This window comes from Lynx rufus, unplaced genomic scaffold, assembly GCF_022079265.1.
Source record: "Lynx rufus isolate CCGP_SWC_20201006 ecotype Redwood Valley unplaced genomic scaffold, mLynRuf1.p SCAF_12, whole genome shotgun sequence".
Lineage (NCBI taxonomy): Eukaryota > Metazoa > Chordata > Mammalia > Carnivora > Felidae > Lynx > Lynx rufus.
This window is the reverse complement of record NW_025814826.1, coordinates 48,560,100-48,632,188: the sequence shown is the minus strand read 5'-3', so window position 1 is coordinate 48,632,188 and position 72,089 is coordinate 48,560,100. Positions and strand designations below refer to the sequence as shown.

General features: G+C 41.7%; 1 protein-coding gene across 1 annotated transcript; it reads right to left on the bottom strand.

Annotated features, from left to right (window-relative positions):
- Window positions 1-16,625: 16,625 nt before the first annotated feature.
- Window positions 16,626-43,375, bottom strand: MAL2 (mal, T cell differentiation protein 2). The gene is made up of 4 exons (XM_047073801.1): window positions 43,244-43,375; window positions 29,955-30,125; window positions 19,524-19,679; window positions 16,626-16,697 (listed from the first exon to the last, which is right to left on the bottom strand). The coding sequence occupies exons 1-4, from the start codon at window positions 43,373-43,375 to the stop codon at window positions 16,626-16,628; spliced, it is 531 nt and encodes a 176-aa protein (XP_046929757.1).
- Between the last annotated feature and the right edge of the window lie 28,714 nt (window positions 43,376-72,089).

Genomic DNA, 72,089 nt, shown 5'->3' with positions numbered 1-72,089 from the left:
GAAGAGTCTCCTGGCCTAAGATTTCATGGAAAAGAAAACGGAAGCAGGCCCAGGTGCAGGGCAGAAAAGGGAGCCAGCAGACCCTGGGCCATAGAGCGAAGGAAGCAGAGAGAACGCTCAGGGGAGTGAGGTCAGCTCCGGGACAGGACATCTCCTTGCAAGCTGAGGAGCACCCTCCAGTCTCTGCTGCTGTACTCGGAGTGAATGCAGTGGCACAGCGGTGATAGTTGCCATAGAGAGGGACAAATAGACTATTGTTTAGTGCAAGGGCTTGATTTCTGCCAGAAAGTTTCACACTCAAAATAAATATTGTATATGGCTCCCATCAGAAGTATCTAATCTAGAAAGAAGAAAAATGTCTATCTTCTGAGGTGTTTTAATAAAGTGCTTTAGTTCTAGATGTCCATAATCTCGCATCGTATGTGTTTTGGAATTTAATTATTGAAGGGGGAGAGATTTTAAGAAGCAAATAAAGAACACGTGCCGTGTATTTTATGACCATAAGTGGGGTACAGTACAGTACGTTATAATCATCTGGATCAATATTTCTGCAGTCAAACATATGAATGTTCACATTAAGAGATAAATAAAGACTAAAAATAACCTCTTAGTTGTCCAGGTCAGATTCTTGAAACAAAACAAAACACAGTTTCCAGAGCTGTTTGGAGCTTAAAGTTGTGGATAAAGTACTATGGACCTATAGGTACATAGGTACCTATAGAGCGGATTGAGATCATTTTGGATAAGACAAAGGAAAGACCTGGGATTTTGGAATGCCAAAGAATGAATTGAATTGTTTTTCTTCATGTCAAGGGACCTAGAATTTACTCTCCTGTTTTTTTCCTCGGCACCCAGTCTCTAGTAGGTGTTCAGTGACTACGACATAAATACTTTCTACCTAGTTTGGCTGCTTGGCTGTGTTCTCATCATTGCTTTGGAGTCTCCACGGAACAGCCAACAACAAGTTCATGCCTCTACAGCATTTGATGGGTTGGTCACTATTCCTAGGTCTCTCTTTCACTGACTATGTCAAGCCATGTTGTATCTAAACCTCTGGAGAGTGCCCTTTGGTTTCTTTTTTGGGCTGTTTTTCCTCCACCTGCTTTGATGTGCCAGTGTTCTCATCCCTTTTCCCTCTGTACATTTCTTCATGGTGAGCTAGAGATCACCTCCAGGCATCACTGACCACTTGTACGCTCACATATCCAAAGCTGTACCTCTCTCTAGCTTATATGGTTCTTCTGAGATCAGGACTTGTCGTTGGCAAGGCATTTCCAAATTCAAACGTGCGAATGAGTTTCAAATAGAATTTATTACTTTCCCTTTCCCCCAACCCCACTCCCATAGATTACTTTAGTGAAACGTATCCCCTTTTATTCAGGTGCTCGAGATAGAATCCAGCTCTATCAATTACACCTAGTTTATATCTTCCCTATGCATTTTTTTTCTCCATTTTTACTCTGCCACTATCTTATTCTAAATTCCATCATCTCTTGCCTGGATTTGTTCCGTGGCCTCCTAACTCAATTCTCTGTTTTCAGTTACCACTTCCTACAATCCACCTATTCTGTCAGTATTCGCAAAATCTTTCTCGAGTGAAAAATCTGATCAAGTTATGACTCTGCATCAAATCTTGTGGCTTTCCTCACCCTCAAGATCAAGTCCAAACTTCTTTATAGAGATACTAAACTCCAAGTGGCCAAACCTCTAATTTCTAGACTCATTTTTGGCTCTCACTCTATGCCCCAATCACAGGAACTATTTGTGGCTCTCCCAACACACTCAAGCCATTTTGCCTTTTGCTTCTCTGCACATGGTATCCTTACTTTCTAAAACTGCTCATCCCCTCAAATGCCTAATTAACTTACGTTTGTAATTCAGACTCAACTTAGAAACCTGCTCCTTTAGCAAGTTGTTGTAGTCATACCCATCTGGGATTAGCGTCCTCTCTGCACACCTACAGCACTCTGCTTATATTATGTAGTATAACATGCTTTCTGATGTCTATTCTCTTCCATAAGATCGTTAGTTCTTTGTGAGCAGAGGCCAAGAAACTCATATCTTCATTGCCTAAAAAAATGCTTGACCCATAATATCCCTCAGTAGATTTTTGTCAAATGGAGGAATGAATGAATGAATACACACACACACACACACACACACACACACACACAGGCTCCTATAAAGCATTCTTTTTTTTTTTTTTTTTTTTTTTTTTTACTTTCCTGAAATGTTAAATGTTGGCTAATTAACTCTAGGAAATTCCTTTTTAATTTTTTCATGATTCAAACAACTAGTATATCATTCAGGATAAGTGAGGTTCTTCTGCAGTAACAATCTTTTTTTTTTTTTTTTAACGTTTTTATTCATTCTTTGAGAGACAGAGAGCGCAAGCAGGGGAGGGGCAGACAGAGAGGTAGACACAGAATCTGAAGCAGGCTCTGAGCTGTCAGTACAGAGCCCAACACGGGGCTCAAACCCACGAACTATGAGATCATGACCTGAGCCAAAGTTGGCCGCTTAACTGACTGAGCCACCCAGGCGCCCCCGCAGTAACAATCTTTAATCTCAGAGGTCATATGACCTCAATTCATTGCTTGGGCCCCAAGTAGTGCAAGCCTACTATGTACTCAGAATCATGGAACATCTGGAAAATTTGAGGACCAGCAGAGATTTATTTATTTATTTATTTATTTATTTATGTTAATGTTTATTTATTTATTTATTTATTAAAAATTTTTTCTTTAAATATGAAATTTATTGTCAAATTGGTTTCCATACAACACCCAGTGCTCATCCCAGCAGGTCCCCTCCTCAGTGCCCATCACCCACCATCCTCTCCCTCCCACCCCCCATCGACCCTCAGTTTATTCTCAGTTTTTAAGAGTCTCTTATGGTTTGCCTCCTTCCGTCTCTGTAACTTTTTTTTCCCTTTCCCCTCCACCATGGTCTTCTGTTAAGTTTCTCAGGATCCACATAAAAGTGAAAACATATGGTATCTGTCTTTCTCTGTATGACTTATTTCACTTAGCATCACACTCTCCAGTTCCATCCACGTTGCTACAAAAGGCCATATTTCATTCTTTCTCATTGCCAAGTAGTATTCCATTGTATATATAAACCACAACTTCTTTATCCATTCATCAGTTGGTGGACATTTAGGCTCTTTCCATCATTTGGCTATTGTTGAAAGTGCTGCTATAAACATTGGGGTACAAGTGCCCCTATGCATCAGCACTCCTGTATTCCATCAATAGCACTGCTAGGAATTTACCCAAGGCATGCAGAGTTTTAAATATAAAGACTTTTCGTTTGTTTTTTCATTTAGAATGTCACATTTATGAGTAAAAACATACAGTTTGACATCAGTTTGATTTTTAAAAAGCAACTCCTACACCACTAGGAATTTGATTCATCCATCTTCTTCGACGTCAGCACCCGAAGTCCTGATTCTCTCTGCCTCTAAATCCTGATAACTTCCTCTGAGCACTACACACCCCATCACCAACGGAATCCCTCCCTCCTTTCCTTCCTTCCTTCCTTCCTCTCCCTATTCCTCCTACCCTGACCATTATCTCTCCATGTCTGAATTATAGCACTAGCTTGCAGATCTCCAGTCTCTCCTCCTTCAATCTGCCCTTACACATTGCAGCTAGAATGATCCTACTAAAGCACTGCTTTGTGTTTCTTCAGAGCTTACAGAATAAAATATTAAACCTATAGCTTATCACCCAAGGCCTGTTATAATTTGTTCCTGACCTCCACTGTGACCTCATTTTCTCATTATCTTCCTGCAAAAGCCTTTGGCTTATGCAAAGGGGGCCCTCCTTGAGCCTTCTCCTTCTTATCTGGACTGGTTTAATAATGACAGCCCTTATCTCATAGGATTGTCATGAAGATTGAATGAAACAATATGAGGAGGGCTTCTAGCATACTGCCCTGCCATACACTCGGCCCATGATATTGTGGCACATGGTTAAAAATATATATTATACCTTTATAACACTCTTATTAGCAATCTCTTATTAAGTATCAGCACTAGGTAGGATGCCAGTGTCCCTGTCATTCTTTAGGATTCCCTGAGAATAAAGAGTATACTAACAAACACACAAATGCTTGTCATTCATACTGAAAAAACTAGATAGTTATAATTCAGGTTTTTTGCAAAAAATAATCCTGGTTTGTATCACCCAAATGATGGCATGCACTTACATAGTCCTCAGTTTTGCTGAGTTTCACTGTGCCTTCCAAAAATTAAACAGCACTCAAAGTGTTATTATTTTGAAGATGGAAGAATTTGCTTTTTTTTGTTGCCAGGCTGTGTTATAAATCTGCTATGCTTTGTAGTAGTAAAGGTGGTCAAAAGATGTTACATCAGCTACTTGTGCACTCGCTGAGAATAGGGATGGTACACCTGTGGGTCCCTTATAAATGCACCCATATTTAGATTGCCTGAGGTAAGGCTGTGAAGATGATGCTGTACTGAAGCAAGAGCACTAGACTAGGAGTCTGAAAAAATCTGTCTTCTGAGATCTGTTTAGAGCTAATGAACCATTAACATCATTTTCTCAGTAGAATGTGAACCATATCTGCTTTCTTAGAAGATTGTTGTAAATAACAAACTATACCTGTCAAAGTGTTTTGTTCAAATTGGTAGATTGATTTCTGCATGCAATTTACATATGTAAAACATAACGTAATATGCAAAGCATGTAAGAAAGATTTTCATTACATATGTGGTATTTGTTGAAACATTCTTTCTTTAAGACCAAACTAGATTCCTTTCTAAGAGGAATTAGAATTCCTTCTAAGAGGAATTCAGAGTCAACTACAAGTACTAAAAATGCTTTTTACTATTATTTCTTATTTTTGGTGCTGGTATTCCTGAAGAGAAGGAAGACATAAAGAAGGAAAAGGTTTTATATAAAAAAGGAAATTTGAGAAATATGACCTTATTTGGTGAATGAAAACAAAAATTAATTTATCTCCTTGACATTGAAAATAGGGTTGTTAGCTAAAAACCAGATTTCTTTGGGCTGCTGTCTGTATTTCCAGAATGAATCAAAGTCTCTGCTACCCTTTGGGAGGATGTCACTGGTTAGTACCTTGCTACTTTGGTCAAAATATCAGTGGCAGAAACAACAGCAATAGCAATTTCTGCTTCAAGTCCTACCATGCAATAAAATCAGAGCATTGCTCATCTGCCAGACTGGAGAAAAAACTGATCCAGAAATTAAAACACTGGCTCTAAATAGCACAACTGAGCCAAAATATGAAACAAGTCCCACCTGGCTCCGAACTCCGTTTCCATCATGGCACCACCCGACCAAGCTTGTTGTGAGAATCACAGTGACTTCAATCAAGAAGGCGAAGGTGGAATGAGAAAGTTTACTACAAGATGCAGCATTGTAAATAGTTTGGATTATTGCATGAAGCGCAGGACGGCCTTCAGTGTGTTGTTATAAACAATTCAATCACCACAGGGGTATAAGGTGAAGGCTAGAAGAGCAATGCCCAAACTCAGAAGTCATGGCCAACTTTTGCAAGCGGAGCCCAGTGAGTAAGTTCCACAACTGCGTTTTGATGAACAGTGAAAGAGATTGAAAGGTGTTGAAAAGGGGACATTTAATTGTAATATAGTGAGTATCTCAAGGACATGAAAGACACTGATGTTTTTAGTCCCTCTCCACTGTGGAAACAGGCATTCTGATGACAATTATTGCTATCTATGCTTTTTAATGATTAAGTTTCAACTAGTGACTCAAGAGAGGCCTTAGCTCTCAGCTCTTAGACCAGCATGCTGCATAGAGCCTTACACTTTGGGTTTGCGCGTTACCCTAAGGAAAGGGACTTGAGAGGACATCGTCTTAAAGTGGAAAACCTTTCTGCAGTCCCCCACCCTTAAGCAGCTGCCTCTGAAGTCTCTAACATGTACTCTGACTGCCCTCTCCTGGTTGGATGGAAAAACAGCTAAAAGAAAAGTGAACGTGGGTTTTTAGCACTGCATGTTCTTAGACTAACCTGAATTTCATAGAAATGGAAATTGCCAAGGGATCAAAAGCGAAAAACAACAGGACAGAAAGAGAATTCTTACTTGTGACTTTATAGTGCAAATATAAACCGAGACTAAACAAATTCCACAAAAAAGTATCCCCATGTTGGAATGAAGTCATGCTTTAGAGTCATTTGATCAATAGGGCTGTCCCAGAGCTATCTAGTGCGTGTCCAGAATTCATCCAAGTTCTGGACAGGTTTGTCTCAGATCCCATAAACTATAAGGCAGGACTCAGTGGAACCGGGGACACCGAAATTGCATTGATTTCCATTCACTGACACACTCGTTGCCTGGTGCCCTCTGTAGTACCCTACTGGCAGCTCTAAAGGCTGATACCAGACTGAAATGCAAACAAAGAGGTAGCTGGTGATCCATGGAAATAGTTTGTGTTTCACTGGAAAATACTCCAGCATTTCTCCAGTGTTTACCGACCAAATTCGTGGCTATGATAACACCTAAAATTGTGTATCTACTCAACTCCTCGCACTTCGTTCAGAATTGTAATCTTTAAAAATGTTTTGGATCCCAGTACTTACTGGGTTCTTGGACCACACTGCTTAGGTTTGAAATGTGACTGTGCTCCTTGCTGCATGATCTTACACAAGTCTCAGAATTTCAGGGTCCTCAATTTCTGTACCTGGAAAATGGTGATCATAAGAGTGTCCTGGGTTATTGGAGAGAGTAAATGGGAAACATCTAATACTCTTAGATTAGTAACTAGCACCTAGTAAATGTTCAGTAAATGTTACCTGCTAGTGTTATTCTATGTCATTAAGAAGGTCCTTTAAAAAATAGAACTGTGAGTAGGCAAGACATTTACAGAGCTTGACTCATCAAAAGAAAGAAGGATGATAGAATCCAGGTGATACTTAACCACCCAAATCCAGGGCGGGGGGGGGGGGCGCTATAAATTTTGGGAGAGGTCATCACAGAGCCTTGACCCACTGGAGTTTATGCAGTTGGTTAGTAGAACGTGGCTCCTGTAGGGGCAAAAACAGATGAGCAACCAACGAGAGTACTGCATATTACATCCAGCCAAAAACAGGAGAAAATGGATGAGCATGAAACTGTTGGCAGTTATTCACTTTTCTTGCTCAGCCCACAACCTGAACCTATTTTCAGACCTGGAAACTTATTAACTGAAGAAGTGGCTAATTCCCCACGAGGAAGGACCTCAGATGTACACTATAATGATACCCTTGATCCTCCTCCATGTGATTAATATTGATTAAAGGAGAGTGGCAAGATATTTTGAGGGACTTTGGACAGAAGGGCTGAGTTGGCATGGATGTTTGGAGATTCAAGCATGATTATCATCCCTGTTTGAGTAGGGACATAGGGGGCCAATAGATTCCTGGCCAAAATCCAGCTTACAAAGAACCTACTATGTGTGTGAACCAACTTGGTTATCATCTTCCTGGTTCCTAAATGTATAACTGGATTTACCATACTTGGCAATTAGAGTAAACTTCATATTGGATCCTTGGTCTATAGATTAAGAGCTATCATAGAAGGAGAGGCCAAGTGGAAGCTTCTGAAACTGCACAGCCCCTCAGCCAATATACTCAATGAAAAAAAAAAATATATATATATTACATTCTGGGGGAAGGGATATGACCTAGAATAGTGCCATCATTAGAATTTTAAGGATGCAGGGGAGAAGGTCCTAACATATCTCTATTTAATTCAACAATTTGGCCTCTGAAGGAATCGGAAACATCTTTGTGAATGACCATAGAATGGTCCTGATTGTGGCTGGCATGCCAGACAAGATGTCAGGCACTTGGTAAGGTGAAGGAGTTTGTTCCATCTTAATCAAAAAAAGGGGATCAGAAACAGTTGGCTTTCACATGGATCGGATAGTAATACACATCGCAGATGTGTCCAGAACTAGAATAAATTTTCTGTTATGTGCCATGATATAGTCTGCAGAGATCTGGACGATCTTGACATAACCACAGCACATTTTACTGAACATGACATTAATACTATTAGGATGAGCACAAGAGCCAGCTTAAGACCTTGGTATATTGTGCACTCCAGAGGGCATGAGAGAAACCCTGCAAAGATTCAGGGACCCTCCTTTTCTTACAAAACTTGTAGTCAGCAGCATGTTGGAGCACCCTTTCTAAAGAAGTCAAATTGCTGCGTCTTGCTTTCTTAACCACAAAGATGGAAGCACCATGGTTTTCTGAAGCCAATACATTCCATGTGTAGGAATATTGTTCTGGTCCGTATTCTGGTTGACATAAAAAGGATACTTCTTTGAGGTCCAGACCCAAGTTCTGGCACAGCACCCTGTCTTAGTCATCTCAGACTGCCAGAACAAAACACCAGACTGAGTGGCTTAAATAACAGAAATGTATTTCCTTATGGTTCTGGAGGCTCTAAGTCCCAGATCCCAGTCCAGCAGAGACAGTTTCTGGTGAGGACTCTCTCCCTGGTTTGCAGAAAGCCCATTGTCTCGCTGTGTCCTCACAGTGGGGAGGGAGAAGAATCTCCCCAATGTCGCCTCCCTCTAGCCTTTGGCAACCACTAATTTGTTCTCTGTCTCTAGATTTATTCTGTATATTTCATATAAATGGAGTCATACAATATGTGACCTTTTGTGTCTGTCTTGTTTCACTTAGCATAATGTTTTCTAGGTTCATCCACATTTAGCAGGTATTCCTTTTTATGACTTATTAATATTCCATTATATGGATAGACCACATTTGTGTATCCATTCATGCGTTGATGGACATTTGGGTTTGTTTCCCAATGTGCTACAATGGCCATTCGTGTACAAGTACTTGTTTGAATATCTGTTTCAACTCTTTTGGGTATATATTTAGGAATGGAATTGCTTGCCGGGTCATGTGATAACTCTCTGAATATCCGCTAAAATATTTTGAGGAACTGCCAAAGTGTCATTCCACAGTGATGGTATCATTTTACATTTTTTTTTTTTAGAAATAAGTTATTTTGTTTTATTTATTTTGAGAGAGAGAGAGCATGCATGAGCAGGAGAGAGGCAGACGGAGATAGAGAATCTCAAGCAGGTTCCACATTGGGCGTGGAGCCCGATGGACACAGGGCTCAATCTCATGACTGTTAGATCATGATCTGAACCGAAATCAAGAGATGCTTAACAAACTGAGCCAGGCACCCCTCATTTTACATTCTTATAAGTGATTAATGAGGGTTCCAATTTAGTTATTTTTCTTCTAAAAAACATTACAGCCTTCTAGTGAATGTGAAGTGGTTTTGATTTTCATTCCTTGGTGGCTAATGATATTTAGCATCTTTTCACGTATTTGTTGGCTATTTGTGTATCTTCTTTAGAGAAATGTCCATTCAAGTCCTTTGTTTCTAAACTGGGTTGCTTTTTGTTGTTGAGTTATGAGTTATTTATATATTCTAGATACTAGACCCTTACCATATATATGATTTGCAGTTTTTCCCCCTATTCTGTAAGTTGTGGACAGTGTCTTTCTGACAGTGTCTCTTGATGCACAAGAATTTTGAATTTTGATGTTAAATTTATCTATTTTGTCATATCCACAAAGCCACTGTTTAACCCAAGGTCATGAGGATTTAACCCTATGTTTTCTCCAGTTTTAGCTCATGCTCCTCTTGTGAGAGGAAAAATATCTTGAGGTGAGAATGTTTACAAACTCATGCACCACAACATTATGGAGTGCTGGTCCATAAGCGTGGAATCCCAGTCAACATAGCATCTAACCAGGGAGAAAGCTCTGTGACGGCGGTCATTGATCATGAGAGACCATGCAGCATCCATAAGCAGCTGGCCTGAAATGGCCTGTGGAAAGCAGAGGTGAAGCACCAGCACAGAGGCAATACTCTGTGAGGGTGGGGAGTCATCTTCCTAGATGCTAGATATGCCTTGAATCTGAAACTTCTATAAGACACTATGTCCTCAAAAGGACTCATGGGGCTGGGGCAAAAGAAGGTGGAACAGGAGTAGCCCCATTTATCATCACTCCCCATAACTCACTATGGACTTGATACTGCCTGCCCTTGCAACTTTGGGTTCTGCATGGTTACTGCTCAGATCCTCAAGAGAAATTCATTCTTGCCAGGGACAAAGCAAAGGTCTCATAAGCTGTGGCTTCTGTTGAGGCATTTAGGATTTTAGAAACCAACAGGCAGAAAGGATTCACCATCTTGACAGGGGTAACTGATCCTGGTCAGGAAGGAGTAGGGCTATCACACAATGGAGACAGGGAGGAATGTGTATGAACTCAGGTGATACACATAGGTACCTTCTTGGTATTTCCTTGCCCGACAGTGATGGTGAGTGGACAAGGGCAGTGACCCATACCTGTAGAAAGTATCGCTGCCAGGAATTTAGACCACTTAGGGATTTGAGTCACAACACCAAATCAGTGACCCAGACCTGGAGAGGCTGGTGGTAGCTGCTAGGAAGTCAGAATGGATAATCACAGAGAGAGTATGGGTACCAGTGATGATCCCAAGGCTAACTGCTGTGATGGAGCTAGTAGTTTGTCTAACCTCCTTGTTCTAATCCTTCCCTTAGGACAAGAGGCCCACTGGAACCTCAGAGGAGGGGCGCCCAGGACAGGTATGGAGAAGTGGACTTATACGGCAAAGGGGCAGAAAGTGGCAGTCACCGTGTGTGACATTCAGCTCTCCAACAGGTTACCATCCACAGGGAGGGCAGTTATTGGACAGCTTCCACTTGCAGGTGCCTTAGGATATTCCTTCAGGTTTTAAGCTGAGGAGGTGAGATCACATTCTTTCTGGGCAATCCAAGGCCAATGATGGAGCATCGTGTTGGTACAGGATTCCCTCTTCCTAGCTAGTGTGGGAGTGCTCTATGGGCGATCTTGGTGTGGGAGCTCCCTCCTAAGTTGGTTGAGACTTTTCTCATAACTAGAACACGGTCTGAAACTCTTCCTGCCTAATCTTATTTGTCCTTCTCTTTATCTTTCATAGGCATTACCTCCAATCAATTTCTTGTATTTTTAAATCTTGGGTTCTTCTTTCCAAAGGAACTATTGCCACAGGCTTGTATATATGATCACCACTGTAGATAAATATATAAACTTAAATAAAGTGATTCAAGTCACACAGCTCTTAATGCAATATTTTTTCCTACTTAAATGTTTAGTTTCATGCTGAATAATATCCATGAAATCATGCCTTTGATGTGCAACTTATACTTTCCTAGTGCACACTGGAAATATAACTATTTAAAAAAACTATCCGAGGCAACCCCTACTCATCTCACATTGGGAGAGCATAGTATCCTATGCATTTGCTGAGAATATATTCGTTTCATAAAAATTTATATGACCAGAGTATTTTTTGAAAGACAGGCAATTTTCCACTCAAAAGAAATGGAGCAGTACCTATCATCTCGCTAGGAAACCAAAGATATTGATAAAAGACAATGTCTATGGTTGCCAGACCCTGTATTAGACATTTTCCTCTCTGATTTTATTCAAAACTTTCATCACACCAGTAGAAGAGATAAATCCAGATAAATCTGACCTCTGGATCAATGATCCATTCATTCCTATGGCCTCCAAAATGAGTATATGTGCCTTAAGAAATATTCAGGATAAATTTATTACACAGCATGATACAAGAAAATACTTTAACTGTATTTTATGATTTAAAATTAAAATGCTTTACTAATAGTTAAAATAAGTTGACACTAATTCACATATTTCATATACATAAATAGGGTATGCATGGTCAAAAATTGAGACAACTGTTAAATTGTTCAAAAGTAACAAATCTTTAGTTAACCACTGTTAAATATTTTATATACTTATGTATATAAACAAATGAGTTTATTCACATTCCAAAAATTTTCCACACAAAAGTTTTAGGGTATTCAGCAAGATGGCATATTTAATAAGCAATAACATGCGCAATTTCATGAAAGGCAATGTGGCCCAGTACACGGATGCTTTGGCAAAACTATACATTACCTCAGGACAGAAGACGTACTTAGAATGATACAGGAAACTGTAGATAGAAAATTCAACAATATCCTTCATCTGGAATACCTCTCACGCATATCTGAGGATAAAACTTGGAGTTGGGAGACATAAAAAATCAAAATGCCACATGATATATACAGATATCTCCACCTCTTGTTAGTCTTAGAACAGTGACTATTGTAATTTTTAGCAAACACCACTAGCCATAGCCCTCCACTCCCATCGTAATTATAGAAAAATGACAGACTTTGACCATTAATTCTTAGTTCTGATGATGCCTTGAGGACTATGTCAGTTGAGTCTACAGTGACATCTTTTGTCATGAAAAAGGCTGGAATAATGACCTAATGAGTTTACATGGGATGCCTCATTTTTATATGCACAGCTCCTCTGCTATAGAAGACTGATTATAAGGCAGTTTTACAATACACATATATTTAATTACTAGGGAACCTGTAAGGTAGAATTTGCCCTAAATACATCCAGAGCTAGGTGAAAAATGCCTAGTCATTTTACACCAGAAATTTGCAAGTGCTAACAAGATCAATTTTTATAGAGTATATTGATTAGAACACAAAAGTAGGTAATGCTACAACATTCATCCATTTGCCAATTCAATATATAGTTACTGAGTACATGCTTTTTGCTATGCTCTTTTCTAGGCACTGGAGAGAGAGCTGTGAACAGAGATGGCTCCTCTCCATAAGCCTTACATCCTAGTGGAGAAGAGGACAAATACAGTAAGTACGTAAAATATATGCTATTTCTATTTATGCCATATTTAAAGGTATGTCGTAAGTGCCTAGGAGAAATGCAGGTATGGAGGAGGAGTGTGCCGGTATGAGACTCAGGGTGATGATTGAGCAAAAACCCAAAGAGGGTGAGGGAACAAGTCGTGCAAGTAATTGAGAGAAGAATGCTCCAGAGAAAGCGACTAGTCTTGACCTACTGCCCAGGGCACAGTTAGTACTCTCTCAAAAAGCCAAACTTTCAGAGCATTAAACAAAATGCATACATGTTCTAAAGATGATCACCTCCCCTTAACTCTGGACCCGTCCCCCATGAATCTATTCCATTGCCACCTGACACTGGCTCACTCAATGACAAACCTGAAGCATCATGATGTTAGACAGAACCTTCGTGACGATGGCTCAGAATTCCAGATTCTGGCAAATGCAGAGGTGCAAATTCAGAGTTTACGTATGAAGATCAAATGGGGGGTCTCAGACTAGAGACCCTCCCGATGTCAGCTCCAGGGCCGATCAGGAAGCCAGGCCAATTCAGGAAAGAGCTGACTCTTGATGTAAGAGTCAATGAGGAGCTGACAACGTTGATGTAAGGCAGTGGAGGAGACCGAAGCCCCGCAGTCCATGCCAGAATTAACGGACTAGAGAAACAGGCAGTCAAGCACTCTGGGGACCTTTGCAGACCAAAGCTGCCTAACTTTTCCCTTATATGGCAGGTTTGGCCTAAATTCTTACAGCTAAATTCATGAGTCCTTGGTTATGACAAAAAAAGTTCTAAAAGATGGCATCTAACACAATTAAACATTCTGCTAAAAACTTTAGGGGGAAAAAAGGTCATATATATATATGATATGTATCATATATTTTATACATCATATATATATATGTGTATATATATATATATATACACACACATATATATATTCATACATAAAATCTTGAACTGAGGGATGCACAGCCATTGAGTGCCTGAACTTTGGAGCCAGACTACTAGGGTCCAAAGGCCAGCTTTCCCTCTTGGTAGGCACATGACCCTGGGTGCTCCTTAGGTCTGTTTTAGTTCCCTCATCTTTTTTCTTTTTTAAATTTTTTTAGGTTAATGTATTTATTTTGAGAGAAAGAGAGCACGAGCAGAGGACGGGCGGAGAGACGGAGACAGGGAATCCCAAGCAGGCTCCACATTGTCAGCGCAGAGCCCGATGTGGGGCTAGACCTCACAAACCATGAGATCATGGCCTGAACCAAAATTAGGAGTCGGACACTTAACTGGCTGAGCCACCCAGGTGCCCCAGTTCCCTCATCTTTAAGAGGAGATGTTATCACAGAGTGATCATGGTGAAGATGATGAGCGATATTTGAAAAAATGCTTAGAGCGCTGCCTGGCATATATTAAGCACTATATAAATGCTTTTAAAATAAAATAGAGCATAATTTTAACTTCCTTTAAAATATGACTTCCAAAGACTTACCTCTTTGACCTTCATCAAAGAAAAAAGGCTCACTGACATTTCCTGAGAGACCATCTTTTACATAGAAAGGTTTAAAGCAGAATTTTTATATGGTATGAGTCTAGAAATTCCAAATCTGTCAAGTTTATATCAAACCTTTAACTGAGTTTCAAAGTGAATTGTATAAAAAATAGATGACCAAAAAAGATTAGCAAATGAATACTTTATTAGAGTCATAACACTTATAAAATAAATTTCTTTTCATCGTGGAGTTACCAGATTTTAAAACCAACCAATACTTTCTCATTTCTACAGCATATATAAAGAATTCTCAAATACCATAATTTTTGTTCAAGTGCTTTGTCACTCAATTCACAAACCCAGAACACGATTAATCTACAAATATAACTATTCACAGTCAGATGAGTTTTAGGCTTGGTTCTTAATGATCTAGAAGCAATCCATTTACAAAAATGCCACCAAAGCCATTTCATGAAATCATTTAATTTAATGCCACCAAGCATGAACCTCTTACACTTTGGAAACAAAAATAAAATCTCACAACTAAATCTAGCAGACTAACTTTAAACGATTCCAACTTGCATGGACTATATATCCTTATGGCACATTTATGACTTTGTAATATACAATTCATAATACAGGTTTAAGTGTGTGGTATGGTGCTAGAAAAAACATGGAAGTCAGGTCATAAGACTGATTTCTTCTTGCCACATATTGAAACACGTCTTTATATCACAAACCAAACTCTAAGAAGATTCTTCTTTTTGGAGATGATTATATAAACAGCATCTGATCACTGAGCATTGATCATGTTACTCATTCAAGACTGTTCTACGTCCATGAAATCTACCAGCATAACTTATACATGGCACTCTTAGGGGATGATTCAGCCACAGAAGCAAAGGGCTGAACGTTTAGCACTATCAAAAGCCTTCTTTTCCTGGAGGCAGCCCTCCTGGGGCAGGACAAAAGTACCCCCCTTGGATGTGTCATGGGAGTGGGATCTAACTCTTACCTGTTTTCCCATTCAAGCCATTTTGGCACTTGCCACAACCAGGATACCTCTAACAGATGCATTCAAATATTTTCTGTGCAATTCAGTCAGAGACAAGTTTTTATGATGGCTATTGTTTTAAAATGGATTCTGTACATCTGTCACCAATGCAAACCAACATAAATGTCGGGGCTACTATTAAAACACATAAGAAGTTACAACTTTAAGTTATATTTAGTATTCTACTGAAATTTAACCCAAAGTAATGTAAAAGAATGAGAAGTAAAAAGTTAACTCTTCAGGGAGTTCTATTTGGTAGAGCCTCACATATCCACACATGAATATTCCCATGTTCATGCACAGGGACAAACAGCTGTATTCTGAAGCATAAATAAATCCAAAGTAAGACAGAAGTAGAAGAGACCAGTTCCAGGAATGGTGAAGGGTCTCTGGGGATCTCATTGGAAGGATGCCGGATGACAGGTTTGCTCAGCTGTTAAGAGACCCTTGGTCAGATTAGGCCACTAGGATTTAGTTCATAAATTACTTTTTCTTGTATCCAAGACTCTGCTTGAATTAGCTTGAGCAACCATCCACCACCTCAAGGGTAAGCACTTGACCATCAACACAAAGGTGATATGATTATTGCATAATGAGGCTAAATATTATGTGGCTTATCTAGTTTTATAGCTTTCAGGATCAGTTCAATAAAATACATAACATAGAACTAAGGTTTTACACCAGAGGTCGGCAAACCGTAACTCACAGCCCACAGGCCAAATCCAGCTTGCTGCCTGTCTTTGAGAATAAAGTTTTGTTGGAACCCAGGCACGCTCATTCACTGATGTGTGGTCTATGGCTGCTTTCACAAAGTAACAGCAAGGCTGAGTCGCTGCAACACAGACTGTATGGCCCACAAAGCCTAAAATATTTACCATCTGGACTTTTACAGAAAAATGGTGCCAATCTCTGTTTTACGCTAAAAAGACAGAATTCAGTGGGAAGACTATTTAAAATGTGTCTTTTTTCTTTTTATGAAATTTTAGTTACCTAGTAAAATCAAGGTTTAGGTGACTCAATAACCAAACAAAAGATATACCTCTTTTTCATGAACAATATCGGTATATTTTATGGATATAAGGGAAAATTTTCTTAAAAAAGGAAAGAGGCAGATGTAAAATTAAAGGCCACTTCTCTGTTTATCATCATAATAAAATTAAAATTCCATCCATGCAATGAACCAAAACTTGTCTTTAGGTGCTCTCTCTATATAAACAAGTTGCTTTTGGAATGTTATTACATTTGGACAAAATGGTATCCAAATTGATCAGACACGTAACGTAGACAAATGAAACCAACACATAGACTGTTAGTTTCTCAGGAGTGTCACGGTCGCCATCTTCGCAACGCCAGACCCAAACTGCAACCATAACAGGCTGTCGTCACAAAGGCAAAAATCTAAGAAAAAGGAAACAAAAGCTCACATCAGATTTATAACACTGACTTTAATTTTAGAAAAACCTACTCATTCCAAGGAACAACTTATCTGAAGACTGAAGTACCTAAAGATACTTCAACACTTACGGAAATGGTTTATATTCATTCATCTTTTTGATGATTGTACTACCATCTAATCCCCTCACATCATTAACCCTTCCTTTCAACATTCTAGCCCCTAATAATGTTTTCGTTTGTGGACAGGCCTAGCTTTAACGTTTGTTCACACGCTGGACTCACTTGTTAAGTATTTATGAAACTCTCAATACTGTATTCAAAAATTCGCTGCGAGGTGTCTATTCATACAGTGATCTCATGGCCAAGAAAAGTGCAAGTATGAGAACTGGAGGATATATAAAATCCTACCGGTGACAGTGGAAAGGGATTTTAGAAGTAATCAAAGAAAACACATAGAAATGAATCAACAGATTCATTTGGCGTGGGAGATACTTCTGAAACCCGCACTGAACTCTGAATTACTGTCCTTACTATTTGACAAGGATTTCTTTAGCAACAGCTACGTGTACATCAGTGCATTTCGTGCATATAAACAAACCGTAGCTATTCTCCTCATCCTTTTTGAATTCATGATCCATAGAAAACTATAAGACAAAGCAATTAAATGTGATAAAACATTAAGACTTAGTGCAGCAATCCTTTACCAGAAAACTCCAGCTCTGAGAGGGAATATCGGATTCACCTACAGAACGTGACCATTCTCTAATTGCCATTCTGCTATTCTCCCCAGCCGCCTTCTGCTGGTTGTCTCTCTGATGCATCTCTAATCTAGACATCGTCTACTGAATGAGAATGACCACTGTTGATATCTATTGTTAACAAAAACGAATTTTCCTCTCTCAGGTATATTGAAATAAAAAATAAAGTGAGGGACTCAATATAGTGTTACAAAAGAACAAATCATACATTTAGGTATGATTAAAACTCAGAAACTAAAGGTTTACTCCTATGAGAACATATGGATGCGCTGCTATGTAATGTAGAAGGAAAGCATGTAGAGGTTTACTAAGGCAGTTTCCCTTAGGCACAGAGAGAGGGAAGGATAACAGGGACAAAGTCACAGAAGAGCGTCAGCCACAATGGAATCACAACATGGCAACACTGAAAACTGGGCTCCTGGGACGAAGGAACGTTAGTGAGAAATTAATGACATGGATCATCAAGTCCTTGAGCACCTGCTACTCTTATGAAAGTAGGATCTTAAGGCAACTATAAATAGACCAATTTGGTGCTAGTACAAGGATCTGGCAGGTAGTGCGAAGACAGCCTGCAGCACTAAAAAGGAGGGGACGGAAGTAGTAAAGGAAAATTCTGTGAGAATTGAGGACGAATAGGAAGGACACCTGGTAGGAAAAAAGTCAACTCCAAGGCCCTGAACTTTTCTTCACTTCATAAAATTGTTAAAAGTCCAGTGGCTTTCTAGCTGTGGTCTTTGGTAATAAGGATCTCACGAAAGTGCCTCAGAGATGCTGAGGCCGACAGAGGTGGCTTAAGACAAGGAAGGACGTGTTCTCCCAATCCAACTAGAGCATCTGTGCTCTTGCCTTCTATATTCATTGGGTTTTCAGTAAGGTTTCATTAAATGAGACAGTTTCATTTCCTATAAAAGAAAGTATAAAAACACTGATCTAAACTATAAGCCTGTCAAAGCTGGAGCCATGCTCCTTTCTGCTGCAATCTATAATCAGTCTAATCATTGGAGATGCTCAATGAATTCTGACAAATTGTAACAGAGGCTTGAGAACCCAGGGGATGATAGGAGGTCTTAGAATCATCACAGCTCTCCCCTTTGAAACCCAGACTCTAGACCTGTGCTGTTCAATAGGACGGCCACCGCCACATGTGGCTGTTCAAATTGAAGTGTAAATTAATTAAAATGAATGGATTAATTGGATTAATTAGTGGCCACTATATCAAATAGTGCATACACAGAACATTTCTACCATTTTAGTAAGTGCTGCCGGACAGCGCTGCTCCAGAGAGATTTTAATGACCACATGGGGAGTCCTGGGATGTCTGTATGTGCTGTCTGCATAGAAGAGTAAAACTTGAGCGTCACTAACTTGCTATATAGTCATATTAAATATCGGCACATTTCAGGGAGTAAGTTGGATTTCTGGCATTTTCAAGATTATAAAAACAGAAATAATATGTCTTCAAATTCCCCATATCAACACAAAACAACAAACTCACTTAAGTATTATGAATTAAGGAAGATAAAAAAAAATCAAAATATTTCTCCACGGCACGTATTTCATCTGTCATCTATCGTACTGGCTGGCGTATTCACCCCCTCACTCACGGGGACTTTCCCCAGTGGCAGGAACTGCACCTTGTTCATCCCTGTCCCCAAAACCCAGCAAATTACCTACCTCGTGCTAGGCTCTCCATAAATATTCACTGAATTGAAAGGAATTACAATTATAATTAAGATGAATTACCATGTCTGGAGTTACAGGAAGTAAAAAGCACAAGGAATTCTTTTCACAAGGTAGACTTGGTTGTTGTACCATACCAGCCACAACCACGGACTGGCTGTCATCTTACACGAACGTCAGCCTCTGTGCTTCAATGTCATTGTCTACAACATGAGGGGTAACAGCAGTACTTTGCCCAGCAGGTTATTACATAGATACTTAGCTAGTATATGTTTAATGCCAATGGCTATTATTAGAGAAAACTACTGCTGCCTGAGGAGCTTCTGGGAGACCATGACAGCGAACGCAGGGCAGGGGTGGGTGCTGGTAACCGGGACTCCTCGACACTCACTGTGGCTGCTACGTTTATGTTATACTGGTTATCACTCAAGAGTGGCTGCACAGCCGTGGTCACATTGCAATGCAGGTCATGCAGGGATGTGGCTGCTGCCTCCAGTAAAAAGGCTCCAAAGTAGAAGACGAACACGGTAAAATGATACGCAAAATCCTGAAAGAGGAAAAAAAAAAGACAGCTACAATTAAAAGTAGTACTTTTTTCCCCCCTGTTCCTTATTTCAGTTGATGAGGTTTAGGTTCAGGAAGGTTAGAACATGTAGTCAATCCTTCACCATACTCACCACTTGCTTTGGCTGCTTGAGCAACGTCAAGCTATCAAAATCCAAAGGAAAATCAACCGACTCACCGTAATCGGTAGTGGCAAACCTTCTGCTACACTGAATTTTCCAGTAAAATATGTAATTTCAGCATAGAGTAAGGTGCCACAGAGATCAATATTAACATAAAAAAGGAATAACGTATGCTGTTCCTAAAATTCAAGTAAAACAACATTTAAATTACACCTTGTTTGAAGCATCTGGGTGGCTCAGTCCGTTAAGCATCCGACTCTTGGTTTTGGCTCAGGTCATGATCTCATGGTGTGTGAGTTTGAGTCCCCAACCGGGCTCTGTGCTGACAGTGCAGAGCCTGCTTGGCATTCTCTCTCCCTCTCTCTCTCTCTCTGTCCCTCCCGCACTCACGCACACACTCTCTCTCTCAAAATAAATGATAAACTTAAAAAAATTACACCTTGTTCTTATAGTTACTAGATAATATTACTGTAGTACATTATACAGTTATGTAATAATATACACACATTTATAATTAAGTCTTTTATTTCTGAGCAATTATGATTTTCATCCACGAGACTGTCACCTCATACACTGAAAAATGCAGACGACCTATGACATCACAGAATTTAATAACGTATCTCCTGATATTCTAAAAAAGCAAATATTATATCATAGGCTTCTACAAAAAGTACAGGAACTTCTCATACAAAAGTTAACTGTCATCAGGTGATTTCGTATATTGCTGGCATTGTGAGGCACGACTCTACTGGAATTCACATCGTCTTACGTGAACTGATGACATCCATCGACACACTGCTGTGTGTGTCTGTCAGCAGCTCCCAGATACCAGGTACTTTACACTCATTATCATCCATCCTTACAACTACCATTTATTATTCCCATTTTGCAAACAAGTAATTTTTTGTTTTTTTAATTAACTAAATGTTCTTTAAAAACAATTTTTTTTAATGTTTATTTATTTTTTAGAGAGAGAGAGACAGAGACAGACAGACCGCGCATAAGCAGGGGCGGGGCAGAGAGAGAGGGAGACACAGAATCCGAAGCAGGCTCCAGGCTCTGAGTTGTCAGCACAGAGACTGACATGGCACTCGAACCCTCGAACTGTGAGATCATGACCCAAGCCCAAGTCTGATGCTCAACCATCTGAGCCATCCAGGCACCCCTAATTAAATAACTGTTCTAAAATCATACAAAGATGAACTTCTGAAAGGAGAACTCAAAGCCACATAAGTCTGTCTGGTTCCAAAGTCCACTTTCTTCCCTCTATCACATGGTCTATTACTGATACAGCAACGTTACAGAGAAAGAACACAGCTCTGCCTTTGTAAATGCCCATTCAGCGAACAAAATTATCCATAGGAATTGTTCTTACCCTGCCTAGAATAATAAGGAAAAGTTAACTCATCAGGAGTGAGAATTAAAGGTACACGCTAAAAATTCTTTCTACTGAACACCTAATTCATAAGCTAACTGACCAGTGCCTTCAAAAGTTTTAAGAACAGTGTTACATACTGACCATGTGTTTAGTCCAGAGGAGAAATGCTCAGATATATGTAGTTATTCAACAATGTTAATTGATGAAAGTCCACATGTGACTACTTTTAGGGATTAAAAATAGTAGAGCTGGATCTCAATTAGTAACAAAGATTGAGAGGATATGTTTGAGATCATTAGGCACTCAACTAATTTACTGCGGTGGATCCTCAGGAGCAGCTCACGTTACCTTGAAGAGGTGAGGAGTTTGGTGACATGGCCTGCCACTCTTGGTCCGATGCGGCCTTCATCATCTTCACCAACCTCATCTCCTGCCACCCTCACATCTCTGAATATCGGCCACTTCGGCCTCAAGGTGGTGGCCTTTGGTGCTAGGAAGCACTCTATGCCTCAAGGCTGATGCTCCTTACACACAGTATTGTGTGGCTGGAGAGACTCTTCCCACAACCAATTACCACTTGCACCCTTCCCCGCCTCCCACCAACTTCCTATTCTTGTCTAATTTTACCTTCTCCCTCCTTTTCAGGAGTATCAGAATCGACCTGTGGTGTCCAACCCTTTTCCTTCCCTCTTCATCTTTCATGGTGTTAACCATCCAGTAAACTTCGTGCACTCCTAACTCTGTTTGGCTTAGGCCATGCTGTCCAGCTACCCATATTATTCTAGGGCCACATGTACCCTAAGGTGTTGGAGGAAAAGAATTGAATTCATGGCAACACTGGAGAGAAAATCACCACGCAGGCGCTTGGAGTTCTAGAGTCAGGCAGGTAACCTGCAGTAAGGGGTTACATGTCCTTGTAAAGCAAGTTGCTCCTGATGTTCTATGGGGCCCACGTGGAGAAGGAGCATTTTGACTTGAGACACCAAGGACTAAGTATTCAGAACGTCCCACCATGAACAGAATTCTGTCAAAACTACCACCCAGTAAGTCAAACAGGTCAACAGCAATCCTTAAGATGGGGTGGCACATCAGAGATCAATCTGAGCCGGGCTAGAGGGCACATCAGGTGCTAGCCTGAACCCCCAATCACCTACCACAATGGAACTGTCCCCCTTCCTCACTCACTTGTGGCCACATGAAGGAGGGGTTCCCTTATGTCTAGCTGAAGGAGAAAGAAAACACCTGCGCTTCTTTATGGTGGCATGATTCGTGGCTGCAAGGTGACAAGGGACAGTGGCTGTATCATATGTGCACTGTAGCCACAGTCAGGGTTGGCTTTGAAAGACAGTGGTTAGGGAATATTTTCCTAATGGGTTGAACTGTGAATGGTGCATTATGCCATGTACTTTGTTTGGAAAACAAAGTGGCCCAGAGTGAGGATATACAGAGACTCATGGTCAGTGGTAATGGTCAGGGCCCTGGGAGAATAAAAGACTGAAAGTTCTGAGACAAGGAAGTACGGAGCAGGGAGATGGACATATGGGATTTGGTGTGAAGTGCGATCTGTCTGTCACATGGTGATGCCCACCAGCAGCATCCAGGCATGGAATGACACACAGAAAAATGGCCCAGCCAGTTGATGCAAGCCAGGCTTTGTCACCAGCCACCTGATTACTGGCATTATGGGCCCAAGAGCAGAATGACCATAGTTGGGAGAAGGAGGCTATGTAACGCCCAGTAGCATTGACTTCCAATCGCCAAAGCTGATTTAGTTACTGCCTCTTCTGAATGTTGAACCTGCCAACAGCAGAGACTAACTGAGACTTTGATATAGCACAATCCTTACCTGGTAGCAAATTGATGAAACTGGGCTCCTAGCTTCCTGGAAGGCATATGGTTTATTCTCATAAATCAAACACTCATTTTGAGTTTGTATTAGCTATTCCTTTCCTGAAAGCCTCAGCCACCACCGCTATACAGGGACTTACAGAATGCCTGATTCACAGGCATCTACTCAACAGAGCATGTGACCAAATGACCAACTTCTCAGCACAGGAAGAGTGGGAATGGGCCCATGACCATGAGTTGTATCATAGTGCACCATTTAGAAGCTGCTGGCCTGAGAGCATGACGGAATGACTGGCTAAAGGCACAGTTTGCAGAACGTGTGGCCATCTTTTGGGATGCGGTAGGTATAGGGCACATGAGTTTTCTACATGGTGTTATATCCCCACTGAAAGAATGGGAAACGAGGGGTAGAAGCAGGAATTTCTCCACTTACTATTACTCCCAATAACCTGATGACTTTGTGATTGCTGCCCCTGCGACTCCGAGCTCTGCATGTCCAGAGGCCCTGGTCCCCCAAAGGGTATACTCCTGCTGGAGGATACAGCAAGGGTCCCACTGAGCTATAAGCTATGCTGCCTGCCTGTGAATTTGGGGAACAAAAGGCAAGAGAAGGAATCACCATCCTGACAAGGGTAGCTTGCCCGTATCATCAAGGGAAGGGAAGGCTGCAGATACATAGGAGGGCAGTGCATGTGGAACTCAGGTGATCTTGCTCTTGGAACTCTCATGCCCGGTTGGGACTAAAAATGGACAGCTGCAGCAAAACAAGGATATGGTTACCAGGGGCTCAGCCACCCTCAGGAAGGAGGGTTTGGATGACACCGCCAGGTAAACCACCGAGACCAGCAGACCTGAGTGTCGAGCAAGGGCAGTAAGACGGCTCGTGGAGGAGGGAGATGATGGGCACCGGTTGTGGCCCTGAGACCAATGCCAGTTAGAGGGGCTGTGCTTTGTCCATCTGGCCTAAGTGCTCACTCAGGAAGAGAACCTTGGAGGAGCAGTTCCTCCGACACAGAGAAGTGGGTCCACCGGTGCAAGAAGTGGACAGTAGCCTCTGTAATCACGCACTGCACGCACTCCCCGTTAAGAACGAACCTGGCATTAGCTGACAGCTCCGGCTTCAGTGGGTTGGGGACCTACTGCTGTGTTTCAGCCAATGCCACATTCCTCCCGGCAGCCCCCAGCTAATGATGCTCCAGTGGGGATGCTGGGTGCCTGGCCACTTTTGCCCAATACAAGACTTTTGAAGGAAGGACTGTGCTCTTCAGCTTCTCATTAATTTGGCCAAGACTGCCAATCTACATCCCACGCTAAGACTTTCCTGCTTTATCCTACTTCCTTGCCCATTACCTTTGACAGGTGTTATCTCTTCCCCTCCTTCTAAAAAAAAAAAAGAAAAAAAATTCTTGCACTTTTAAATCCATCTTACAGTCTGCTTCCCAGTGGACCCGAGATGACAGATATGTTCTTCTAGTACCCTGAGCATTCCCTGCTTGGCCATTAACATCATTTTGATTAATGCATCAATCGTGTAATCATTTCTTTAATGCCACTGCCTGCTACAACAAACTCTGAGAGCCACTGCAGGCCTGTCTTGTTCACCACTCTATTGCTAGGGTCTAGGATAGGGCCAGATACATATTAGGTGCTCAGTAAAGATCCCCCGCCACTGGATTTGGCCATCCTCGTCATCTTATTCCAACTCTTGTTCTGTGTGGAATGTGTGCAAGAAGGTCTTCCACACATTTTGCTCGTTCTGGACAACGCAGATTGTTTATGTAAAACCAGTGGTTCTCAAAGGTAAGCATGCCTCAGAATCATCCGAAAAACTTGTTAAAACACAAACTATGGGGCCCCACCTTCTGAGTTCCTGACTCAGTAGGTCTGGGTAGGATGGGAGAGTTTACATTCTACCAAGTTCCCAGGTTGACGCTGCTGCGGCTGGTCAGGGACCACCCTTTGGGAACCACCTGTCCTGAGTCCTTGGCACGTCCCCATCAGCAGATGGCCCCATCCTCTTTGAGTCTCCTTTGCATACCCTTGCTCTCCTGCCAAACTTTCCAATATTCATACACCCCAGAGTGCCGCCCACTTGTCTTCACCTTTTGCTCAGGTAAATGGCCTCAAGCATAGCTTGATTTTTTTCAGCAACAAATGACACCCCCCCCCCCATATTCTTATCTTAAGCCCATGTTTTGCTCCACACTTCAAGGTGAAATTTTTACTAGTTAAAAAAAAAGCTACATTATAAATAGGGGAATCCTGGTTTCTGCAACGGCAGCGTGAAAAGGGGTGATGGCCACACAGAGCCTCAGCTTTCTCATCTGAAAAAATGAGAAAATGGTGTCCCATAGGAATCGACCTAAAGATCAAATAAGTAAATGAAGTGTCAGGACAGAAAATACAGATCAAGACATTCACAGTATTAAGTGATGTCCATAATGGGCAAATGTGGGTCAATTGTGTTGGGGGAATAAAGTGAATTTGTTTAATTGTACAGGACTTCTTTTTGTAGCTTTTATTTTCCTAAAATATATCTTTCCTTCACACCCCTCCTCTCCAAAAGTGGAAAATAAGTATGGTATCCCTTGTTTAAAGTTAGACAGAATGGTGTTATTTCCTCTACACACACACACACACACGCGCACACACACACAGAGTACAGAAAAACCATTTCAAAATGAAAACCTGCTTCTTTTCTCAGAATAGGGCAAGTTTTTCACATTTAATATAGGTTATTACATATATTACATATTATATTTTTATTTCATCATTTATACCGAAGCTAGAAAGCTTGGGGAAAAATACTGAGGACATCTACCACCACAGATGTTAACTCAATCTCATGATCAACAGCAGTTAGAAGCTACGAATATTTTAGTCAATATCCCACAACAAATACTTTTAGAAAATAAATTCTTCATCAAAATGTATTTCTGCTTCCTTTGTGCATTGTATGCAGGTAGCATTAAACTGTCACCACTGGGGGAAATGATTATCTTTTGAGCAGTTAATGTCTAACAGTTCCAGAACACAGCAATTAAAAGTTGTTACCATCTGGTGGCAACTCCCACAGTACGTTTGGCTCAAAACTCTTTCTGGCTAGGAGTACACAACATAGGTTACGAAACCCACCAAAAGCAGCCATGTGGTCAAAAAATGACTGATTATGTAGAAAATCACACAAGAGGAGAAACAAAAGGGGCCCTCTGGAAACATGGCAAGTGTTTAAGTCTGCTCCTTGAAGGCGTGAGCCAGGTCTTGTAAAACGTGGCTGCCGTCACCAGGCTGCGCAGTGACCCCGCTGCACCGTGTGCTGTGTGTGGCCACCACCGTTCGCTCCCTCAGAGTGGACGGCCGCAGCTAAGAAAACCACAGGATACACTCTGCAGGGGACCATGCAACAGACTGGGAGGTCTTCCAATTTCAACGGCCTCTTCCATAAAGTGGTTTAATTAGGAAAAACAAAAAACCAAAAAACCAAAACCCACTCTTACATTTTATTGCCCAAACAACAGATATAACGTTACAGCTCGGGGGGAGGAACACAAGTTTAGGAAACCTAATACATTTATAAGAATATTAACAACGTACTCAATATCAAAAATTAGACTCAATATAAACAAAAGGAAAACAGATGTTTACAAGTATTTCATGGTTTGTTTCCCTCTTTCTCCCCTCCCCACCCCCATCCCATATGTTCATCTATTTTGTTTCTTAAATTCCACATATGAGTGAAATCATACGGGATTTGTCATTCTCTGACTTCTCTCACTTACCATAATACACACTAGCTCCATCCATGCTGTTGCAAATGGCAAGATTTCATTCTTTCTGAAGGCTGAGTAATATTCCTTTGTGTATATATACCACCTTTTCTTTACCCTTTCATCAGCTGATGGACATTTGGGCTGTTTATATAGTTTGGCTATTGTTGACAATGCTGCTCTAAACATCAGAGTGCATACCCCTTTGAATCTGTATTTTTGTATCCTTTGGGTTAAATACCTAGTAGTGCAATTCTGGATCATAGGGTAGTCTATTTTTAACTTTTTGAGGAACTTCCATACTATTCCCCAGAGTGGCTGTACCAGTTTGAATTCCCAACAACAGTGCAAGAGAGCTCCCCTTTCTCCACATCCTTGCCAACACCTGTTATTTTCTGTATTGTTAATGTTAGCCATTCTGACAGGTGGGAGGTGGTACCTCATCGTGGTTTTGGTTTGTATTTCCCTGATGATGAGTGATGTTGAGCATCTTTTCATGTGTCTGTCAGCCATCCAGAGGTCTTCTTTGGAAAACTTTCTATTCATGTCTTCTGTCCTTTTCATATCTGGATTATTTGTTTTTTTGGACTAGATGGGTGATGGGTATTAGGAGGGCACTAGTTATGATGAGCCGGGGTGTTGTATGCAAGTGATGAATCACTGAATTCTACTCCTGAAACCAATATTGTACTATATGTTAACTAACTAGAATCTGAATAAAATTTGAAAATAAATTAAATAAATGAAAAAAAGATTGTATGTCTAATAAAACCAGGAGTGATGTTGGCAAAACATTTAAAGATTGGTACAGCATGTGCATCAACCAGTTAGAAGGAACGCTGGGCAGTGCAGGCTCCTGGAGACTCACTACCTTTCCAGGCATTAACCTTTTAGTTGCTGAGCTACTCGGCAGTCCGGGAAAGTCCCAGAGGAAGGGCCAGGATGATGGGGAGCACAGCACTGGGGAAGAGGTAGCAGGGTGGCGGCAGTGACTGTATTAGCTAGGACTGAAGGCTATACTGGTACATGGTGGCCAAACACCATCTTTGAACCTAATACTAAAAGAGGCTGCTGCTGTACCAATGTTAGGTATAGATGGTTCATTCATACATTATTACAGGAAAGCCAGGCAATTAGGGAGAGGAGATTGAGTGTCTATCTATAACTTAGACTGATATTTCTGATCTTCATCACTTGACCATTTATTAGAAATATTTTCTCATCATTAATGAGAAATCAAGGCAAAAATGTAGGAACACACTGCAGCAGCAACCTCAGAAACAGGACTTCCTGTGTGTGTGTGTGTGTGTGTGTGTGTGTGTGTGTGTGAGAGAGAGAGAGAGAGAGAGAGAGAGAGAGAGACACAGAGAGACAGAGAGAGACAGAGAGAGAGAATGAGAATATGTTTTTTTCTTAAGTCTTTATTTAAATTCCAGTTAGTTAACATACGGTATAACATTAGTTTCAGGTGTACAATTTAGTAATTCAACAGAAGGGCTTTTATTTATTTTTATTTCTTCTTCTTCTTCTTCTTCTTCTTCCTCTTTTTACCATTTATTTATTTTTGAGAGACACAGCATGAGTGGAAGGGGCAGAGATAGAGGGAGACACAGGACGTGAAGTAGGCTCCAGGCTCTGAGGTGTCAGCACAGAGCCTGACGTGGGGCTCGAACACACAAACCATGAGATCATGACCTGAGCCGAATTCGGATGCTTAACCGACTAAACCACCAAGGCATCCCTCAACAGAAGGGCTTTTAAAGTTTCAAACTGCAAGCCTTGTGTATTTATGGAATTATGACAATTGCTGATCACTTACTATAAATCACAAAGCTGATGAGCGCTTTAGAATGCATTCATGCCATTATTCCTTAACGGCATCTAAGGGAGGTAGGTATCATTATTACCATTTTTTTTTCAACGTTTTTATTTATTTTTGGGACAGAGAGAGACAGAGCATGAACGGGGGAGGGGCAGAGAGAGAGGGAGACACAGAATCAGAAACAGGCTCCAGGCTCCGAGCCATCCGCCCAGAGCCTGACGTGGGGCTCAAACTCACGGACCGCGAGATCGTGACCTGGCTGAAGTCGGAAGCTTAACCGACTGCGCCACCCAGGCGCCCCTCATTATTACCATTTTACAGAGGAAGAAATTGAAAGCCAAAGAGGTTCAATATTTTGCCCAAGGCTACATAGTTATTAAGCAAACCAGACTTAAGTTCAAAGCCTGTGCAGGATTATAACCACTGTACCACACTTCCTCCTTAACTTTTTACACTAACCATTTGCCCCTGGGCTGGGTTAATGGGCAGCCACATTCACTAGACTTCACTGCTAGTAACATTTGGGATGATGGTTCTTCTAAGACTCTGTAACAAACAACATTTTTTTAATATGCCTAGCCTCTGTCCTAAAGCTGATGAATACAATGTTACCATACTTGAAAGGAACAATATAAGCCTGATTTAAGGCTTGATTTAAATTTCTAACTACCAACGGATTGGAATTCAAACCTCCACTGGCCATTATGAAATAGTCCCAGAGAATGAATAAGCATAAGCATGAAAAAGGACCCCTATGTTATATGGGAAAAGGGAAAGTAAGTGGATCCAATTTAATGGTGTCATAATTTTTAAAGTTATGTTGATTGTAAATTCATCTCTTAAAATTGACCAATTCTTAATAATTTAGGACAGGAATTAAAAATAAATACAAACTATCCCCTTTTGTAAGTATTTAGAGAAGAGAATATATCGCTCCTTGTTTTCTGAAAAGGATATATATATTTAATATCTGAAGCAGAAATCAATGGAAAATTTCAAGATGTATGTCATAGCATCCATCCCCCAAAAGCATCTCTTCGATAGTTCAATAACTGTAATGCAATTCATTTACTGTACGAAACAAAAGAGTCTTTGAGTAAAGGTCACCTAACTCATAAAGGAGTAACAGATTGCTCGGCTCTATTGACAGAAATTTCACAAAGAGGGACCCTGCTGTCCAGCAAGGCACTAGCACAGCAGACCCGGTGGTCAGACCTCTCTCTCTCACTGGGGATCGAAGAGGGGATCAGGCATTTCAGGACAGAATAAGATATTTATACGTCTCTCTCATTTTCCTGAAATAGACTTAAAAATCCCTTACCAGGAAGTTCCAGTTGGCATCAATCTGAGTCACCATGCCAGAGAGGAACACGCCCAGGAAGAGGAGGGAAAAGATAAAAGCCGTCACGGACACGAACATGACCCATCCTTGTAGCAGAGGTAGAGGAACGTTGGAGGAGGCAACCAGAATCCAGACGAGTCCCCCGAACAGCTGAAGGAAGAAAGAAAGATGTCACAGGAGTGGGCAACAGAACTGAACGTCCATGCTTACACCTCTACCTCTACCTTTGTTTCCCCCCAGACCCCTGTACACGTGCTGCAAGCCCCCTACACAGACACCTGCTTTCCTCAAGGGCAAGGCCAGAGCTTCCATGCACAGGTCTGACCTGCAGCCACACCTGTTTCTGCACCTGCCTCCGTGTTGGATGCTCATCCTCAGTCCATGAACAGACACAGAACTCTTGCATCACCTAAAAACATCTTCCTTTGACCCCGTGGCCTTTCTAACTATTTACTCTTCAGTCAACCATTTTTGCAAATTCATCTGTGCCTGGTCCTCACCTCCTATCCTTGCTGTGACTCTTCACACCTCTGGCTTCCGCTCTTACCACTTCTCAGAGAGTTTACTAGCACAGATCAGCCATGACTTTCTAACCTGTCAGCGCTAGTGGCCACGTGTCCGTCCTTATCATGGCCTATTTGAACATGTGAGATTATTGCCCATCTGTCGAGTAAAAGCCGCAGCTGCTGTACGTGGTAGTGAACAAGGTCTACCTGATTTTTGATACTCTTCTGCGTGCTGGGCACAGACCTAATATTCAGTAAGTAGCTGCTGCCTGTCAGGGACTGTTCCAGATGCTGGGAATAAGATGGTCAACAAGCTACACCTGGTCTCCGCCAGGAGACCTGGCCTCTTACAGGAAAGAGACAAGTAAGTGTGTAAAATGCTGTTTCACACCTGTCACAATTGGGCAAATACTGGGCACTGCAGGTTCACCGAGTGAGGGCTCTAAAAATCCAGAGCTGAAAAGACAGGAAATACGCCCCAGTAGCAGCAACCCAAAAGACAAAGCTAGGGAGTGTAGAGGTGGGAGGAGAAGGCTGTTTCCTGCTGGAGATGAGCCCTGACTTGGGAGTGGGGGGGATGGGGGGTGGGGAGCTGAGGGGCAGAGCCCAGCACTACAGGGGCAGCAGGGACCACATGGGGGGGTGGCCACAGGCGAGGGCTGGATGCTGAGCTGAAGGGTCCTGCGTTCTCCCAAAGGCAATGGGAGGCCACAGAATGCCTGAGCAGGAGTGAGCACCATCTAACATGTATTTAGATGCTTCTCTCTGGCCAGAGAGCGACAGGGTTGGAGAGGAATGGATGCAGGGCTGGGGGACCACAGAGGAGACTGTAAGCCACAGAGCACAGTCCAGACTCGGGCACGGAGGACAGAGGAAAGTGAGTGGATTAGACAGAAACTAGAATGTTTCCAGTTTCTAGTTTCATGCCCAGAAGTAGGCATGGTGGCAGGTAGGGAACATGCCAGCAAAAGAACAGATAACGAAGAAACCCAGGTTTCTGGTTTGGGCAACTAGGGGTGAGTGAGACATCATAGGAGGAGGAATGGTGTTGGGGTGAAGACGGCCAGTTTCACGAACCTAACCACAGCAATTCTCCTCTATGCTACTGCTAATAGAGGCTACCCGTCCTTTGCATGGCATTCCAGGCCCTTTATGCTCTAACCTGTCTTTCCCATCTTTGTCTCCTGCCACTAAGCCCCTCACATTTTATATTAAAGAAAAAAAATCCATAGTCCAAAGACAAAGCACTTTCACATTTGAGTGGCCTCACATATGCTGGCCGAGAATGTCATTCCCTCCCCATGAGTATTTGAGAAACTTCCACTCATAGCTCATCTTGAAGAGGACAACACCCCAAAGTCTTTCCTGAGTCCCACCCCATGCTCAGGTACCCTGTCCCCTGGGCAAGCTCCCTGTATGGATATGTTATACTGATGTAATTGTAATTGTAAATGTCCTGGCTTCCACGCCAACTGCACGATGAGACCTTCTTGGCAGCCAGCCGCCTTATAGGCCTCTGCATCCTAAGCCATTCATCCATCAACATAATGATCGCTTCCTAACTGTCAGTCAGGCACTGGGCTGGATTTGGTGACCCAAAAGCTGAGGCTGTACACCTGTTCTGAAGAAACCTATAGGCAAGTAGGAATCAGCACCCCCTCCCTCCCCCACCCCCCCCCCACCATATACATGGAAGTGATTTCATAGAAACATGTCTGTCTGGCAGGCAGAAGGCTCTCCCATATTTGTTTAGTAAAAAAAGCTCCAAGTTTCCAAGAACAGCTAGAGCTCCCCATATTAACAAACAGTAATCCCATGTATCTCGCTTAAGTGTGTAGATAATATCCAAATTGCACAAGTCGCTAAAAGTCAAAACCACAAGTTTAATTCAAGTTTCTCCACAAAGGCCAAGTCATACAATTCACTACCACTTTGAAACATATTTTTGAAAGCATAATGAATTATCACTTGAGTATGATAACTAAAGCACCAATCATTACATTTACAGTTGTGGTTTCTGGTATACCTGAAGTCCTGCTTTCAAATTAAAAAAAATAACAATAAACAAATTAACAATCAACCCACAAAGTTTTATGAAATAAATCTAAGTCATGAATACTAACGTACATTAAAAAATTTAACCACAAACTGATTAGTTGTTACGAAAGAAATAATGTTCCTGGTAAAAAGATTCTCTACTCTTTCATACTGTCTACTAAATATCCGAAGGTGATAAGATCTTCAAATTGTTTCCTTTATTCTCAGCATCCTCTTTCTGGTAACCTTTTCTTACTCTCCCACCACAAATAACTTATGTTACTTTAAATACTATTTAAGGAATATACATCACTAATAAATATCTATTCATTCAACCAGGGTAATAAAGAACCTGTTTATTAGGGGCAGGCAGATTCAGATATTAAAGCATAAATATATGCTACAGGGATTATGATAAATTTGACCCTCTGAAGAAGGGCTATATGATCCCCCAGAATTAGGCATAACATTTAATAAACCCAGACTGGATCTCAAACTAGTTGACCTCAAATCTACTGCCAGGTACTGCAGAAGAATACTCGGGGAAAAAAGACAAAAAGGCGAGGTTCTGTATCCTGGAGCTCTAGATTAGGGAGAAACAGACACCATCAAAGCTGATTCCGGAGCAGATTGTGGCGAGTGCTATAAAAAGAGCTCCATGCAGTGTGCTCTGAGAGGCTGGGAGAGGAGAGAAGAAATCTAATGGGAGGCATGGAGAAAGAGAGGCAGGGAGGCGGGTTTTGAAGCAGGCTTACAGAGCAGATCAGGGCTCTGACAGCAGATGCTGATGTGAAACAGTACAGATAAACCGTTCTTACTCAAAACCAGAGCCCTTCCAACACCTCAAAGGCTTGGGAAGGAAACCAAGCACTTACATGGAAAGAGAACAGATTCGCCTCCTCATTCGCGGTGTGTGTTGTGTGGGAAGGGGGCAGGAGAGGGAGGAAGGGGTGCGAATGCCCCTCCCCCACGTAAACATACTCCACATCCCAGGCTTGAAAAGTCTGTGAAATCCGGATTTAAGTCCTGCTCACCACGGTAGCTATGGGAGACACTGGAGGGACGGGTCAGAGAACGTAATTAAGCTCACTATAGAGTTCCACCTTCCTCACTGCACAGACTCACTTTGGCATATAGGTCACTAGGGCTCTGACACAGTTTTTTCTTCCTCACTTCATGACTTCCTTTCGCCAAAAGCTTCCCCTTCTCCTGAGCTTCCCAACCTGGCTGCAACTGTAACAACTCATCTTTTAATAATATTACCAATGCTCACTACACTCACCTCTTCTAATCCTGGGTGTTACTAAGCTGAGAGCATTTACCAGCCATACTGTAAATATTAGCATCCCTGTTTAGTAGAGGTGACTCTGGAGGGAGCCTTGATTGTAGAGGTGAAAAGCAGAGTCAAAAATGGTTAAAATCTGAGGGAGAACAGTTGATAAAGTATCGTAGCAACTGCACAGCATACACACTGCGAAGAAGGATGGGGTGCTGTGTCCGCCCACGTTTTCTCTTCTTGGATCTGAATCCACATTCTGACCTCTTGTCTATCACTGCCTTCCATCACTCTAGTGTCCTGAAAAGTCTGATAATTACACACAAAACTCCCCAGTGCACCACATTTTGACATTTCTTTCAGGAACAAAGCTGGGGTGCATGACTCTGTACCTCAAGCTCTAACAAAAAGACAACCAGACTTCCAGGTATGTTGCAAAGGCAAACATTTCCTAGAAGTAGGTGTCAGCCTTCCCCTGTGTCTCAGTTTCCCCTTCCCTTCTGCGCTCAAATTCAGGGGTCCCTGGCAGCCACCTGGAGTTTTCATGTCTGTGTCGAGTTGCAGTTGTTAAACTGCTACACATCCCTGAAACCACAGATCTCCTTTGTGGCTTCCCATGTGTTGACCACTTCAGCTTGGCTCCTGCAGCCCACGAGGGTGTGACTCGATTGAAGCCTTCCCATAAGAAAGTCGCGGACGTTTTCATCCGCCCATCACACTGAACTGAGCCCTCCGAGTTGGACTTGAAACGTGTTTTCACTAGAAACGGTGGATGGGTGAAAACCCGTAACCCCGCAGGAAAACAGGGTGTTGTGCCAGAAACAACTCTGGCCATCCTGGCTGTGCAATGACACACTTCGCGACTTTTCTCCTATTTGGATGGTTTCGTGTCTCGAAAGGATTCATTTTGCAAATAGCCTATGTCTTTTCAAATGTCACTTATTTCCTAATAGCATGCTTTTAAACATGCCCTCCAACATCTTAGCTGACAGTTTTCAAACCAATCTGACACCTTCACCTTAGTGCACTCTTATTATTGCACTAAGTAAACAGGCCAGTCCCTACTCTGACCTATTTTTAGTCAATGTTTGGAATGAGAACAGGGAAAGGTAAGTGAATCTGAAGGTAGGAAAGACTGGTTAGACTACCCCTAAGGAGAAATATTTAATTGTTTGGAACTTTCTGTATATAACAGAAAGTTTCCAATTTTCCTGCAATTTATATATTGAGCATTTCAGGGGCGCCTGGGTGGCTCAGTCGGTTAAGCGCCGACTTCGGCTCAGGTCATGATCTCGTGGTTTGTGAGTTCAAGCCCTGCATCGGGTTCTATGCTGACAGCTCAGAGCCTGGAGCCTCCTTCGGATTCTGTGTCTCCCTCTCTCTCTCTCTGCTCCTTCCCCATTTGTGCTCTGTCTCTCTCTCTCAAAAATAAACATTAAAAAAATTTATATATTGAGCATTTCATCACTGTAGCAGTGAGAATGAACCCACCGGCAAGCCTAGAGGAAAAAAAAAATGGTCTCTTAGTCTGGTTTATAGAGTCAGTTTGACTAAAGAGGTTGAAGCTAATGAGGATAAAAGAAATACTAGCCAGCATTTGTTGAATGCGTATGTTCCAAGAACTGCTCTAAGGGTTTTATTTGTGCCAACTTAATCCTCACAAACACTCAGAGATAATTACTATTATTACTCCCATTTTACAGATAAGTTGAAGCAGATAGCCATTAATAATTTGCCCTAAGTTACACAGTTAATAAATGTTAGAATGAGACTCGAACTGACACCTGGCTTCCAGAGCCTATGCTCTCGATACTATGCTATTGTGTCTCCCCCAAAGGGTTTCTACCCTTTTGCTATGGAGTCGCTTGGTGGATGTGGGAGTGCTGACTCCCTAAAGTCACATCCAGCTGGGTAAAGTGCACGTGCAGTTTTCTGAGGACACAACTTTCATCAGGATCACAAAGGAGTCTGTGCCCTCCAAAAGTTCAGAATATCGGGGCACTTGGCTGGCTCAGTCAGTTAAGGGTCCGACTCTTGACTTCAGCTCAGGTCATGATCTCACAGTTTTGTGGATTCAAGCCCTGCGTCAAGCTCCACGCATGAGCTTGAATTTCTCTCTCTCTCCCTCTCTCTTGGCCCTACCCCACTCATGCTCCCTCACTGTCTCTCTCAAAATAAATAAATAAACTTGGTTTAAACATGGTTAAAGAGTGTTTAGTATGTTGGGACTATTTATAGTCTAATGAATAGATGATCTACAGTTAGCTCTTTATACATAACCTGTATTCCAAGATTTTTTTTTTTTTTTTAACTGGGAACATACTTTGGTCAGCAGATAGATGTGCTTGCAAGGCAGCCCATAAGTATATAAATTCGTTCACCGTGGGACTGTAGTCAACTCCAAGCTCACCTTCTTCCCGGCACTGCTGCTTCCCCAGCCATCCTCGCCTGGCACTCCGGGCTCTGGTCTCTTACCCCCTGCACACGAGTTCATCACACTGGTTCATGCTTCTGCCTAGCATGCTGCCATCAAAGTCTTCTCTGGATAACTAAACTCTGGCAGCACGTCTTCCACATAGACTTCCCTGGCTGGATGCTACCACCTGGTCCTTCCATGGTTACTGATAGGTGTATCCTCTGTAGCACTGACATCTACTGGTTTGAAATCATGGGTTCATATGGCTGTTTGCCCACCGGATTGTGAGGTCAGAGTCGGCAGCATTGCCTTAAATATCTCTGTACGCTCAGAACCCAGGACAGTGCTTTCTACAGGAGACGTTCAACTGCATTCTCCCTGAAAGAAACGGAAACCAACCGGTATGTGTAATGAATGGTTCTAGAAGAAAATGATCCAGAAGTGCAGCCTGAGATGCTAAGAACACACTGCTGTCTGGAGCCTAGCTCATTCGCTGGTACATGGTGGGTGTTCAAAAATCGGCATGAAGTCTAGTGAAGCAGGAACATGTACTTCTCAATTTTTAAGTTATTATTGGCAACACCCACCCAGATCTTGTACTAGCAAGATCTCAGGAGGCGGGGATGGAAAGTTATGGGGAAGGTGGCAGCTTTTGCCAGTCTAGCTCATGACACTCCATTTTTACTCTTCTTCGAGCCTCAAATGTGTTCAATTCACCTATTCTCCTGCAACTGCGACTGGAACTCTTGACCAGGGTGGTGTTTATCTTGTGCCTTACCCGACCCCCTCCTGAGCCCTCCATCAATCCCCATCTGTTCTCTCACCATGCGGACATCCATCCAAACTGGTCCTGGCCCCGGACTAGCCCTGGTGCAGTTCTGATTCAGAGCTACAAGCTGGCAAGGTGTTTTTGTTTTAAATCAGAGAAAGGAGAACAAGACAAGTTCCGGGAAGCAATGGGAAATAGCATATACGGAAGGGGCCTAGGTACAAAACACACTAATGCAAAGGAAGTTTTGCTTTTTAGATTCACATTTGAAAATTTCAAAAATATGTTTGAGGAGGCTGGGAAGCATTTGTTACTACAGGCCTTTCCTCCCCATCTGCCCCAAATTTCCATTTCAATTTCTTAAGTAGCTGAGGCTACTTAAGGTCCTAAAATGGAAAGTGCATCTTTATAGGGGAGAAACAAATTCTGGCCCCTTTTTATTCTTACTTATAACTGCCCTTGATTTCTTTTTTTTTTTTTTTTAAATCCTCTTTTCCTGTTTGCAGGTAACTAGTTATTACCTAGGTTAAAAACGTTCATGCAGGTCAATGCCTTGATGTCAGCAAGGACCACACAGATCATTCATGCCTCTTTTCTTGCTTTTTACCTCCCTCCTTCTGAAAGCCATTATACAAAAGTTAAGAATGTCACATATGAAAGGACATGGCCCCTTTCATGTTAGAGAGGACACAGGAAATTCAGGTCAGACTGCAGATTCCTGGAGAAGAACCATGATGTTTTAAGAGTTGCTCAGGACATCTACCTCAAAGCTGCCCTTGTCCACTCCAGCCAGTTTCTCTAGAATATCTTCACACACCGTCCAGACCGTCCTCCAGATCAGATAGCATGGGTTAGGTGCTGCGCATGCACAATACTGTGTATGACAGCCCGGTCCCTGTCCTTGTCATTACGCAGTATTTTCTATGCGGACACATCCACGCAGACATGCCACGGCCACGGCTCCTACCACCACGTCCAACATTTCTGTAGGGCTCTGCAAAACCAATCTCCTGTCCTTGACCTTTTCCTCTGGAGCTCCAGGTGAAGAGTTTCAGGAAACTGATGTAACTTTTTCTGAGCTGTAGTTCTTCCTATTTTGTAAGGGGCTGCTAGTCAGGGCGAAGCAAGTGCCGAAAATAATCTTTGGCAAGGGCATCAGTTCCTTTTCTCTTATGCAGTTTTAAGGACTCTTTTCACACGGCTGGAGATTTCTAACCCAGAGGAAAAAGGAAAATCCTACTTAGAGAATTAAAACCCCCACAGAGAAGGAAACATACCCACAGAGAGCCCCTCTTCACCGCTGCAAACACACAATGTCCCTGTGCAACTCAAATCTATTTTCTGGGCAAGAAAAGAAAACCCTACACATCTGTTTATATGTTAGTATTATGTCAAAACTTCGGGTTGACAATAACCTGAAATCTCTTCCACAGGTTTCTCTGTGCACGCCTGCTCCAGAGCCCCTCCCTCCCCATCCTTTAACTTTTGTGCTCCTGCCGTAATTCCTCTGAGTTACATCTTAAAGTTTACCGTAGTTTCACTTCAGAACATGTCAAACTTTACATACTTGGTTGACCTTCTAAAGGTCAGATCTCTCTTCTTCTGTACTTCTGTCATTTGTCATTGTCATTATCCCTCATTCAAACCACTGACATAAGTCCCTTAACTGATCTGCCTTCAGCCTCTGTTTTATCAGCAAACTTCACCAAAGATTTTTTTGAATGTTTGTTTATTTTTGAGACGGGGTGGGGGATGAGTGGGGGAGGGGCAGAGAGAAAGGGGAACAGAGGATCTGAAGCTGGCTTTGTGCTGATGACAGACAGCCCCATGCAGGGCTCAAACTCAAGGACCATGAGATCATGATCTGAGCTGAAGCCAGACGTTTGACTGGACCAAGCCACGCAGGTGCCCGTACTCAAAGATTTCTAAAACACAAGTACGATCACATTTGCCCCTGGACTTCAGCAGCTCCCCATGTGATGCCTGGTCCAGTCACTTCTCAGCAAATCACAACTCGGGCCTTTTCTGCTCTTTCTCCTTCTTCTGCCACCTTCCCATGAGTCATGTAAAAAAAATAAAAAACCAGAGGCACCAGGGTGGCTCAGTCGGTTGGGCATCCGACTCTGACTTTGGCTCAGGTCATGATCTCGTGATTCATGGGTTCGAGCCCCGCATTGGGCTCTGTGCTGACAGCTCAGAGCCTGGAGCCTGCCTCAGATTCTGTGTCTCCTTCTCTTTCTCTCTGCTGCTCCCTTGCTGTCTCTCTCTCAAAAATAAACATTAAAAAAATTTAGAAAAGATAAAAAACAAAAACAAAAACAAACAGTTGCTGTAACTTTCGTGCCATGGTCTGTCTTGTCTCTAGGGTTTACACATGCCCTTGTTTCTACCTAGAATTCTCTTTCCCACTTTTCTTGTCTACTGAATGTCTACTCATCACTTAAGACTAAACTCCTGTGTCACCATCTCATGCGAGCTGCCTGGCTCGGACTCCCCAGTGGCCGGATGTGCTTTACCCCGTTTTTCAATAGTACTTTTCATGACCAATTTTATCACTTCAGACACTGGAATTCTTTCTTGACTGTATACTTCACTATACACGAATTTAAGGGCAGGAGCTATGTTAATTATCCTATTCCCAGGGCATAAAATAAGGCCTGATGCATAGCAGATTCTTAATTATTTGTTAGATGAGTGAAAGTTATTGGGACATCCACACCACTGCAGGTCAGAGCATGTGAATAAAGAAAAACGCTAGTGAATATCTTGGGGAATGTGGATAGTTTCCCAAACACCGAAACCATGCAACGCACTGAATTCAACATATTGACCTTTCTTCTTTTCCATGTTTAACTGTAACATCTGATCTATCTTGTGGATTATACAAGGTAAGCTCACTGAGGACAGGGACCTCAAGTATCTTGTTCGGCCCCATAGGACAGATGCTCTGACGTTCATTTTCTTATAAACAGACCTGCCTGGAAAACACTTTAGCTGTAGCTCACTCTCCATATTTACCTCGTCCCTGAATGGCAGTTATTTTTATGCAGATCATCTCAACTAGGTTAGATGTTTTTTCAGGTAAGGAAGGGTCTACCATCTTTTTTTTTCCCCCCCAGATGAGTGTCTTGCACTCAGTAGGTATTCAATCAGTACCTGACAAAAGACTTAGAAAACACTAAACCAGGAAACACTGAGAGAATTTGAAAATGTAACTTTGAAGGTGATGTTTTGCATCCTAAACTAAAAGACTTAGCATTGCAAAAATAACTTAGTATTACACTCTTCAAGGCAAGCATGCATTGGTAAGTATAGCTCAGGGCAAAAACATAGGAGCTGACAACCTAAATATCTGGGAGTGAACCACACATCTGGGAGTGGACCAAAAAACCATGCCACGTCTATGTGGTTGCAATATTCTCCACCTATGAAGCCAGTGCTATAAATTGCCTTACCTGGTGCCATTAGGCAGGCACTGTTTGCATCTTTTGAATTATCTCTCAATAAACGGCTTACACTTGAGAGATTATGCATGGATATAATAAGAGGGAATGAAAATGAATTCTTAATGTAAAATTTGAGAAAATTTATTATTGAAGTATAGTTGACATACAACGTTCTATTAGTTTCAGTGTATAACACAGTGACTTGACAATTCTATACATTACTGAGTACTCACCACAGTAAGTATAGGCACCATCTGTGACACTGAATTTTCTGAGCAAAGTTTCCAGTTAGTGTGAGAAGTGAACTCCAAGATCACAGTTTCATTAGCTTAGTCAGCTGCTGATAGCCCAGCCCACTTGTCAACTGCTGTTTTCCCACATAGAGCTTTAGATGGCAACAAGACGCAAAAAGAAAACTCACCAAGACAAATGCATTTGAACAGAAGGCCAAAATTGAGAAGGAGTTTGGGGATATCCAGAAACACTGGAAGAGGCCCCCAGAAAGGAGATCACCTGGAGTTTAGAACTGCTCCTAGCAAACTGTCACGTTTCATTCACAGGCAGAGGAATTTCTGAGGAGGAGCCGTGGGAGACGGAACACTTTAAAGCAACAAAAAAACTTGAAGAGATAAGGGGAACAGTCTGGATACTTCTTTGGGCCTGGGTCCCTGTTAGAATGGGGAGGGGTAGAAGCTCTGGCTTTGCATGAGGGCTGTCTTGTCCACAGAGCCCTGGTAAAGGCCGCCCTCGGGGGTTCCCAGCCATGTGTTCCCTAGACCCTCTGGGGAGCTTTTAGAAGAACCTAGCCGACTCAGGGCGCTCCCCCAGAGATTCTTATTTAATTAGTCTGGGCCAGCCACCGTATTTTTAAAAGCTGCCCAAGTAATTAAGTACAGCAGAGTTGAGAACTAACTCCTGGGCTAGATAAAGAGATATGGGGGCAGGGGAGAGAAAATAAATCACATCCACTTTTTTCCCACAGAATTAGGCAGTGTTTCCAAAAGTATGACAAGACCACAGATGGCCCTTGGCACAGTATTTGATGTGATGGCACGTGTTTGAGCCTTCTTTGCATATGTATGTATACAGGTCCCTATATACATACATGTATCCTTACATATCTTTACATGTATGCATACATGTATGCAAACGCGAAAGTATATATTTGAGTAAATATTAAAAAAATATACCCAGTATATCAAATTCGAGAATTCATGTATATTGTTGCTTAGGATGAGGCTAAAGTAGGTACTGAAGTTTAGAAAGTGAATCGAAGTGAACATTCTGTAAATCCTAGAACAGGTGGAATGCAGATATGGCAAAAACTTCTAAAAGCGATATGCAAATGAGTAGAGTTTGAGGAACATGGGACTAAAGCAGCCCAGAACTTATACAAGCTTTCTACCGTTCTAAGAGTGTCTCCCCCTCCTACACACACGCACACAACGGTGCCCGGGCCCAGTGCCATCCCCTCTCTACTCTCCTCACATGGATGCCCGCGCCTCATCCCAAGCATTCAGATGCTTCTGAACTGGGCTCAGACTCAAAACCAGCCTCTTCCAGCCTTGCAGTCACGATCCGATTACTGATGTCGTAGCCTGTAACTCACTTGTCTCCTTTTGCAGATTCAAATCTGAGCTAAACTTAACTTAGCACGCCTTAGCCACCTTCACACAATAGGGCAGAAAACCAATGTTCACAAGGCGTTCCGGCCCCACAAGCACAAAAGCGAAACCGAAGCGCCAAATCCAGGTTATGCAAACTCAGAGGAGGTGAGAAAAGAGAGATGAAAACTCCATAGGGAACAAACAACATCAGCCTACAGGAAGGGCAGGGACTGGCTAGCACTGCACTCTGGATCTGCCGTTCTCAGGGCATGATGTAACCTGGGGTTGCCCAATTTATGTTTGCACATTCCCCCTGGTCCACAAGGAGCTCCAAAAGCTTCCAACTCCACAAAATAGCTTTAAAAAGGTTTAAAAAAATCTCTAGCCCAATAAGGTGCACGGCAGGGCAGGTGACCTCACCTTCACCTAGGCCCAACAAAGTGGGCTGTGAAGTGTCGACTTGCACAGGTCGGCTAGGAAGCCAGTAGGCGCAAAGGCAGGCAGCGAGGAACTTGACAGCCACCTCTGTACCTCCCCCACCAACGCTCCAGCCACTCTCAGGCCCACTTTATTAGAAACTGCCAAGGGCACGGTTCACTTGACCTTTTTCCCTGCCCTGCCTCCAGAGCTCTGCTCCTTTCCCCAATCCAAAGGGCACTAACAATGGAAAGGGAAGGGGGTGGGTAGGCTCAGGTCTTAAGCCCGCCTTCTCTTCCTGGCACCTCCCGCCTCCGGCTTTTCACGTCGTGGCAGCCTTCAGGTCACTCAGTCATCGGCTACACCTTTGCACCACCCAACAAAATGGCAGGTTAGCAACAGGCGAGGCCCAGAGAGCCTACTACCCTTGCCCTAGCCAAGCGCGGCCCCTGGCCAAGCCACCGGGGGTCTTCCGCGGCGCCCCAAGCCCAAGCACCCTTCCCCTCTCAAAGACCCCAATCCTTGGCCCCGGCGCTGGGCCGTCTGCTCGCTCCTCGGGGCCATTTCTGTCGCCAGCGGGAGAGCAGGTGCCAGCGTAACAGGTGCCAGGCGAGAGGGCCCAGGTTCGGGCTGCTCTGGGCATGGAGAGGGCAGGACCCCGGGAGGGGCGCAGGTAAAGGCCACGTCGAATGCAAGGGAGCTGGGGCGCGGGCAGAGGGAGCCAGCCCCGGGAAGCAAGGATGCCGCTGCCGGTCCTCGCTCCCCGGGCGACGCGCCGAGGTTGCCCCACTTACAATCTCCAGGCAGACGAAGGCACCCGAGTAGGTCCGCAGGATGTCCGGGCCGGCGGGCAGGGTGATCCGGGGCGCCGGGAAGGACACGGCGGGGTTCGGGGGCGGCGGGACTGGCGCTCCGCCGGCCGACATGCTGCCGCTGCCGCTCTGCGTCTCTGCGCGCCGCCGCCGCCTCCCTCCGCCCGCCTCCGCCGCCCGGGCTCCCGCCGCCGCCGCCGCCGCCGCCGCCGCCGCCGCCGCTCGGGTCCGCGGGGTCCCGGCGCGCCGCGCGGGAGGGGGCGTGGCCGCGCTGTCTAGGGCCGCGCGGGGCCCCGCCCCGTCACGTGGGTCCAGGTGAGCGCGCCGAGGCCGCCTTGGCGCCCGCGCCGGTCACGTGCACAGGTGCGGCGGCCACCCGGCGCGGTCCTTCACGCGCCCTCCTCGCCCCTCCGCGGGCCAGCGCCCTGCTCTTTACTTGTTTCTTCTAGCTCCCCTCGTTTCCACCTGGTCTCTTCCACCTGCCCTACCCCTCCTCCTACTCTCACGACTTCTCTACCCTACTTTCTTCAATGTAACTGTAAGACAAGTCTTGAAATTGTGACTCGGCAGGTAAAATGAAGGTCACTAGGCACACCTAAAAAGTGGAGTAGATCTGCCTTAAGTGAGACTCTAGTGGGATTTTTTAAACACCGCTAGGGCAGTCAGATGGCTCAGCTCCAACACCTGTTGGTGGTGGATGCTGCAAAGGCTTCTTGGCGGGCCTGTGGTGTGTTCATCTGTGAAATGGGGTTAAGGATATCTACCTCCTGTCATTACCGAAATTACATTAACATGGAAAGAGCTTAGACCATGGGAAGTGCTCTTTTAATGGTAGCTTCTATGACGACTGCTATTTTTTTGAATTTTTACACATGTTCATATCGTGCTCTTGTGTACCTATGATGTTGCCCAGGCTGTACTTTCCGCATAAAACTTTAATTGATTTTACCTGTTCCAAACTTTGAACTGCTGTTGCCTTTTAAACACTTACGTGGATTTTTTTAAAAGGATGCTATGTATAGTTTTAGATTCCCTACCCCAATTCATCCCCGTTTTATCTTTGATTTTAATGTCAATATTTTGTAAGTGAAATGAAGGATAGGAGATTAATCTTCTCAAGGATCCGCTGAAGATAAACAAAAGTACACACACCAGTATGCACAGATAGACCAAGCTGGAAAAAATATTAGCTAACATCATCAGGCTTTCCCCAAATTGAATACTGATCTTGTCCGTTGGTACTAGCCTTTATGGGACTGTGTATAGCTCTATGCATTGTCAGCAGCTTTTAGTCATTCTACCTCTTTATTATTTTAATAAGCGAAACTCATAGGTGTGGTGGCAGGATGAGGGCAAACACCACAAAACAGGGTGTGGGTGAAACCTTCTGTATATTCCTCCCATCTTCTCCACCTCTTCGTCATTACTTTCTGATATTTAATGTGAGCTAGTTATTACATAGGAAATAGAAAGTTTTCTCCTCTGACTTGTTTCATTAGTGAACTCTCTCTGTGTTCAGACCCTGACAGTAGGGAATAATCTTCCTGTGTATCATATCACATTGTATTTTCTGCCTAACGTTTCTCCATAAGCACTTGAAGAACATTCAAAAGGGAGCACTTGGGTGGCTCAGTTGGTTAAGCGTCAGACTTCGGTTCAGGTCATGATCTCCAGCCTGGCATCGGGCTCTCTGCTCTCAGTGCAGAGCCTGCCTTGGATCCTGTCCCCATCTTTCTCTGCCCCGCTTACAATCTCCTCTCTCTCTAAAATAAATAAACATTAAAAAAATGAAAGGAAAATTCAAAGGGAAGACCTCTTCAAATAATTTCATTAGGGAGATGCTCAGCAACTATGATGGGCCCCCCAAATTTTAGCCAATAAACTTAAAATGACTTTGGAGTTTCCAGAAATACAAATGACCCAGAGAGCCTCAATTTCACTTATTTTAAAAATTGCCACTGAGGGGAAAACTTTTCACTGTGTCCCTTCCAGCACGTTCCTTGCTATCCCATGTATCCCTGACCATCCCTGTTTTCCCTCTCCTACCTGCTTCCACAATGACCAGTGGAATGAAAAGAATTATCCTTGAGGTTTCTTCTATTATTGTAACATACTATTTGCTTGAAAATTAATCCCTTCCTAGAATGGTTTTCCCTGCTCATGGTCGCCACCCATACCTCTTTTCTCGTGATAATACCAGTTTCCTTCTAATGAAAGTAATACCTCTGGACTCAGGAAGGAAAGCACTCACCCCCACCTCCACCTCACCACGGTGTCTCTTCCTCCACACAATTGACTCTGCGCTCTTTTTTACTTTCTGCTCTTTCCTTGTCCTGTTTCCATAACTGACTTCCAGCCTGACTTTTACCTTGTTCATAGACTTCCTGTGGAACCCCTATTTTGGAATGTCATCATTCATATTCATGACACTTCTAACAATCTTGCCTCGCAACCACTTGCTGCCTTCTATGAAGTGAAACCACATCTGCACACACCTTTTGGAATTTCACTACTGCCATTCCTTTCAACGCTGACATTCTCTCTGATGGCTGTCTCCTATTCATCACACTCTCCTTCATTCTCAGTGCATTGGCCTCCAGACTTTCACTTTGCCTTTATTCTCCCATTGGCCCCATTCTGGCTTCCCTATCCTTTCTATGCTCATGGGAAGGCATTTTAGAGATGCTCATGTTAGTCCCAGATATTGCCTTCCATCTTGTGCTTTACTGTAAATTTACCCACACTGCCCCCATATTCTGCAGCTTGGGTTCCGCCCGCCATCAATATCTGCTTTCTCTGATGCTACTTTCATAGTGTCCAGGGTTACTGAAAGAAGATCATAACCAAGACTCTTGCTTCCACTAATTCATGTTATCTAACCTTGACTGGGACTTAAGGATTCCTGAGGTTGTCACTTTCTGCCACCACCCCTCCCCACTACTTGTCTTGTTTATTATCCCATAGCTTCTTTCACTTTCCCCATCTTTAAGCCTGGCACAGTAGACAAATATGTTCAGTGAACGAAAGCAAATCTAAACCATTCCAACCGTCCCTACTATCTCTTACTTTACAAGGAGTTTTAGGACATCTAACCAGTAATACTTGTTTCATTGAAAACAGGGCCGTCAATCCGGTTACCCAAGACAAACATCTGGGTGTTTCCCCTGGTAGCTCCTCTTATGCCACATATTTAATCACTTATAAGATCTGGCAGTTCCACCATCTTATTCTCGAGGATATATCACTTCTCTCCATCCCTACTATTCTCCTTCTATCTCAGGATATGATAGTATCCCTTGTCACAGTAACTACTCTAACAGTCTTGTTCCTTCCCGTATAGTCTCTACACTGATATCAGAATGATTTCTGACCACAGAATTGATTGCAGTCACTCCTCTACTTAAAACTCCTCTAGGATTCCCTACTGTTCTCAGGATCAATTCCAAACACCCCAGAAAGCATTCAGGGTATTTGTTGGGGTGTAGCTTCTGATGAGCTCTCTGACCTCACCTGTCCTATTAATCCACCTGCAGTTCCAAAAATTCCTGCCTCCAGACCTTCACACATTCTCCTCCCTCTAATGGAGCATCCTTCCTTCTTACCACTCCTACTCCCCTTATCTATCTGGCCTTTGAATATTATGTAGGGCCCCGGCCCATCCACTGTATTTCCATAACCTGATATGCAGAACACTTACAGAACAGAACACTTGCTTTGCTAAATTGAAATTGTATTTTCACTTGTCTCATACCCCTTAGGTAATGTTATATAACAGGATTTTAAGTTGAAAAGATCAGTGGAGGCACCAAAAGATGATAAATACCAGATACCAATGTGAGCTGTGAATCAGACCACCAGAAGTTTTAAAGGAAGTTGATTAAGAGCCCATTAGATAATCTACAAAACACTCACTTTTATCAAGAATATGGAAAGCTCAGGAGGGAGGATTTGGAATGAGGGTGATTTGGGGGAGACATGTACTGGGTATCATGCTTCGCTCTCCTCCTCCATCCCCTGACCCACCCTGCAGAAAAGAGCTGAGATTTGTTCACATTACATAATAGGAGCGCACATAGTATCAGTTGACCAAATGAAGCCTGCGTCTAAATTTCTATGCTTTATCACTATTACTCTCCTACTTTCTTCCTGTCTCAGAAGAAGTGTTTTTTTTTTTTCCTTATCCAAAGTTGAGTCCCATCCCAGCTTTTCATTATTTCTCCTTTGTACTTCCTTTAGGAAATTCATTCATTAATTTTTCCTTCTCTCTCTTCAATTTCAAATTCTACTTTACAGTCAATCTTTTCCCCTCTATGAGCAGTTACAAAGTTCCTTTATCACCAAAAACAGCAACACGTGACTTCTGCCCAAAATATAATAACCAAGACTGGATTCATCTTTGTGGCTGAAACAAATTCCAGAAAAAATATGTGAAACACTGGTTTTCAGACATTGCACATCAGACAGTGCAAGGTAGTGATCACTTAGGAATAAGAAAAAAGTCATGTGAACCCTATTACTTTCTCTCTGAGGAGCAAGTTTCCAGAGTATGGGGGAGAAAGACCCTTGTGGAGGCTAGCTGTCTTCATGAGTTGAGATGGTGAAGCTGGGTTTGAGGGATCCAAAGGAGTTAGAGTTCACAGAATACTAGAGGAAAGAGCTGCATCCAGAGAAAGCTTGGGAGGTCAGCAAAGCGTTCTCCTTAAGTCTTCAGATAAATGCTGATCAGCACATGAAGGTAAGTAACTTATCTGAGGCCAAGGAAGAAGCATGCCAAGGGAGCAGAGGAATAATTCCAGGAGTTCATACATGGCCAGGAACAGTTTTTGTTTCCAGGAACTAGAGCAAAAAATTGATTAATTAATGGAGCACTGGATAGAGTACTCAGAAAAGTATTGTCTTGGTACTGGGACAAAGTCAGCCTTAGGTGAATGGCTGCTCTGGTCCTGCCTCACAAAGCTTTTTAAAAAGCCTCAAAATGCTCAAATTGTTTCTAGATAACTCAGCTGAATCACAGAGCAATCCTCAGGAATATTAAGGTATACAAAAATGTCTAGCACCCTAGAAGATAAGATTCGCAATGTCTGGCATCCAGTTAAAAACTACAAGGCATGCAAAGAAGCAGAAAATATGAAACATAATGAGGATAATATCAACCACCATAAACAAAACCAGAAATGGTACAGATGATAATTTTAGTAGAAATATTATTAAGACAGTTAGTATAAATGTATGTCATATGTTCAAAAAATAAGGATTGAGTATAGCATGTAGAAACAAATATAGGGGTGCCTGGGTGGCTCAGTTGGTTAAGCGTCTAACTTTGGCTCAGGTCATGATCTCGTGGTTAGTGAGTTTGAGCCCTGTGTCAGGCTCCGTGCTGACAGGTCAGAGCCTGGAGCTTGCTTTGGATTCTGTGTCTCCTTCTCACTCTCTGCCCCTCCTCTGCTCACACTCTGTCTCTCAAAAATAAATAAATGTAAAAAAAAAATTTTTTAAAGAAACAAATATAAAACACATAAAAAGGACCTAAATTGAACTTCTAGATATGGAAATTACAATGTTGAAGATGAAAAATACTCTGTGGAGGATTAACAGATTAGACACTGGAGATGAAAAGATTTGTTAACATGAAGACATAGAAATAGAAACAGGAACTAAAATGAAACACAGAGGGAGGGAATACTGGACAATTAAAGTATAGTGATCAGTGGGAGAACCTTGTTTTAATATTTTTGCAATTAGAATCTCAAAAGGAAGAAAGACATAGAGAAAAATTTGAAGACATAATGGCTGACAGATTTCTAAATTTTATCAATTTATATCCACAGATCTAATAAGTTCAGTGAACTTATGGACAATGGACACATGAAGAAATATATACCAAGCCGTATCATAATAAAATTTCTTAACAGCAATGATAAAGAGAAAAACCTTCAAAGTTACAAGCCAAAAAGATACATGACATACAGAGATGCAAAGATAAGAGTGGCAACAGACTTGTTGTTGGAAACAATGCAAGCAAGAAGAGAGTAAAATATGTTTAAGTTACTAAAAGAGAAAAAAACAAAACAAATACTACCAACCTAAAATTGGTTGCCTTTCAAAGTGCCTTTCAAAAATGAAGGTAAAATATGCACTTAAATTTTTTTAAAATTTATTTTCTAAGGCTTTATTGTTTTTTTTTATTAAAATTTTTTTTAATGTTTATTTTTGGAAGAGTGAGAAAGAGAGCACAAACAGGGGTAGGGCAGAGAGAGAGGGAGACACAGAATCTGAAGCAGGCTCTAGGCTCTGCGCAGTCAGCACAGAGCCCGATGTGGGGCTCGAACCCACAGACCATGAGATTATGACCTGAGCCGAAGTTGGACACTTAACCGACTGAGCCATCCAGGCGCCCCTAAGGCTTTATTGTTTTAGAGCAGTTTTTGGTTTACAGCAAAATTGAGAGAGATATAAAGATCTCCTATGTACACTCTGTTCCCATGCATACATAACCTCCCACATTTTCAGCATCTGTCAGCAGAATGGTACATTTTATACAAAGAGTGAACCTACGTTGTCACATGTTAGTCACCCAGTCCATACTTTACATTATGGTTCACTCTTATTGAACTACACACTGATTAAAAAATGCCTGCTTTAACTATAAAGACACAAACATATTAAAAGTAGAAGGATGTAAATAGGCATACCATGATAAGAGTAATCAAAATAAAGCCTGAGGGGCTATATTAACATCAGACCAAATAACTTTCAATCACAACGAAGTTATTAGGATAAAGAGGGTAATATCATAATGGTAAAACGTATCCCTTAATCAGGAGAAATTAAAACTCTTAAAAGTTTATGCAACTTATAACAGAGTTTTAAAAATAAGTGATGCATAAGCAGTAGAGTGTAAGGAGAACTAGAGAAATCCACAATTAGAATCAGAGATCTCATCACCCCTCACTCAAAAATTGATGAAACAAGCAGGAAGAACATCGGTGGCAATATGGAGGACTTGAGCCACATTGTGAGAACAACTCCCTGTGTTCCTTCTGGTTCCCCAGAGGCAGGCCCTGAGAAATGGATTCATATACAAATGATTCAGTGAAGAAGTGCTCTTATAGGAGACTGGAAAGGATTAGAGCAGGACAGGGAAGGGAGGAGGTCAGGCAAGGGTATGATCTCAGGCATAAGTCAACCTGATCTTGCAGAACAATTGGAGTGTAAGGTACATCTCAGTGTTGCACAATTCAAGGCAAGGCTTTCATACTTCTTTACCTGATTGGCACCAGAAAGGGCTAAGGACAGAAGAGAAGAGCACGTAAACTCCAAACTCTTGTAGCAATCTGCACACGCAGGTAGTACACCTCTAGTAACTCACAGTTGTCCTCCAAAGTGGGCCACAGAGGCTGATGCCTGAACCCACACCGAACTGGGGAGAAGGGTACACAGAAATGATATAAAGGGAGTTGAGGGGACCTAGAAGACCACTGACAGCATCGGCTTCTGTTCCTAATCTGGACCTCTAACTCTGATTTCTCTCTTGAGCTCCAGACCTTTACTTCCAGTTGCCTGTGGGAATGCATCTGTACCTTAAGTTCAAAATATCCTACAGAAAACTTTGATCTTTCTCTATAAAACTTTACCTTTCCCTATGATTTCTTTCCTCTGTTCTTGGTAGTACCATTTTCCTGGTTATCCATGCTTTATTTTCACTTTTAAAAAACTTTTCTTTTTTAAAAAAACTTCCCATACCTAGCCAGTTTCCAAATCTTTGCAATTCCACCTTCTTGGTGGCTCATAATTTGTCTCACTCATTTGTTTCTACTATTTACAACAGTGTCCTATTACCTCTCCTTTGAATTATACCCACAGCTTCTAAAACCTGATTTTTTTTTTGGTCTACTCTTTCTACTCTGTTAAATTTTAAATAATTCTGTAATTTTGACTTTTTCATAGTGCAGCCTAGACATGCCATTTTCTTCCCTAATAGCTTTCCCCCTCCAGAATAGCTGTTAGTAGGGTGCCCATTACATTCTATGCATTTTGACCTCCGTGCCTTTGTTCATCCCTCCAAGTGTCCAGACTTCATTGAATAATCCCTCCTCCAAATTTTGAATATCAAAATTTGATATACACTTCAAGATCCTGCCTGAAAGATATCTCTTTCATAATGCCTTCATTTCTTCTCCTTTTGACTTTTCTGTCTTTCCCACACTTTTCACGTTCTATCTTACATAATGGTCATTCATTAGTTCATATGTATATATACATTCATTAGTATATATGTGTGTGTGTGTGTGGCTGTTTATAATTCATTATAAACAGATCCTCTCTATTGAGTATCATATATATGATTTTCCATTGTTGAACCTTATTATCCCCTACCCTCCCTATCATTTAGGCACAGTACTTTGCAGATACTAATTCACTGTTTTCATGCAGCAGATTGATTTTGTCCACTATGTGACAAACCTGTGCTAGACAGCTGCGGCTCATGTAATAGACAAAGTACAAGTCTTCCAGCTTATAGTTCATTTGGGGAAGCAGACATCACTGAAATATGTATTCCTTTTAAATCATAAGATTAAAAGGGAAATAGTGTTTTTTTCAGGGTTCTCAGTTGCAAGCAACAGAAATTGAACCTGGCTGCTTGAAACAGAAATAAAATTTACTGAAAAGACATGTGTTAGTTTATAGATTTGTCAGGAGTGTTGGGAAACCAAGCTGAGAAAATGGATAAGGGTGGATGCATAGCTGGGTCACACCCAAAATTAAGCTACAAAACTAGTCAAGTATGGACGCTACCAACTACTCCACTAATCACCAGGATCAATGACTTGTACTCCTTACATTGCCAGAATGGGATCAAGGATTCTACCATCAACAACAATCCTGTTGATGTCTCTGTGATTTCTCAAAACTGGGTGTCAGCACAGCCATTGTCACCATACTGGGGATAAATTCTCTTCTGTCCATGCTTCTTTCAGTCACGAGCTTCTCATTTGAGCTTGGAAGCAGGTGCATCTAATTTTCCGTGCATCTGTGTTCTAGCTAAAAGACAGGCGGGAACAAGTATCTACTTTTAGCCCTCCATAATGGGAGGTGGGCTCTATCCTTCACTATAACTTATACTTTGGGAAATTGACCAAATAAGGAATCGGTCCATCTTCAGGACAGCCAAAAAGACTTTGACAAATGTTTTCTTTCTATATGGAATGTATGTGAATGAATAACAGGGTCTTCACCTAATGTGGAAAGTTGGGGAAAATTTTGAAGAGTAAGCTACTTAAGCAGAGACCCAAAGGGTGAATAAAAGCTAGCCTGACTGAAGGGTGGAGGAGGAAGGGGTGTCATAAACAAAGGGGAGAACAGACATGAAAACTGGTATTTAAGAAGGAGCTTGGTGATAAGAACTGAGTGAAGTCCATGTACCTTGAAATGAAGCCAGGGAGTTAGGTGAAGGTTTGGTTCGTCAGGGCCTTCTAGGTCACACTTAAGACTATGAACTTTATCCTAAGAACCTCATAAGGACAATGCAAGGTTAGAGGAGAGCGAACTTATAAAGCACAAGTTTTACAGAGATAACTTGGGGCTCAGAGATAAATTGGCACTCGAATATTGAAACCATCCAACAGTGAATGGGAAAGCAGTGCGGTGAGGGCTTCCTTATCTTCAACAAATCATTTAACTTCCCTGAGGCTCATTTCTCACCCATAAAATGGGTTTATTTTCCTGTATTTGTTTCCTGTATTTATCTACCTTTGGGTTATTGTAAAGTGAAATGAAACAGAAGATGTAATTTTTTATTGTAAAATGCTCTCAGATATGATGGTGTGATAAATATTTAGTGAGTGCTCAATTATTTTGCTAAGCATGGCAAAAGGTATACAAGTTTATGAAACTTATGGAGAAATATTCTAGTTTCAATTTCACAAAATGTCATTTATTCTCATGAGTCCTTGGTCTTTATATTTTTAACTACACTTCTATAGGGAGGCAGTATTATTCTGTAGATTGACACCTATCTGGAGAGCATTTATTGCTTTCCATGCTTTGTGCACCTAACACAAAGTAGGCACCTAATGAACGTTTAACATCATTAGTAATAATACATGAGTCATGAAATTATTCCTGAAATATACATGATTTTGTTCTTTATTTTTGGTACTTATTTAAATGTATCCAATAGAAAATGACTTTCAACCCATATAATAGAAAAATGGGTTGATGTTTACAAAGGCAAGAGAGAGCAGGTGTTACAATTATTTTTATAGGGAAAAAACCCAAACACATTTCATCTGACCAATTTTACATTGAGCCCCTCATTACACCAGAAGAGAGAAAAAAATCTTTCCCCAGGGAATTTGTACTAGTAATTATTCTTCAAACCTTAGACATAATCAGATCTGACCTCACTAGAAGATTATCCAAGGATAGATATAGCCTATTAAGCTAATTTTCCTCTAATTATCTCACATATGAAGGCATAGACTTTCAAGAAATCATAGCAGAAATCAGTGACTTGTGATTTTTAAGGAGACAAATGAAGATACATTTTTTGAAGTGAGGAAAATAATTTACAGAAAAGTTAGGTAAAGTAAATACTTGGCATGAGTTACACTACCTATTACGCCCTACCCATGGCAAACATAGTAATAAATCATAGCATTCTTTTCCTCAGAGAAGTTGGCACTTTTGGAAAAAAAGAAATCTTTTATCCTTGTTCTAGGTGTTCAAAATTGTCCTTCTTGTAGAAGGATGAGATATTCTAGAAGATGGGAAGCTGAAGATCTTCCTGCTTTAAAAAAAAAAAAATCCTTGAACTTTGCATCTAATAAAGGCTATTAATCTGTGTTGATGATCTCATCTATTACATTCTCAGAATCTCTTGGAGGATCCAGACAGGGTCACCTTTTTGCAGCCCTGGATTGAAACCCCCAATTCTGCTCTCCTCCACTCGCTATGCTCTTCCCTGTCCATTGGGCCACCAAAGATTGCGTGACCTAAATAGGATGTGAAAACATGCTTTACATGTCATTGCTAAGTCCCACTACAAACTGGAGCTGTACACATTTGGTTAATGTTTTGATTCTGTGAATGGATTTTAACACTATCCTGAATGAAACTTGCTATAAGTTGCATTTTCTAAGAATTTATATTAAAATATATTTTTTCCAAATTTATATCAAAATGTATTTAAATGATTCTCCTAAGACTTTCTTTTATTTCCAACTGGGCATTGCCCTCAGAAATCAGGGAGTAGTACATGAAAAGAGCCTAGGATAGCTAGAATGCTTACTTTAGACCACAGTAGACGCATTTATTTACCCTTCTTGTGTAAACCTTCCTTGTAGCCTTTATATATATCGTCTTTAGCTGTCTTTGGGGTTTTCCAAACTGGTTTACAGTCAGTATAATCATTAGGAAGCAGACTTCTTTTTAATTAAACATATTTCATTGCAATAATTAGTCTGCTGTATACTTATTAAATGGAATTATCTATCATTTTCTTCTAAACACTGAATTTGTTTCACAGCCTTATACTGTCTCATGGATCCTCCCACGCAGAGTACTTATTAACTTTCTCGATTCAAATGCATCCTTGCTTGAACATTAATGAGCTCAGCCCTTTCTTTCTTTCTTTCTTTCTTTCTTTCTTTCTTTCTTTCTTTCTTCCTTTCTTTCTTTCTTTCACCAATATTATCCAAAAAAGCAGTTTCACCCATTCCTTTTGGTTTGTAGGACAGTTTAGTTCTGGGATTTTATAGAAACAGGTTTTTCAAGTATTGTTTCTAATATCAAGATACCAAATGTATACAGTTGAGAATATATGTACATGTATGTATATTTTTAATTATACACAGGTGGTGATTTATTAGCTGTTAGTGAAAACAGTTGAAAAATCAATTTCTATAAATTCCTAGAGTTAAATTCTATATATAAGTTGAATGTCTCTATATAATCAGTTACATAGTTTATGTAATATATATATATATATATATATATATGATATCTGCTACTTATAATGCATCCTATATATATATCACATAGTATCGATATTATATATGATATGTATGATATATACCATCTATATGTACTGGAATGGCAACTATATAGTGCCTGTCTCTCTATATCTTCTGTTATGGCAGTCTATTATGATAGTTAACCAGATATTAAGTCAAAAAATTAGTATGGATTCAAATCTTACAGTACTCATCAGGTGTATGACTTTGGGAAAATAATTTTCCCTCTTTGTGCCTCTTTCCCTGTGAAGTAGGAATAATAATAGCACCTCCCTCCTGGGGCGCCTGGGTGGCGCAGTCGGTTAAGCGTCCGACTTCAGCCAGGTCACGATCTCGCGGTCCGTGAGTTCGAGCCCCGCGTCGGGCTCTGGGCTGATGGCTCAGAGCCTGGAGCCTGTTTCCGATTCTGTGTCTCCCTCTCTCTCTGCCCCTCCCCCGTTCATGCTCTGTCTCTCTCTGTCCCAAAAATAAATAAACGTTGAAAAAAAATAGCACCTCCCTCCTAAAGTCAGAATGAGTGTGAGTTAATGTTCAATCAGGGAGTAGAAACCTTGCGAGAGCATGGAATAAACAATAGGAGTATAAACATGTAGGAGTCCCAACTTCCACAACAGTGGGAGGAATCTAGAGAAATAAAGGTCTGAAAAGATTGGGGGAAATTCACCAACCATCAGCCCTGGCACGGGTAAATGAATAAGGAGTTTCTTAGAAGCTACAGACATCAAGCTGCCTTAGAAGTTCCAGCTTAGCTAAAACTTGATTGGTACAAAACCGCACACTGTGCAGTAAATGTGTCAAGTCTTAGAACGGCACTTACGCATCAGACACATTCATAAAGTGATCACTCTTTCATATTGCTGTTATTTTTGCTGTTGTCATCGTTTCAACAGGTTTGCCAAATGGAAGCTAGGACTAAGAGGTCATGGGTTTTGATGACCAGTCGTGAGTAAGAGGAGAGGTACCATGGAATTGAACTGGTAAAAAAAAGAGTTTCTTTACTGAAACAAAAGTCAACTTTGCCTTGCGGGTATAAAAGAGAGCTCTCTGGGGGCTGTAAATAGTTTCTCCAGCCAGAGGCCGAGGCCCGCAGGGCAGGCCAACGAATGGTGTGATAACAGTGGACTCTTGTGTGGGTGCCGATACCTTTGGTCTGTTGTGGTGATGGCTGTTGTAATGATTGCTGGATACTTGAACGTCACTTTGTGCCTTTTAATCCTTCCAATGCAGACAGGAGTATTGGCAAATGGGCTGCAAAGAGGCTATACAGAACTGTTTAAAATTTTTTTTTATTTTATTAAAATTTTTATTTATTTTTGAGAGAGAGACAGAGTGCAAATGGGGGAGGGGCAGAGAGAGAGGGAGACACTGAATGTGAGGCAGGCTCGAGGCTCTGAACTGTCAGCACAGAGCCCATCACAGGGATCGAACTCACAGACTGTGAGATTATGAGCTGAGCCATCCCAGCGCCCCTATACAGCACAGTTTTAGAAACATCACCCTCAGTATGGTGATCCTGGGCAGCCGTGGAAGAGAACTGACCTAACAATCTGTTTTCAAAACAAGCAAACAAACAAACAAACAAAAAAACCAATCTGTTTTCAGAGCCCAGCTGTGCCCCTCACTGCCCACATCCCTGCAGGAGAACTCAGTGTCTATTGTCCTTCTCATGGTAACAGGACCTAACTTTGTTTTGGGGAAACGGTTTCTCCTACTTGTTCCAGAGCTCTTTTTTTCCTCTTCTTCCAATAACTTTGTGAGATCGTGATGGGCTGTCCCTTATTTATTCCACCTCACTGATTACAGTATGCCTGATGTAAGTGGGACAGGACTTTTACAGAGAGAGAGTTATTTTTCCAGATCACATTTACCTTTCCTGGAGAATGATGTCCCATCCCGATTGTCCTTGTCAGTGACCATAGCCCCGCAGTTTTGTTGTTGTTTGTAATTCTAAAATGTCTGTCCTCTTCCCTTCTTTGGGCTGGTATTCCCTGATTTTCTTCATGATGCATATTTGCTTGACTGCATGTTTCTGAATGTATGTTCATTTCCCCTTTATGCTATGCATTTAAAAATGCTGTCTGTGGACATGTAAAACTTCTGAACTTATCAAATTTCATAGTTTGTATTATATCCTTCTTTCTCTTGGATACCTGAGAAGCCTACAGTTCTCTCTAAAGCAGAGATCGCACACGGGTTCATGATCAGCCATAACTGGCTCATGGACAGATCTGTCATGAAATACCAAAACTTAAAAAAAATAAATTACCAATGTTTAAAAATCATGAGATTTTATTTACAAGTTCAGATTCAGCTCCTCTTTTTTTTTTTTTTTTTCAACGTTTATTTATTTTTGGGACAGAGAGAGACAGAGCATGAACGGGCGAGGGGCAGAGAGAGAGGGACACACAGAATCAGAAACAGGCTCCAGGCTCTGAGCCATCAGCCCAGAGCCTGACGCGGGGCTCGAACTCACGGACCGCGAGATCGTGACCTGGCTGAAGTCGGACGCTCAACCGACTGCGCCACCCAGGCGCCCCCAGATTCAGCTCCTCTTAAAAAAAAAAAAAAGTCTCTTGATATGGGAACACTGAGACCACTTTATGGACGTGAGGAATGGTCTGGGCGTTAAGTGATGCCCGCTCCCTTCAGTATGGTGCTGGGCCCTTCTACCATCATAGGCCCCACCCCATTTTATGATGCCTATTTCTTTAAAGAAAGGCAACAGCACTTCATGGTTTGGAGCATGCTCAGACTGCTGGCTGCAAACCCCAGCTCTACCAGCTTCCTAACTATGTGTCCTTGGTGAGTTCCTTTGCTTTCATGTGCCTCAGTGTTCTTCCTGTCATATGGGATTGAGAATACTTACTTCATGGGGCTACTGTTTTTAAAAAACATTTTTTTAAGTTTTTATTTATTTTTGAGAGAAAGAGAGAGCATGAGTGGGGACTGGGCAGAGAGAGAGGGAGACACAGAATCCAAAGCAGGCTCCAGGCTCCGAGCTGTCAGCACAGACCCTGACGCACGGCTCGAATCCACGAACTGTGAGATCATGACCTGAGCCAAAGTTGGATGTTCAACAGACTGAGCCACCCAGACACCCCTATATTTTTTAATATAATAGCTTTATTAAGATATAATTTATATATCATACAATGCAATGGTTTTTATTGTGTTCAAAGAATTATCCAACTATGACCTCAGTGACTTTTAGACCATTTTTATCACCCCAAAAAGAAATTCCATGCCAATTAGCAATCATTCCCCATTTTCCCTCAAGTCTGCCTTCCCAGCCCTAGACAATCTCAAATGCATTTTCTGTCTCTATAGATTTACCTCTTTGGGACATGCCATATGAATGGAATCATACGATATGGCCTTTGTGACTATGTTTATTTAGCATAGTATTTTCAAGGTTCAATCATGTGGTAGCTGATATTATATCAGTACTTTGTTTATATGACTGAATATTATTCCAATGAATGGTTATACCACATTTTTGTTTGTACATTCTTCAGTTGATACACATTTGAGTTGTTTCCACTTTTGTCCTATTATGGATAATGTTCCTATGAACATTTGTATATAGCTTTTTATGTGATTCATATTTTTTAAATTCTCTTGTGTATACATCTGCTGTTAATCTCATTCAGTGCATTTTTCATTTACATTTTTCTCATCTCTAGAAATTCCACTTAGTTTGTAATATATTTTCCACTTCTCTCCTTTTATGTTGATGCTTTTTCCTTAAAAGTTTGAGCATGCGTACAATAGCTGTTATGCTCGTATCGGCCAATTCCATCATCTCTTTCATTTCAATGTTTGTTTCTGTTGACCAACTCCTGCTATGGGTCACATTTTCCTGCATCTTGACGTGGATAGTAATTTTTGATTGGATAGTGGATATTTTGAAAGTTACAGTGTTGACTATCTGGGTTTTGTTGTTCTCCTTTAAGTAGTGTTGGACTTTTTTGTGGTAGGTAATTTTGTTAATTGTGGACCAATTGGATGCTTTTAAGGCTTATTCTTAAGCCTTGTTAGAGTGGGTCTAGAGTAGCTTTTACTAGTAGTCTTATTACTAAAGTGTGGCCCTTCTGGAGTCTTTCCCAAATGTTCTAGTCATTATTAAGGTGTGGTCCCTAGACTAGCAATATCAGCATCACCTTATTAATAATGCAAACTCTTAGGCCACTCTAGACCTACTGAATCAGAAACTCTGGGGTTGGGGCCCAGCTATCTGTGTTTTAACACGTTCTCCAGGTACTTATGATATATGCTAAAGTCTGAGAAGTCTACTAGAGCAATCCTTCTGAAACTTTCATTTGCAGATGAATCACCTGGGGATTTTGTTAAGATGCATTTTCTGATCCAGTAGTCTGGATAATGCCTGAGGTTCTAAAATTTGGACAAGCTCCTAGGTGCTGATACTGCTGCTGAGTCTCCCACCTCACTTTGAGTACTAAAAACCTAGAAAGCTTACTTTCTAAGTAAGTCTAAGGAGTCAATGACATATTAGTTTTTAAGTAAATTCATAATAATTAGCAGCCCCATTCTGGAATTTCTGTATTGAGGCTCCTTCTTACTGGATATACCACTCACAAAAACCAAACATATGTTAGTTGGAAACAGTATCGGAATTTATCTTAATTTCTAAATCTGAGTCAAGTATGAGAAGCCCATTATATTTAGTAATATGAATCTAATGTCACCTGTTGGAAATGTGCACCACATGCTGGACACTGCCTAATTTTTAAAATCCTTGAAATAACTCTAGGAGGTCACTATCATTGTTTTCACCTTTTTATATTTCCTATTTTAATCTCTCCAATTGAAACATAGTTTAAATTACTTGTTTGATGTCATCCAGTAGCCGTTGACAAAACCTTTCCTTAAATCCAGGTCTGTCGAATTCAAGTGCCAACACTGTAGTGTTGTTTTGCTTTAGTATTTTAGTATTTTAGTATTTTAGTATTTTAGTATTTAGTATTTAGTATTTAGTATTTTAGCTTGAATACAGTCTTAAGAAGAAGAAGAACAACAACAACAACAAACAAACTTACTATGTATTGGGTCACCATGATTACTATACCAAATCTGAGTTAAACATGAGTTCCAAGTCAATGCCACTGGCATAATGCCTACACTGCTGTGGGCTCATATAATCACTTTTAAACAAGAGCCTCTATACAGGTATTCCATTGCTTTAAAAAGTCATGTGCTAACACAGACATTGTGTGATTTTCTTTTTATTAACTAGCAAAACAATAGTTTTATTTTACTTAGAGAAAAGAGGTTAATCTTGGCAGATAAAGGGAAGACTTTGAAAAGATTGGCAAAACCCAGAACTTTATATACTGTGGCTAATGCTGTATCACCTGTTACAAAGTCAGGGCACCTTGACTTTGAAATGGTGGCTCAGTGAGGGTTGCAGGGAGGGAAGATGAATATGCTCAATGGTTCTCTCTCTCTCTCTTTCTCTCTCTCTCTCTTTCTTATTTGAAACACAGGCAAGAGAACTCTGTTCTCTGTAGTAATTACCTTATAGCCTGAAGCATGAGATTTGATCATGAATATCTTACCTTGGATCAGGAAACACATTATTATCAGTTTAAAAGTTATTCATATTTAAAAGGAATAGCAAACCAGCACAATGCCCACAGTTTTGGTCGTTACATACTGAATTTTACAAGTTGGGTAACTGCCACTGGAAAGACTCTCTCCCTTTATAAAAATTATTCAAATGTTGTTTTCTGTGTAGTTAAGAGTCTTTCTTAAATCTGATGCTCTTTAGTATGAATGGTCCTAGGTGAGAGATATCCTAAATAGATCATCTCCTCAGGGCTTTTTTTTTTTTTTAAGGATATTATTCTCCCCATGGGGCACCTGGGTGGCTCAGTCAATTAAGCTGCCAACTCTTGATTTTGGCTCAGGTCATGATCTCACAGCTTGTGAGTTCGAGCCCTGGGTCAGGCTCTGCGCTGACAGTGTGGAGCCCACTTGGGATTCTCTCTCTCCCTCTTTCTCTTCCCCTCTCCTCCTCATGCTTGCTCTTTCTTTCTCAAAATAAATAAATAAAATTAAATACATGTATTTAACAAACTTTAGTTTACAAACTCTACAAACTTTAGTCATGTTCCTACCTAAGGGTAAAAGGCAGGCTAAATGATCATTCAGAGATTTTTTTTTAATGTTTATTTATTTTTGAGAGAGAGAGACAGAGACAGAGACAGAGAATCTGAAGCAGGCTCTTCACTATCAGAGCAAAAGCCTGACATGGAGCTCGAGCCCATGAACTGTGAGATCGTGACTGGCGCTGAAGTTGATGCTCAACCCACTGAGCCACCCATGCGCCCCTCTCTATATTCTAAGACCAAATTACTCATAAGCCTGATTTCACTGTCTATATTCAGTTTGTGAGAAATAGCTGGGTCTAATTGGCTCCTAAGTCTTTAATCAAAATGGAAAGCATTGGTATCTCATCACAAAGCTCTCCATGGCTTCACTTGGAAAAATAAAGCAACATGTTTTTAAATGATCAGTGGGAGGAGGTAGAGGAAACAGAGCAGTTCACAAAGATCTCCCTCAACGAAGGGTCTGATAAAAAGGACTGACAGGCTTTGGATCAGAGGTTCTATAGGTGCTTAGAAACTGGGTCCTGTCCAGGCAGTGCTGGGAGATAGAGGTTTTAAGGGACAGAATGGAGCTGACACTGGAGCGTGAGTGGCTCAGAGCTGGGCACAAACCAAAGAGGAAATGGGTATCCTCGTGTCAGCAATCAAGAACTAGGAGGTTATCGACACTCAAGGGGAAAGTAACATGAAGACTCCAGAGTCTGAATGGGCAGGTAGTTACAAACAGACAGTGCCACAGGGAAGGGAAAGCAGGGAGCCAGAAACTTGGGAGGCTGCGTGAGTACCGGCACCAGTAACAAAAGACCTCAATAAAAGGACCAAGCCCTGTTTATGATGTAGTTGGAAAGGCATGAGCCCAAAGAATCTGTCCTCATATCCCTCCCTGACCACACCCTGTGGCCCTGAACTTCTAGCCCAGTGCCCCAGTGCCTGGCACAGAAAAAGGAGAAATAAATCACCATGAAACCCAATTTCCCAAGTGCAGAATAGAGATTTTACTTGCCTCACTGGGTTGCTATCAGAAAAAAAAAAAAAAAAGGAATGTGGTAAAGGTATCAGGAAATACCTAACATGCCTTGAACAGGTACTCCACAAATACCGGTTCCTTTTCCTTCTTGTCAGTGACGATCTTCCACATTTACCTTCAGTTGAGGCAGGAGACAAAGAATGATAATAAGGAAAGGTCAGTGGTTCATGTAACTTGAAAGGGAGGTGAGAGGCCATAGAAAAAGATTCCTACTGACACATGGTTGGGAACCTGCCGGCAGGATGTGGTGTATTTAAATTGTTGGTAGCTTTTAGAAGCAACTTCCAGCTGGCTGCAAATTCTTATTAGGACACAATTGTGTGATGTTTTCTATTTTGAACTCAAATAAACTAATGCTTTAAAATAGCCTGGTTAGTTTCTGTGCGTGATCTCTTGACCTTATTTCCATTGTCAGTGAAGTGTCTCTTGGGAGGGCGTGGTGGTCTTGTGGGCAGTATGTATCCACATGTAATGGCAGGTAAGGAGAGAGAGAGGGATTGTCTTGAAGCTGTGTTTGCAAAGTGAGTGTAATGTTTTTCCTTCCATAATGTATTATTTGAAGTGGGTTGTTAGGTGTGTGTGGTGGGGTGGGGGAGGCTTGGTGAAGAGAACTTTCCACTACAAAGAGATGATCTAAAACTAAATTCTGATTATGTCGTTCCCTTGGTTATAACCCTCAGCGATCCCGTGGCCTCTCCTCCCCAAACCAGTGCCCCAAGGATAGAATCCCAACTCCTCAAGACAACAGGCAAACCTTGTGATTTATCCTTAGCATTCTGTGTGGCCTCACTGGTCAGTCTTCACCCCTTCACAACAGCCTGAAGCCAGACTAAACTATTTTAGGTTCCAGTAGCATCCCTTGTTCTCTCTGAATCCTTGTAACTGATATTCACTCTACCTGCAATCTTTTTTCTCCTTCTACCCTGTTTATCTTTAAACTCCTGCTTCTGCTTTACATCCTGATTTAGAAGTCGCTTCTTCCAGGAAGTCTCCCTGAATCTCCTAACACCAGGCCAATGTCCTTCTCACCTGTGCGTCCGTAGTACCTGGTGCCTATTTCTATTGCAGCAAAAAAAAAAAAAAAAAAAAAAAAAAAAAAAAAATCACACCATGTACTAGTTATCTACATACTAATCTTTTTTTCCTCCTACAAAACGGTGAATACTTAAGGGATAAGACCTGTCCAGTTAATCCTGTATACCGAACACCTGAAAGATAGTAAATATTCAATGAATATTTGTTAAATTAAGAGTGAACTGACTGTGTCTAACCTCTATATTTCTAGAACTGAAATGAATACCTGGTGCATAGCAGTGTGCAATGAAGTTATGAGGAATAAAAAGATGAGGGAATGAATAAATGGATGATATAGTTGTGAAAGAAATGTGAATACACTATGAAGTTATTATTTGGATCTCAGGATAAGTCTTTGTTTCAGTCTCTGCCTGTACAAGCTTCACCCTAATTCCCAAATGATGCCTGCCCCCTCATGCTCAGCTTCCAGGCTTATACCCAGGCTGAGTTATGGTGTCTGTCATGTGTTGGGGTCATCACCTTCTGCCTTGGTCTTGGTTTCCAGATACACTGTGACTTCCTGTTGTGACTTCCTGTAATGGCTCGTGTCCAGCGTTGGTCACCAGTGGACACCCTGGAGCTCCTGACATTAGATACTTGCTCTCACATTCTCAGGCTGTTTTCCCACAGGCTTCCCTACATGGTGTGTGGTCCCATGCAGCTATATGGGAGGTGAAAGCAAAATCTCAGTGAGTTTTGAATAGAAGAATGTACTGAGCCTGAAAAACACCAGTACTCTGAAATCCTGGTTTTCTATGTAGGAACCTCAATCCTTGGCCACTGAACTTCACCCATAATGGATTTGAGTTTGCCATAATTCCTTGGGCTTTGTTTTGAACTGCTGACACCCTTCATGGTCATTGTTTTCCTCCGGACTCTATTATATGTTGGCCCAGTTTCAAGTTATCTCTTAATTTTATTCCTTTATTATGTTATATCCCATGATTTGGACAATAGGATGTATTTATATTGGCTCTATTCCAAAAAAAAACCATATTATCGTTTGTTGACATCATATTAAAATTTCAGGATCGAGCTTTGAGGGGAAAACAATCCTATGAGAGTTGAATCTTGAAACACCATGTGACAAAATGATTGCTCAGTCTCATGGTGGCATCTTTCACTCCTCCCCCACCATCACTACACTCCGTGTGGAAAAAGTATCTGGTAAGACAGTCTTTAAGGTTTCTCAGCATACCATGTTCTCCTGTCCCTGGCCTTCACACTACCTGTACTGCCTGCCTCAGCAGTACCCTTCTTTACTCTTCGTTCGGGTGATTTGGTTTAGGGTGTTATATTCTCCCAAATCTTTTCACTGAGCACCCAAGACTGAATCTTCATTTGCCCTGTAGTAACAGCCTATTATCTGCTTTTTCTGCAATTGATTAGCTTTCGACCCCTGGATAATAGGATGAATATTGGCCCCTAGTGGCGTGGTCCTAAAGCCTAGAACCTATGAACAATACCTTATATGGCAAAAGAGATTTTGCAGACGTTATTAAGAATTTTGAGGTGGGTTATCCGGGTGGGTCTTATATGCAATCTCAAGCACCCTTATAAGAGAGAAGCAGAGGCAGACTGGACACACAGAAGAGGAGGGCATGTGACAACTGAAGCAAGATGCTGTCACGGGCTTTGAAGATGGAGGAAGAAGATTCCATGAGCCAAGGAATACTAAGGACTCAATATGTTGAAGCTGGAGAAGGCAAGGAAATAAATTCCTCCCAGAGTCTCCAGAGGTAGTTCAATCCTGCCTATACCTTGATTTTGCCCCATGGAACCAATTTTGGGTTCCTGATTTCCAGAACAATAAGAGAATAAAGGAATGTGTTATTTTAATCCACCAAATTTGTGGTAATTTGTTGCAGTAGCTTTAGGGAAGCTAATATCCCTCCAAACTATTATGACCCACTCGTTTGGTTTCTCTGAGGAGAGCTTTTTCTTGCCCTACCTTTACCCCTTTGAGTGTGGTTCATGGGTAGATGCTATTTTCTGCCATAACATCCTTTGTTTCTTTCCCCTTGGCACATTGTTTGTGTGCCTCACTACCTGAAGCATCAGTTTTGTGAGCACAGGGCCCACATTTGTCTGGTTAATCATGGCATCCTTAACCCTTCATCTCAGGTATTTTACATTTGATTGTATGAAATTACTTTTAACCTTAAAAATATAAAACTGCCTGTTACTTTACCAGCCAAAATGGGTTGATTCAGGAATAGCAGAGAATTGGGTCCAGGACAAGCAAGTTATAGGCCAGTCCACAGAACAGAGAGGAATGCTCTGTTATAGAGGAAAGGGGAGGTAGAAAGACTATTACAAACAAAAAAATCTCTGGGAGTAAACTGGACGCTTGAGCTATAGTGGACTTTTCATTGACTGAGTTGTGACTGTTATTGGCGGGGTGTTGCCAGGGGAGGAGAAAAGCCTTTCTTCCTCCTACTGGGATAGTAAAGTAGTGTCCGTGTGCAGGGTCCCTCTTTTCCTATTGGGTGTGCACTTGATAAGGAGTGATAGGGTGTGAGAGCTCCCCCTGCTTGCCTCCCCACTTCATTCTAAACAAGATTTCCTTTTATTAATTTTCATATTACCCATGTTAGACCATTTGCAATTTCATATGATTCAGCTCAATAGGTTCACAATAAAGATGTATTGAATGCACACATCTAAGAAGGGTATTTTAAGTGACAGGGGCTGGTCCTGGACACCATCCCCACCTCTTGAAGTTTCCCGATCAGAGAAGCTGGGAAGACCACATAAGTGAGGGAGTCGTGCGGCTGGAAGCCTCTTTTCCTGTAAATCCTGCTCCAAAATACAATAGTTACACCCAATTACTAAATGTTAGCAAATCCAGAATTATAAGACAAAGAACGGGAGTCTGGATCTCATCATGTTAAGTGTTTTGCAAGCATTAGCTCACTAACCCTGGCAGCAGCCCTAACGTAGATGCCATTTGATTCTCAGTTTACAGACAAGGAAATCGAGACACAGAGAGTTTAAGTAGCTTGTCCAGGGACGTGTTTCTTGCTAGTGGCAGCGCTGGGATTCAAGTTCAAAGGGACTCCAAACCCCACCCTCCATTGCCTCCTGTTAGAGGCATTAACACAACAAGTAACATATGAGAAATTTGTGTGTGTCTGCCCATCCTGGCAGGGTGGATGTCGCTGTGATTCGGCACGCTAGGGAGGGACTCATGAAAGTGTACACGAGCACAGTGAGCCCCACTATTTGGGAAAAGGAGACAGTTCTGCTGATAACGCTTCCTCCGTAATGTAGTAAGTCATGTTTTCTGCCGCATGGGTGCTAATATTTTTGCTAGAAAGCTTACATTTTACAAGACCTGGAAGTTTAAACAGTTCAGAAAGGTCACAGGAAACAAAAGACAAAGAGAGTGGGTCTGTGTGAAAATAAAATAATTGTATACAAAGCTTCTTTGGAGTGCTACTATATTATTAAGATAAAACTAACACATTTATGCTGTTATCGTATGGTCATAAAGAAGGTGGGTTGTTTTGTTTTGTTTTGAGGATAATTTTCCTTGATAGGCTATTTCCCCCCAGATTTATTAAGGTATAATTGACAAATCAAATTGTATCTATTTAAGGTACACAATAGGATGATTAGATACATGTATGTATTGTGAAATGATTACCATAGCCCCATTAATTAACACATCCATCACCTCACATAGCTAGCTACCTTTGTGTGTGTGTGTGTGTGTGTGTGGTAAGAATACTTAGGATTTACTCTCTTAGCAAATGTCAATTGTAAAATACGGTATTATTAACTATAGCTATCATGCTCTGCATTAAACAACCAGAACTTTCTCATCTTATAACTAGAAGTTTGTACCCTTTGACATCTCTCCATTCTCTACAACCTCCCAGTGCCTGGACCCTCTGTTTCTATGTTTTTGACTTTTTAGATTCTGCAAGTAAGCGATGCCATGCAGTATTTGTCTATCTCTGTCTGACTTATCATAGATAAGTCTTTACCTTTTTTACATTGCAATTTTCTGAGTTCTATCATTTTGCAAACTCCAACAAGGTTTAGCGAAAATAACCCAAGGTGGGTTTTTGAATAACAGCAATGGTGGATTTATCACTGCCCCACTTGCAACTTGAATGCACTAATTGAGAACCCATGGTTTTTGTTATAATAGAGGCTATAGTAGAGGTAGAGTCTTCTGAGACTAAATGCATGACGCTGGCGCATTTCTCATTATAAACATGTAGAGATCTAAATGTCCAAGTTTTTTTTATTCTGGGTATTTAGTTGAGCTTCCAAACATCAAGAGCCACATTCACACGGCAAATGAAAGATGTCAAAGGTAAGGGATATCCGCTGTATCTTATTTCGTACAAGTGTGCCTTACCACAGAGTAATGTCCTTTTTATTAACTGGTGTTGAGACTCAACACTGCAATGCCCACTTGCAATCTCCTTCCTTATCACTTTGGAAATGAGACAGATGGTGAGGGGCACTCAGGACCCACATTTGCTACATGCATCACACTGTCCAAGTTAAATGGAGCTTTTGATTCAATTTTGTCGAGTGCAGTATTTGTTGAAAGCCAGCTATTTCTAAGATGCCTTGATAGTCACAGCTGTTGATTGATGGCTGTTATTCAACCTCATTTTCTGGAGTGCATCCAGAGTAGAAAGGATGACCTGAGAACACTTATTTATACCTGGAGGTTGGGATCGTGAGTGGAGTTTCGTCAGAGGCGTGCTTCAGATGAGTGAGTTTTGTGAATACCTATTGTGCTATTCTGTGCCTTTCTCACAACACAACCCCAAATACTTAACTCAGTGGCCGTTCACTGCATATTCAGAGGCTGCCTAGCATGAGCCGAGTGCAGCGTGGAGTGGAGGAGATTTGTTGCAGAGCAGTTGAGTCTTCAAAGAATGTACATTCTAGAAGCATGATGAGAAAACAAAGTCAGCAGAAGGGCAGCTACAATACAGCAGAGCCTCAAGCAACTCAGCTTCCGGCCCTGGTTGTTTTCATTTGCTCCTCCTGACTCTGTTTCCCCTTTTCTCAACCCTGCTCTACACCAAGGAGGCCAGTCTGTAAGTACTGCTTGGGGGACACCATTTCCCTCTGGCTCCATGTTGTGCATGGGGACCACCAGAAGGAGACTGAAGAAGTGAACACGGTGAGGTCTAGACATGGGTCCCCAGCATCTTCCCTGGTCTCTTCTTTAGACCCTCTAGGCTGTAGCATTTGGCCTACAGGTACTAGACCTGATAGCACAGTTATCTTTGTGGATTCTTTTACCCTACCCACATCTTGTAAATGGTCCCCTTATTCATCAGTCCTTAAACTTCTCCCCGTATGTGATGTGTGTTTTCTGTATATTGCAGGCACCCAACTGTACAGTCCCTCCATTCCCACATGAAGTAGAACCTGCGGCTGACCTACAATAAACCTTTGTTGGCTTAAGTCTCTGAAGTGTGGAGGTTAATGTGCAGTGAGGCTGTGCTTAATATAGCCATCAACACAGCTGAACCGGTGTGTGAAGGTCTTAAACACCATCCAAATCTACAGGATTGGAGGAAACCATCCCAAGGGGTATGGCTTCCTCTAAAATACAGTAAGTTTGGCAAGGGAATGAACTATGTTAAGAGGCTTCACGCTTGAAGACCAATTGGACAATTGGTTACTGAACAAAGAATCTGCACCAGAGATGCCCATCACCAATAGTCTTTGAAGACTTAGGCGGTTGGGCACAATTAGACACTAGAAACTTAGGAGATGTTCCTTCTCTTGATCCCCCTTGGGGATCTACTGGATATGAAGAGGGGTGCTGGCCTGACAGTCTCCCTAGTATAAATAGATGAGTATCTGGAAAATATTTCTCATCTCCCTTTTCTATCATTTTCCTCCAGTGGAGAGTTGAAGCTTATTAGAATATAAAGCAGAATCAAACAGAGGAGTTATACTTTTGCCAGAAACCTGGCCTTAGTCACTTTAGTCCACACGGATATTTACATAAATGTACAAACTATTGAAGTAAAACCATCAGGCTTTGAATTACCTTAGGCATGAGTTCTTATTTATTTTGGGGGTTCATCCTTAGCAAGTAGCTCAGACCCTAACATAAAGAATAGATTCACAGACATTTATTTAATGAATGAGAAATTAATGAGTGAAAGAATAAGAGTACAAAAGTAAATGGTAGTAGCTTTGTATTATGGCACGCTGTTATTGTCTTTCAGAGTCGGCCATGCATTCTTTTAGATAGTGGCAAATATCAATCCTGTGGGAGTTTAATTCTTTTGTTTTAAAACTGCTGAAAGTTATACAGACTCACCTTTTGCATGCATGTATATTACATATTGTGTGTATGCATAAATATATACATACACACACACTCATATATAGTTTTTAAAAAGGCATGATTGCAAACTAATGAGATAGCTTTCTTTTTATTTTCCCTATTGACACAAATGTGCTACGGACGTAATTGAATTTCAAAGTGTAGCAATTCCACAAATGTTCTGAGCAATGCCAGGCTGGAAAAGTGAGTGTATAGTTTACCAAGGTGATTAGTGTGAAGGGTAACAACCTTTTGAATGTTTAGTTTCTGGCCTGTTTCTTGAATAAATGTTACCTTACAGTGCCTGGTACTTGGCAAACATTCAATACAAATTAGTTGAATGAAAGTATCATTTCCTTATAATTACACTTCAGTTTTCCCTCCCTCCCTCCCATCTTCTTTTCCTTCCTTCCTTCCTTCCTTCCTTCCTTCCTTCCTTCTTTCCTTCCTTCTCTCACTCTGGATCTCTTCCACAATTCATGGCACACTCTCACTGTTGGTCTATGGAAGATCCTATTTTTAAAAAATATCATTTGACCATTTTCCCATTTTTTTCTGATCCTCACTACTGTCCCCCACCCTTCCCCTGTCTGGCACCTTTTAAAATCTATTTGTATATATTTTTGGATGTATGTGTGTCTATAATAATGTAGAGTGTTGTTTGAGGAGGCATATTTTTTCCTATTTTTCACTCAATATTATGTTTTAACATTATATTTTCATGTTCCTGGATATGCCTCTAGCTCATTGCTTTTGACTTGCATGGTATGCCCTTGCTTCTAGTGATGGAGACCCAGGGTGCTTTTACCTCCATGCTACAGTTGATATCCTTGGCATGTTCCCTTATGGAACTATGGGTGACTTTTGTCTCTGGGGAGTGTACCGGCAAATGAGACTGCAAATTTAATTCCACTGTGTTATCAGATTTCTTTTCAAAAAAGCGACATTAGAATATGCCCTGTCAAATAGTGTGCAAGAGTCTGTGTTTCTTTTCTTCAGGTCCATAGTGTCGTTGGGTATTTTCCAACTTTCTCATTTTTACCACCGTGGCAGATACAAAGTGGTTGCCGTTATCATTCTAAGTTACATTACTCATACGGTCAGTGGGCTGGGGCATCTCTTCATATGCTTGTGGTTCATTTGGAAATTGCCTTCAGAATACTGCCTAATCCTGTTTTTGCCTCTTTTTATCTTGTTTGGTTCCATGCCTATTATCTTGTTGATTTGCTGGAGTTCCTTATACATTCTAATTTTTGTTCCTAACAATCTGGATCTATATTTATTCTTTTCTAAGTGATTCATTCCTGTGACCTGTTGTTATTTTCTAGACTATTTAGCTAGTTTGAGATAAATGGTGCTAATTAACAACACATTAGAAGAATTTTAATGATTCAAGGCCAAATATTCATCCTTCTTTTTTTTAATATATACATTTTTTGTACATTTTATTTATTCTTGATAGACAGAGAGAGACAGAACACAAGTGGGGGAGGGGCAGAGAGAGATGGAGACACAGAATCTGAAGCAGGTGACAGGCTCCGAGCTGTCAGCACAGAGCCCGACACGGGGCTCGAACTCACAAACTGCAAGATCATGACCTGAGCCGAAGCCGGACGCTTAACCGACTGAGCCACCCAGGTGCCCCTAATATTCATCCTTCTTAATACTTGTTCCCAATAAGCTTATTCTTTTTTTTATATTTTTTTTAAATTTTTTTTTTTCAACGTTTATTTATTTTTGGGACAGAGAGAGACAGAGCATGAACGGGGGAGGGGCAGAGAGAGAGGGAGACACAGAATCGGAAACAGGCTCCAGGCTCTGAGCCATCAGCCCAGAGCCCGACGCGGGGCTCGAACTCACGGACCGCGAGATCGTGACCTGGCTGAAGCCGGACGCTTAACCGACTGCGCCACCCAGGCGCCCCCCAATAAGCTTATTCTGTAGGTAACTTCTGCCATTGCCACAGATGTCTGTCTGATCTAGAGCTCACCGACTTCTGTTTTCTATTAAAGATCTCTTCAAGGCTACCAACAAACTTGGGAGTGGCCAGGAGGTGAATCTTTCAGTCATAAAGATTGAGGGCTAAAACACTAAATAAACCATAATATCTAAAGCAAATAATCACAGTGTGGTTTAAACTTAGATTATTCTGTCTGTTGACATGTGTTTTTTTCTTAGCACTGTATATTAAAAACCCCATTTTTTTCCCCAAAATAAGATTACATCTGAGGAGACTGGTAATATGCAAAGAAATTCCTTCCCAGAG

Coding starts and splice junctions, on each gene's coding strand:
- MAL2 (XM_047073801.1), bottom strand. CDS start 43,375: ATGTCGGCCGGCGGAGCGCCAGTCCCGCCGCCCCCGAACCCCGCCGTG. Junction 19,680..29,954: donor ATGCCAACTGGAACTTCCTG/GTAAGGGATTTT, acceptor TTCCTCTTTCAG/GATTTTGCGTATCATTTTAC. Junction 16,698..19,523: donor ACATAAACGTAGCAGCCACA/GTGAGTGTCGAG, acceptor CCTTTTTCTTAG/ATTTTTGCCTTTGTGACGAC.